The 72,089-nt window shown below is 38.8% G+C and overlaps 1 protein-coding gene across 3 annotated transcripts; it reads right to left on the bottom strand.

Moving 5' to 3' along the window:
• Positions 1-16,604: 16,604 nt before the first annotated feature.
• PDGFRA (platelet derived growth factor receptor alpha) lies at positions 16,605-61,536 on the bottom strand. Of its 3 annotated transcripts, none has more exons than XM_089669256.1 (23): positions 61,390-61,536; positions 45,984-46,046; positions 41,019-41,336; positions 39,306-39,572; positions 36,145-36,275; positions 34,842-35,013; positions 34,405-34,594; positions 33,077-33,192; positions 31,949-32,075; positions 31,667-31,860; positions 31,278-31,372; positions 31,055-31,187; positions 29,148-29,252; positions 28,889-28,999; positions 28,475-28,637; positions 26,500-26,666; positions 25,878-25,987; positions 25,663-25,785; positions 25,107-25,218; positions 23,733-23,832; positions 23,528-23,633; positions 20,046-20,281; positions 16,605-18,966 (listed from the first exon to the last, which is right to left on the bottom strand). In XM_089669256.1, exons 2-23 carry the CDS (start codon positions 46,033-46,035, stop codon positions 18,819-18,821), a joined length of 3,276 nt encoding a protein of 1,091 aa, XP_089525382.1. In that variant the 5' UTR covers positions 46,036-46,046; positions 61,390-61,536; the 3' UTR covers positions 16,605-18,818. The 3 variants fall into 3 exon arrangements, with proteins under 3 accessions (XP_089525382.1, XP_089525384.1, XP_089525383.1); XM_089669258.1 differs by having other exon boundaries at positions 28,484-28,637; positions 61,390-61,535; XM_089669257.1 differs by lacking the exon at positions 61,390-61,536 and adding an exon at positions 60,538-61,350.
• Between the last annotated feature and the right edge of the window lie 10,553 nt (positions 61,537-72,089).

The following is a 72,089-nucleotide window of genomic DNA, read 5'->3' as shown; positions in this document are numbered from 1 at the left end:
TTGGGGGGTTTGTGCAAGAAAAAGTGATATGGTAGGGGGGTGAAGAGATTCATACTAGGAGGGAATTTTGTGTTCGGGGATGGGGGGAATTTGTGCTAGTAGAGATGATTGGGGGGAATTTGTTTTAGGAGCAGAACTTTGGATTTGTGTTAAGATGGGGGATTGTGGGAGGGGAATGTGTGCTGAGAGGGGGGATTTGGAGTATGGGGGGATTTGTGCTTGAGGAGGAAATGTGAGGGGCAGAGGATTTTTGCTAAGAGGGGGAATTTTTTGGGGGGGAGGATTTGTGCTGGGGGGATGGGGGGGGAAATATTTATGCTGGGAAGGGGGGATTTCAGTAGGGGGGTGAATTTGTACTGGTAGGAGGGGAAATTTATGCTTAGGGGGTAAGCACGCAGTTTTTTGATGACACATAATGCTCATACATCTTGGGGGGGGGGGCAATTAGACATATTCACCCTTGGCAGGAATAGAGGGGCCACTTGTTCCAGTGATAGCTGTCTACCATGGGATTTAGATCGTTTTGGAAACATATCCTCTTACTTCATGTTTTTCCTCAAGGATAGAAAGTTAGATAGAAAACTAATCTGACAGGGTTTTAACCATCCCCATTTAACCAATTTTGGCTCTCAGTATTCTATCATTTAAAAAAATGTGATTAGCTAAAGACATTTCTTGCAATTCAGAATTTAAAATTACTACTTGCAAAAAAGCCGTAAGTAAATAAACTGAAGAATTGTATGAAATAAAAGAGAAGTACAGCCAACGATTCTTTTGGCAATATTTCTTCAGTAGGTCACAGGAGTTTACTCAGTTCTGCACGCCTGTCATACATTTTCAGCCAACAGCAGACTAAAGCCTGCTGTAGACTTACATCACTCAGCATGTCCAGGCTCTGCAAAGACTGACTGTCAGGATCCACCCAGAAGCTTGAACCGTCACCTGGCTCAGCCTGTCAGTGATCCGCTGAGAGCCTGAGCCAACCCCTCCCACCCCCTCCACAGCTCAGCATTCCAGTGAGTGCTGGAGGAGCAGAGAGTCAATAACTGACAGTCACAGCTCTCTTCTCAGAGCGGAGGGGGAGAACTGAGTGATCAGTGGCTTTTGAATCATTCAGTTCTCACTGCAGAGCTGCTGAGGGACAGATGTGGCCTCGGATCAATGCTACATCCACCTAAGTGGGTATAAATGTTTGTTTTTTTTAAAAGTTCATACTTCTCTTTTGAAATTATGCGATTTTTATTTAATAATTGGTATAATTGGAAGAAATTACATACTAATGCTTTTTATATGCATTTTTGCAACAACACATGTCCTTAAATATCTTGGGAGACGTAGTTTACCAGCAGTTATTCACAAAAGCTGTAAAGATTAAATTGCTGGCAAATACTTTTAAATTGGTTGTACTGGTTTATAGATTTTCAGAATGGCCATCAAACTCTAGTTTCCTGTGACAGGAGAACTAAACTTTCTGTATATATGTCTTCCAGAACAGGCAGAGTACGATATACAATAAGTTTCCTAGAAGACGTCTGACCTTACTCCAGTCCTAGAATACACTACGCTTTCCACATTCGTATTCATTAGACTTACTTCTGTGCCACATGTGTCTAATATGCATTGTCTGGCTGTTTATTTTATCCTGCAATAATTAGAAGGTTTAATATCCGATTGTCTGCACTGTGTACGTTATAAAAGTGTATCCTTGATCTGTACCAGACCTTCCACTTCCTTCCTGAATGTGCAGCAGATTCTGGCAAACTGAGCACAGTGTGGGAAATATAAGATATGCTAAGGAATTTCTTTCATGATGTGATTAAATGATATATTATGATCATGATAATATATTAACAAAATAAAATAAAACTGTTATCTAAACAGTGGAATACATGGTGCTAAATCTCATATATTAAAGTTTTAATGTCTTTAAAGCCCCACTCCAGGCTGCTGTCAAACTGAATGGGTTAAATTACCAAATTTCTCTTTTCCGTGCAACCAGTACTTCTAAGTCCCTGCACATTGCTGCTCAGATGTCCTGTACGCAAAGACAGCAAGGGTCCGCCCGCATCCCGGGATCGCCGGACAGAAAAGAGGGAACAGGTTGCTGGGAGAGCCATGAATAGGGTAAGTATTTGTACTAACCTCTGGTTCACATCTGTGCGGGTGGTGCCGCTGCGGATCTGCACAAAAATCCATGCAGCTGCACCACCCGCACAGAGGAATGCAGACCCACGGGTGGATTCCATTAATTATAATGGCACGCCACCCGCACTGGAAATCACAACCGTACTGGGAACCGAGAATCCCGTGCGGGCTGCATTTTCTGAAGAAGTGCAGGGACTTCTTCCCTGTTTGTCCTGGGGCACGGGAGTCCATTTAAATGAATTGCTCTCGTGCCCACACAAAACGTGGCCTGCAGGAAAGCAGAGATGTGAACGTAGCCTTACTCCTTCCCTCCAAGTCAAACAAGCACTGCATGGCAAAGTATGGCTATTGAAAAAAATAAACATACATACTCACCTAGCTGGAGGAAGCATTGATCTGATGCGGCATCTGTCCTCTACTGCCTCTACAACAAGAACTGAGCAATCAAACACAGCTGATCGTTCAGTTCTCGGTCTTCAGTGAGCAGAGCTGTGACTGTAAGTCTCCCTCTCTCTGCTCTGCCCCTCCAGCGGAGCGCTGGGCTGTGGAGGGAGTGGGAGCTGGCTCAGAGTCTCAAAGTACGCTGAGAGGCTGAGCCAGTTGCCAGTCCAGGCATTTGGGTGAATTTTGATATTAAAGTCATAATGTCTCCAGATTCTGGACCAGCTGATTGATGTCGGTTGACGGCAACCATCACCCCACTGTTGGCTGAATACAGAAGAGCAGAACAAAGTGTTTTGACCCTACTTCTCCTTTAAAACTATAGTGAAAATTAGATTTCACTTGTCATATTTTAAAAAGCAAAGGAGAATGTGATTGGTGTTATGACACAACACAGAAATTTATTTCAGTTCTTTTTATTTTTTATTTACAGTATATTGTAAGTTATTTTTATACAGTATATTGATATGTAAGAAAATTTAAATCTGCATCACTGTAATGTGCTGAAACAGATACTTGTATTCTCCATTAAAATCCCGTGTGACTGGGTGACAACACAGGAGCAAAAATGGAAGAATTCGACAGAGCATTGTCACCCTATAGCAGGAAGTGCCAAGGACCTTCATGGCAGGAACAAAGGGCCTTATTTCAAATACAAAAATGTATGCCTAGGTAGAATTCCCCTGGAGGTAGACCAACGGTGCTCCAAAGCTCACAGTGTCTTCCTGGCACTTTAAACAGCATGGGAGAATAAGATGAAGAGCCAGCAACTCGTTCTCCCAATAAAAGTACTTTGTTTATAAAGAGTACAGTGTGCAAGTTACAGTATCTTAGGCATTTCGGTAATGAATAATCTCAGGCTATGAATAAGGTTTTTCACTACAAAATCTCCACAAGATGGTATCTAACTCCATATCAAATGGCTAAATTCTCGACATAACACAGTCCTCAATGCTGGAGAGGTTGTGGACAACTGGTATTTTATTCCATATACTATGGACATGTAAAAACATTAGAAGCTATTGGTATAAAATTTTCCACATGATATTCGAAATTACTGGAATACTAAAACAACCAAACCCTATTTTAGCAATTCTGATTATAAATATAGATTCATATCCAACTCAATATCGTGTATTGGTGACACACATCCCTCTAGCATCCAGGCTTACCATCACTAGACATTGGATAAAAGATTTAGCTCCTTTGTTAAAAGAAGTTATTGAGTTAGTTCAAACTCACTACACCTATGAAAGATCTTTAGCCAACTCAAATGACAGAATCACTATGCTCAATAAAGCTTGGAAACCCTGGTCTAACTGGTTTAAAACTGAAACCTAAGACATTACTATGTTTAGTATCTTTTTTGTATATCTTAACCCCTTCATGCCTAAGGGAAAAACAAATCTTAAAGCCTAAGAAAAAGTTTACAACTTTGACATGTGTCAGTAAAACCATACACATCATCACAACTACTTTAAACATCCAGGTGGATTATGCAACAACCCAAACCACAGTAATATAATAATGAAAAAAAGGAAATAGAGAGAAAAAGAAGGAAAAAAACGCATAAGGTAAGAGAGAAAAAAAGAAAGAGTGAGAAAGAAGTCTGTGTCTCTCCAGAACCCTTGCCCCATACAAAAAGGAAACTGTCATATTTCTAATATTTAACCCCTTCACGACTAAGGGCAAAACAAATCTTACTGCCTAAGCGCAATTTTGCAACTTTGACGTGTTAGTAAAACTGTATATATCATCACAACTACTTTGTACATCCAGGTGAATTATACCTTGTTTTGTTTCAGGACAAATTGGGCTTTCATTTGGTGGTAAATGGTAATGGATATCTCCTGATTTTTTTTTTATTATCAAGGGAAACTGGCCCAAAATAGTAAAAAAAAATAATTTTTTTAAATTTAGCTATGTGTTTCTTGTTACTACCATAACCTACCACCAAAGAACAACCCGAAATAAAATTTCCAGGTCTTGACAATCACAGTGATACCATATATATGTATACATATGTGTATGCTATTTGTTGTTCGTACCTGTACTACAGCCCAGAAACAACAGTGCGCATTTTGTTTTGTTTTTTACCTAAAACACACTGACACTGACACTAACACTGATACCAATGTAAAAAAAAAAATCCTGACCTTTGACCCTGATTTTGACCCAAACACTAATCCTGGCACTGAACTAGATCAAATCTAGGTATTTTTCTTTATTTTTTATTTTATTTTTTAATATTTATTTATGGGTTTTTTACAAACAGTTTTTTTTCTCTATGCAAAGAGAGAGGGAGATACAATGTATCTGTCTCCTCCATTCAGAGAGAAAAAAGGGGGGGCATAGCCAATCAGAGGCCATCACACCGATCATGTGATCTTTTATAAATAAAGTACTTTTATCGGGAGAACGAGTTGCCGGCTCTTCATCTTATACGTCTATATTATTTTAAAAACCTGATTAAGCTGTGGATTTAAAAATATTTCCAACTACTTTTGAAAAATTACACATCTTCAGAAAGGGATAAAAGGTGCTTAATGCATGAAGTTATAACTTCTAAATAATATTTTCATGGTACGAGAATTTTATACAAACAAAGATTAGAGGAACTGAATGTATTCTCTCTTGAGAAGAGGAGATTAAGGGGGGATATGATCAACATGTATAAATACATCAGTGGTTCATATAGTGAACTCGGTGTAGAGTTATTCACCCTGAGGTCATCACAGAGGACAAGGGGGCACGCTTTATGTCTGGAGGAAAAGAAATTTAATTTCCAAACACGGAAAGGTTTCTTCACAGTAAGAGCTGTGAGAATGTGGAATAGACTCCCTCAAGAGTTGGTTCTGGCCAGCTCAGTGGATTGCTTTAAAAAAGGCCTGGATTCTTTCTTGTATACACAGAATATAACTGGATACTAACATTTATAGGTAAAGTTGATCCAGGGAATATCCGACTGTCTTTCACCTGCAGGAGCAAATTGGATCATGCTTTGCTGGGTTTTTGCCTTCCTCTGGATTAACTGTGGGTATAGGATTATAACTTGTTTTTTATGGTTGAACTGGATAGATTTTTGTCTTTTTTTTCAGCCAGACTAACAATATGTACCTCTATGAATTCCAGCCCTTCCACATGCTATCCATCATTTTAAAAAATTATTTTGACAAATGGGCACATTTTCAGATCTTGTACTTGTCTTTTTCAGCCATACTATGTAATTATGTAACTTTTTTTGGACATATGAAAGATCCCTATATTACTTTATTATAATTTTTCAGAAGATACCCTTACTTCTGCTTTAATTACACATTTACATTCATCAGTCCAGATGAATAACCTTTTAATAATTTCTCTGGGCTATTCAAATAAACAAGTTAGCGAAATAGAATCAGCATGAAATTATGAAATTATTTATATTAAAAATACATTTCAAACTCCTATAATTATACCTATTTTACATATAATATAGAAGACAGATGGGACTAATATACTTTGTAAACATGAATACCTGTGCAATTGTCATGAGGTTCTATTAAAGACTATATTGTATATCTAGTTGACTCAGAGCAGTACAATACTGCCATCCAGTGGCCTCTTATGAGAATGACACTATATGGGTAAGTTTTGCAAGCGCAGTGCAATAACCATATTGAGGATAAAAGTCACACTTACACAAAGCAGCAAATAAATAGGATTTGTATACACTCTTCAACTGACCTATTAAGTGCATATTCATCATCATTAACTTCACCTTCCCAGGTTACACTTGCTTCATTTATAATGTGACAAATAAGAAGGCTGGCAAATGCTACACAAACATTTAAAGAATGATATCTGCTTTTCAGCATCTATTGTGTGACTGGGGAAAGTTCTGGCTATAGATCTAATGGTTTTACAGTTTTTACACTTTAAGATTTAATCCTATTATTATTATTATTACTAATGAACTAAATGGGGGTTTGGCTGAGCTGAACCTCCAAATGCAGCTGGAAGTGAACATTTAGCAGCGTATTACTTCTACTGCTAAAAGTGACAGCTTTCTCCATAGGGCTCTTTGGTGTTAGAGAGCTGGAAGCCACTGGTGGAAGTATCCTAGCCTAGCCCCTTACCAACTGAAGGTAAATGTAAACAAAGAGGTGGGGAAAGTGTAAAAATCAGATGCAATAAATACCCCCCCCCCCAAAAAAAAAATAACATGGAGTCAGCCATAACATTGTGAACACTAACAGATAAAGGGAATTACATTGATTACAGTATCTCATTACAATGGCATCTGAAAGTGGGTGACGTATTTTAGGCAGCAAGTGAACATGTTGTCCCTGAAGCTGATGTGTTGAAAAGCAGAAAAAATGTGCAAGTGTAGGGATTTGAATTTGGCAAGGGCCAGATTGCAATGGCTTGATGATTGGGTCAGAGCATCTCCAAAACAGCAGCTCTTGTGGGATGTTCCCAGTCTATAGTGGTCAGGACCTATGAAAAGTGGTCCAAGAAAGGAAAACTGGCAATAGGGTCATTAATGCACGTGGGGAGCAAAGGCTGGCCAATGTAGTCCAATCCAAAAGAAAAGCTACTGTAGCACAAGTCACTGAAAAAGTTAGTTCTGATTCTGATAGAAAGGTGTCAGAACACACAGTGCATTGCATTTTGCTGCATATGGGACTACGTAGCCACAAATTGGTCAGGGTGCCCATGCTGACCCATGTCTACAGCCCAGAGGTGTAACTAGAACTTTCAGGGTCCCAGTGCAAGAAACTGGGTCCTTTCTCATTTTCCTCCATTTTCCCCAAATCCTCCCTCCCAGCACAACCCCGCCCCCCCCTTCTTCCCCATCCAGGGGCGGACTGACCATTCGAGCACCTCCCGCATTTCCTTCTCCCATCACAAAACCTCCTTCCCCCCAAACTCCCCTCCCAGAATAAATCGTCTTCCACCCCTAAATCTCCCTCCCAGCACAACCCCCTATTCCAATACAAATCTCCCACCCTATTCCCCTTTCCAAATCCCCCAGCACAAATCCTCCATCCCCCAAATCCCTTTCCCAGCACAACTCCTCTCCCCACTTCTAGCTCAAATCCTCTCCCCCAAATTTCCCCTTCCAGCACAGCTTCCCCTTCATCCCAACAATAATCCCCCCCCCTCGCACAATCTTCTCTAGCGCAAATCCTCCTTCCCCCAAATACCCCTCACAACACAAGTCCTCTACATAGAACTCATACAACCTCCCCCCTCCCCCCAAAAAAAACACAAATCCTCTCCCCCCCTTCTAGTACAAATTCTAATCTCCTAACTGTTTTAGCGGAACCTTCGGACCTTCCCAAGATTTTAATAAAATCCTGGTGTGCCGGGAACTTGGGCTGGAGTTCTGGAGGCCAGTGCCAGAGCAAGTCCTAGAACCTGGCTTCAGTAATTTGCTTGATAGGGTCACACCAGAGTGGGCACCCTAGGCACTTGTCCCGCAGATCATAAAGGGAGCCAGGGATGTCAGACACTGCAATTGCCCCCTCTGTGTATTTGGAGGGGGGGTAAGAAGATATGTTCTGGAGGGTGCTTTGGGAGGGGAGAGGACTTGTGCTAGAAGGTGATGTGGGGATGGGATTTCAAAAACGACCTGCCCCAGCACAAGTCCTCTCCCATCCCAAAGCACCCCCAGCACATATCCTCTTACCACCTCCTATCACTCCTCCAGGTGTATATCCTTATTACCTGCCTCCCTTCCCAGTTACTGTGTCCCCCTTCTCTTTTATTCTGCTCCCCTCCTTGGTTACTGTGTCCCCCTTCTCTTTTATTCTGCTCACCTCCTTGGTTACTGTGTCCCCCTCCTTGGTTATTCTGTCCCCCTCCTAGGTTACTGTGTCCCCCTTGCTAGCTACTGTGTCCCCCTCCTTGGTTATTCTGTCCCCCTCCTGTTTACATATCCATAAACACAGACCTCAGATCAGCGCTGCTCTTGCAGTTCAATGTCCCTCCTCCTCTTGTGTACAGGAGAACATTAGAGCGGCTTCAGTAAATTTTTCTGTGATGTGTGTAAGCAGGTGGCGGGGAAAGATGCCGGCTGCCACGGAGGAGGTGACCACTATGTGTGGGATTCCGGGGTGCAAGAGATGCAAAGCAGGTGTTCGAGTGCCCATGCTAGCGCACCCCTGTTGGGCATGTAACTAGAGCTCAGTGCAGGTACTTGTTCTGGCACTGAGCTCTGTAATTCAACACAGAATTCCTAAGCTAACACATGCTGGAGAGGGGGCACAGGGCTCCCACACGGTGGCAGAACACCAGGGCCCAGTTGCAAGTGTGACCTTTGAGACCTGGTAGTTTTGCCACAGACAAATGCACGTACAATGGGTATGTGAGCATTAAAAGTGGACCACTAAGCAATGGTAGGCTGGTATGAATTCTACAATGGTTTGAGGAACACAACAACAAGCTCAGGGTGTTGTTTTGGTGTTTAAATTCTCCAGATCTCATTCCAATTGATCATTGATATAAGATGTTGACAATCTGTATGATAGAGTAGTGACAAGCCAGAGAGGGATCACTTTGACACAGTTGGTCAGCTTGAACATGTATTACAATTTTTGAAATCTAAGAATCCCCTTTATTAACCTCCCGTACGTCCCGACGCTCGCAGGGAACAGAACCCGGAAGACAGATGCCGACATCGGCCAGAGGAGATGGCCGGGGACGCTGCAGGGGGGACATCGCGGGAATGCAGGACAAGGTAAGTGAAACAGGGATCCGGAGCAACGCTGCAGGGTAATCCTGAGTGTAGCTCGGGGTTACCGCTTTTGGTACTGAAAGTTAACCCCGAGCTACACTCGGGAATACCGCCAGGGAGGTTAAGCAAAAGTCTACTATGAATATATAGGGGTTAACACTTTAACTCTTTAATATCTCACATGTTGTAGATATGGAAACCATTTAGGTCCTGAACACACATATCTACATCTCTACTATACAGCGCAGGTCAGTGATCGGTATCAGTGCAACCCTAATATACGACGGGTTTGACAATTCAAGTCAAACTCCCTCAAGGGACTGAAATTGAGCTCTGCAGTCACTTTTGCAGCAGTTGTTTTCTTTCTCCAGGTTATAATCCTGCATGTCTCTTTTGGTCCGTTAACCATGTCGATCGCGTTTATGCTCATCAAATGACGTTTTCCCGAAAACTGTATATGCCATCATAACCTTTGATACTGTACCTCACGGCACAGCAGATAAAATGGCACCAGCTAAGCGGGCACAAAGAATTTGCCCTTTTGGAAGCTCAGTTAGCTCTGACATGTCACAGTATTACTAACAGCGCACACAGTGAATGATGAAAGTGAAGCTTCCCACCTGTTAGCTAGGTGTCTCATCACACAGCACAAGCAAAAGAATGTTACATCACTTCTGCTTTCAGTGCAAAACATGTCACTTTCACACCTGCAAATCATGTAGTGTTTCCACATGCCTAACCCATATATATATGTATATCTATATATATCACTTCCTCACTTATATCCGTGGTCATGTAACTTTCTGGCCAAAATCGTCTTTCTTCTTTTTTCTTTGGGTGTACACATCACTACCTATTGGCTGTCTAGTAGTGGGGTCCACACAAGATCCAGAAGAGATGTCTCAGGCCAGCACAAGAGGACCCTTGGGGATGAGCCCATGTGGGAATATCTGCAGTGCTGGATTTCCAGTCCCTTGAACCTGGAAATGGCATCTAACCCTCTGGACAGACCTTGACCCAGGCAGCAAACTTAGTTGAGTAAAACGATTTTCACAACATTAAAAAAATATACCCTGCTTGCAGGGTTAGAGGGTGGCAGAAAGGGAAAAGGTTTTCGCCTAGAAATAGGATTCAAGAATTTCTTACTGAGTGAGTGACCTTTTTCCTTTTTAACTGTACATGGTACTGACTGCCAAATATGGGAACTGGAGCCCATCAATGCAAACAATTTTGCTGGGTCACCTATTGATATATTTCATATTAGCACTGTTTCTCAGAATCAGTATTTGGGAGATGGACCCAAAAACATCTATATGGCTGTCAACAGTGTGTCCGGACAGTGCTGTGAGATGCAGTTTAGTACATACTTGGGGTGGATGGGGCTGGATTACTTTAGCTTTTGGCAGAAAGCATAAGGACAATTTTGTGGAAGTGCCTTTAAAAAGATTGTTCCCCATCCCTGCTAATGCTGCAATTAATACTTACTATCCACACATGCTCCTGGGTCACTTATGTACCTCTTGGTCAGCAGCCTTGAACTCCCCCAAGTTTCGTTATAAAATGAGGCTCTGCCCCTTTCTTCATTTTTACCCTTCATATATGTGTGAGACTATACTGTATGTTTATGATTTATAGTTTATATTTTTCTAGGAGGTGATATACTGTATATATTATTGGTTGTCCTTATATTTATACACCACATTATGGTGACAATTATCATGATGGCCAATGGATGTTATAGTACTACTAGGCTCTTTATTATGTTTGTACTATGCTGAAAGTGTTGTAGGACACAAAGGGGTGTATTTAAAAAAAGAGATTGTATAGCAATTCACTCAGTGAACCTGCCTGCATGAAGTTGTTATTGCCCTGTACTGGTCAAAGGTTTTTTAATTATTTAAAATGGAAAAATACTAAAATACTTAGCATCATCTAGTGAGCAAATAACTCATGGCCCTAAATTGGTTTAAAGTAATACAATTAATGAGGCCCAAGTTGTTCTCCTGTTTAAAAAAAAGTCTACACATCTGTACATAATTTTGCATACAGTCATGGCCGAAATTGTTGGCACCCTTGATATTTCTCCAGGAAATCATGTATTTCTCACGAAACGTATTGCATTAACACATGTTTTGCTATACACATGTTTATTCCCTTTGTGTGTATTGGGACAAAACAAAAAAAGGGAGGAAAGAAAGCAAATTCGACATAATGTCACACAAACCTCCAAAAATGGGCTGGACAAAAGTATTGGCACCCTTTCACAACTGCGGATAAATAAGAATGTTACAAGCATGTGATGCTCCTGTAAACTCACCTGGGGCAAGTAACAGGTGTGGGCAATATAGAAATCACACCTGAAAGCAGATAAAAAGGAGAGACGTTCACTTAACCTTTGCATTGTGTGTCTGTCTGTGCCACACTAAGCATGGACAACAGAAAGAGGAGACGAGAACTGTCTGAGGACCTGAGAACCAAAATTGTGGCAAAATATCAACAATCTCAAGGTTACAAGTCCATCTCCAGAGAACTAGATTTGCCTTTGTCCACAGTGCGCAACATTATCAAGAAGTTTGCAACCCATGGCACTGTAGCTAATCTCCCTGGTCGTGGACGGATGAGGAAAATTGATGAAAGATTGCAACGCAGAATAGTCCGGATGGTGGATAAGCAGCCCCAAACATGTTCCAAAGACATTCAAGCTGTCCTGCAGGCTCAGGGAGCATCAGTGTCAGCGCGAACTATCCGTCGACATTTAAATGAAATGAAACGCTATGGCAGGAGACCCAGGAGGACCCCACTGCTGACACAGAGACATAAAAAAGCAAGACTACAGTTTGCCAAAATGTACTTGAGTAAGCCAAAAGCCTTCTGGGAAAACGTCTTGTGGACAGATGAGACCAAGATAGAGCTTTTCGGTAAAGCACATCATTCTACTGTTTACCGAAAACGGAATGAGGCCTACAAAGAACAAAACACAGTACCTACGGTAAAATATGGTGGAGGTTCAATGATGTTTTGGGGTTGTTTTGCTGCCTCTGGCACTGGGTGCCTTGACTGTGTGCAAGGCATCATGAAATCTGAGGATTACCAAAGGATTTTGGGTCGCACTGTAGGGCCCAGTGTCAGAAAGCTGGGTTTGCGTCCAAGATCCTGGGTCTTCCAGCAGGACAATGACCCCAAACATACGTCAAAAAGCACTCAGAAATGGATGGCAAAGAAGCGCTGGAGAGTTCTGAAGTGGCCAGCAATGAGCCCAGATCTAAATCCCATTGAACACCTGTGGAGAGATCTTAAAATTGCTGTTGGGAAAAGGTGTCCTTCCAATAAGAGAGACCTGGAGCTGTTTGCAAAGGAAGAGTGGTCCAAAATTCCGGGTGAGAGGTGTCAGAAGCTTATTGATGGTTATAGGAAGCGACTGATTTCAGTTATGTTTTCCAAAGGGTGTGCAACCAAATATTAAGTTAAGGGTGCCAATACTTTTGTCCAGCCCATTTTTGGGGTTTTGTGTGACATTATGTCATATTTGCTTTTCTGCCTCTGTTTTATATTTGTTCCAATACATACAAAGGGAATAAACATGTGTATAGCAAAACATGTGTTAATGCAATACCTTTTTTGTGTGAAATACTTGATTTTCAGGAAAAATATCAAGGGTGCCAACAATTTCGGCCATGACTGTATATGCTTAATGGTCCCTTTCTCTGGGATAAAATGTGGTAAGTTGGAATCTTTACTATATTGTTAATTACATAAAAAGAAATCTGGGCACATCTTTTATTTTTCCATGCAGTGGGGCTGTGCCCTCAGTGTATGGGTTAAATGCTCGTTTTTGTCTAGGGGGTCAGAAAGTAAATATATACATGCCTAATCTGCTGATCCCCCGAGGGCAAAACCAGTCCCCGCCGCTCCTGACCCCTGCCCCCCCCGCAAGCTAGTGGTCTTGAAAATGGGCTGTTCCTAACATCATTGTGCCCATAGACCAGCTCCAGATGTGAGGACAGCAGAAACAGGCCACCGCTGGATGCGGGGGAGTGCGGTTTTCCGGAGGATCGGAGGAATGGGTAAGTATAGCTTTACCCTGAGCTCCAGGACAAAATGAGCACTTAACCATGGAGTGAGGGCATGGCCCCACTGCATGCGAAAATAACATTTTATCCAGAGTTCTGCTTTGACTGTATTCTTTTTTGAAAATAATGTTAATGTGGCTCTTAGTAGATGTGATTCATTTTCCAGTCAGTTTGGCCCGCCTAGTAAGTATTAGTGATTGGCCGCCAGCTCCTGCCAAGCTGGCTAGGGTCTCCCCCCATCTCCTTCATGCTCAGAGATGAATTAGGGTACACAGACACTTATATAGGTCAAAACTCCACTATCTCAGCAACTCATATTCTCCTGGCCTGAGGCCCACCACCAAAAACAAAGGAGTGTCCACACAAGCAGCCTTGTAACAATTTTACTGTGGTAACCACATATCTTGGATTCTTACATTCTTGATCATCAACTCCTTTGAATGGATTTACTAAAGACAAATAGACTGTGCGCTTTGTAAGTGTAGCTGCACTCATTTTTCTTAGTAACTGTAAAAGTGGCAAAGCTTCACTTTTTAAAGAATAACTAAACAGGTACAGGGAAATTTTAAAAAAACAGCATTTTTGCTTGCACTTGATTTTATAATAGTAATCAGCAGAGCTTTACTACATTTACTAAGCCCTGCGGAAAATTAGTGCAACTGCACTTGCAAAGTGCACAGTCTATTTGCCTTTAGTAAATCCCTTATCAGAGTGCTGTATGCAGAAGACGGTTCAACATCAGATAAATGTACTTGAAGACAGAATGTCCAGCTAACTCTCCCATATTCTTCAACGTAGGCCCTCCCCTAGTGTGTTCTTCCTCATAGTCTCTACAACCTACCCTGAAGGGTACTCTCATTCCCAGGCTATAGACTTACATTGTATATATCAGGGGATGTCTGTTTCCATTACTTCTCTGTAGAAGACTCCTCTCATACTAGACTATAACAGGGTACAGCACTCTACTTATTGGCTCCACCCAAGGAAGGAACCTTATTCAATCAAAGGGGTACTAACCTCTGCTTACATCCTGTTATATTGAGTTTGACCAGACTGGAATAGAATATGAAAGGATTAGATACCCTGGCAGGTTTTATTACGGTCTTTGTCACCCTTTCTATTGTTTCTGACTGGTATAGAAAATGGAACATTTTAAATCTTACAGTTGCTTCCAGAGCAAGAAGTATGGGCAAATCTTCCAATGAGAAAAACTGTTTCCGTGACCACTGTCTTACAATTTGCATTGTACAGATCTCATCTCACTGCCTATTACTGACAGGACAGAAAATGAAGAGAAATCTCTCATTCCCTACTCTATCCAAAACTTAAATAAAATGTTTTGGCTATACATACACTTTAAGGTGGAAGGGAATAATAATGCTGTGGGTATATCATATGGCTGGTGCTAGAAGATATCACATACTTGCAGAAAGCATGCCACCATTTAACCATTGAGTGACACCTTAGATCCTTTAAGATATTATCAGTATTCCTAGTGAAAGAAATCTGTGCACCTTGTAAAATGATACATAACATTACCATAATGCATAGTAGTCGTAGGCTTTGCTAGGCCCAAGCACAAAGAGCTGATATCCCAGGTCTTCTCTGATAGGAACCAGACCAATGGCCTGCACCAGCTCCACTGTCATTGATGGTGCTATAGTATTTGATTGCTATTATGCCCTACAGCTCTCTGATGATATATTTCTTCTCAAATCAGAACACAGAAGAAACCAGACCCTGCTTCTTATCTGTGCACAGAGGTGGTTGCTATGAAAAGTAGATCTCCATGAAGAAATTTTGAATGTTATCCCTGGTTACAGTTTAGCTGCTGTATGGAAGGAGTATGGAAACTGTATACATGGACACAGGGGTAGCGAGTACTGAGTTTACATGGCTGCTATTGAGGATGAGAACTATATACAGTATATGGCTTTTAACGAGTAAGAGAGCATATATAGTTGGAGGAAGGGGGGTGTAGTATGAGGGAGAGCATTAGTGGTCAGTGGTGCTTCTTCAGTTAGAAGGGACTTTTCAGAGTCCTCTCTCTGCCTCCTGGCCTCCTGTGGGCTTCTATGGCAGTTCTTATGATACTGAGAGAAAAGACACCAATTTTTTTTCAATAAAATTTCACCCTCTATCCATATTACATAGTAGTTAATATATACCTCCATTTCCACTTCTCACTGTATACTGTATTTGACTTTCGCTTTGTGAAATGTTTATTTCTCTGTTACAAAACTCTAATAACACATATGGAATAAAAAAAAAATTTCACACCAGTAAAATCACTCAAATTCAGTAGCATCCTACCCCTTGTCAAACCTGCCACTCTCAATAGGGAGAAAAGAATTCAACCCAAAAACAAGGAAATCCTTGTTTGCCATTTGTTGTTAAGACAAACTGTCCAACTCCAAGCTGCTTTTCCCCAATGATGCATTTCATGCTGGCGTAAAATGCATCATAGGGGAGCCTGTTTGGATCTGGATTAGCTGTAGAAAATGTTACTTGATAGACAGGTAATGATAAGGATTTTTCATTTTGGAGAGCTTGGAGAAGAAATGGAACCTCTCTTTGGGCAGATGTCCCTCTACTTCCCACGTGGTCATTGGATAGAACGTTGGGGTATTTTTCTCCAACAGAGTCACAGTAATAAAAATCCTTATTTGTATAGTGGATAAAATAGGCATTTCTGCAAGATTTTTATTACTTTTTGTGTTCCTCTTGGGTGAATATGCCCTAATGTCCTGTGTGGTTACCATGAGTGGTGAATCTCTCCAGACAGGACACAGCAAGTTGGAACGGCTACCAGATTGTCATTGTTGTCTTCTTCCCTGGTGAAGGGATTCCCTTAACTTCCTTTGCAATTTTTGGAAAGAAGATTTCCTACAGTGACACAGCCAGCAAAAAGCACTTCTAATTGAGTCGAGAATAATTCGTACCTTTGTTGGGTATTTATTGGTGTCTTTGCCCCTGTTAAGTTTCTCAGTTCTTTCTCCCTTTTCATGATTTTTTTGAAAACCTTTAAATACCCATAATATATTCACTTCAGACATAATTGGGGCACAATTATAAAGTGGTGAATCTGACATTCACCAAACATTTATTGTAGCTGAATCTTTCAGGTTTATGTTTTCTAAATGACAGTGATTGGTTCACCACTGTTTTTTTTAAATGCCCCAATATGGCCTGCATATACCTTTAGTCACAATTCAACATTACATTCATTCTGTTTATAAAACACATAGGGTTTTTTTTATTATTCTAAAATATAAATTTTGAACATTTAAAAGTGCAACAGTTAACACATCTGTGGAGTACATCACAGTCAAAACAAATAAACAAAGGCAGTGATACAGCTTAACATAATTGTTTTGGCAGTATTTAAGGACTATATAGTAATAAAATATACAAATTGATGTATAACATCATCATAGCTTACGTCCTTCATTGCAAAGTAGGACTTTTAACACAAAACGCATTTCGTAGAAGTATCTTCTGATAGCAGTGTTTGCTGGAAAATAAAAAAATATTGCATTTTAAAGTTGAACTTGTTCAACTTTCTTTCTATTGACTTAAAAAGAATCTACCAATACGGTAAATAAAAAGAATGTATCATGGAACCATCACCCTAACACTGCATAATATAATAAACAATCTTGTAGATTTGGTCCACTTGGTTGGTTCTTCGAACCAGTTTCCAGTTTATATTGCATATCATTTGGATTATTATCAATATTTAACAGTGGCTAATTAATGCTAATCGCTAGTCAACAAAGTTGAATTATTTCATATTTATTTAATAAAACAATTTGCTCCTAATATGGCTGTCCTAACATCAACGTAGGTATACGTTTTTTGCACGACCATTTTAGATCATATTAAAAACAACATAGGCATCAACATTCTACAATTTTTAAAAGTCCAGTGCCATATGCTGTTTAGGAACCTTACTTAAAAATGTTGGAATTTGGTAAAATTGTATATTTTAAATATTGGGGAAATGTTTCTCATATTTATGCATCTTAGCACATGTTTTATAACCTGAAGAAGCATAGATGTTCACAGTTGTCTATTGCTAGAGGCTTAACTCAAGCTCATGAAATGTCCTGAAGTCAGCTTTCGTAATATCATGTCATACATTCTTAACATCTGTCCTCCTCATCAAATTCTAGGCTTCTGATATCCGTTACACATTAACAAAGTGCATAGGCTTACTCTTTCACTGGAATCCCACTCAGTAGAGTCAGTTAAGGCAATTATTACTCTGGGCGCCCTTCTAGACTTGTTTCAATATCAATAGTCATGACATCAGTGTCACTAATATATTTTTGCCCAATTAATGCTTGTTCAATTCAATTAAGGGACACCACCCTTACCATTGACATATGTAAATCTAGACCTATACAATCTGATTAATGGTTTAGTCTACCATATACAGTTAGAAATTCTTGGTATTAGTTTTGTTTACTTTGTAACACTGTAGGAAATGCTAAACTAGAGCTAGCTCTATTCTCTGTGCTTCATCAACGTAAACTCTAGTGGTCAACACTATTCTGCCAAACCTAAAGTCATTTCTATCACATGTTAGCAGAATTCTGCTTTAAGCACTATTTCATTATCTGTATTAATTCACAGACACAACACCACACGATTTTATGACTTTATGTTAGTTTGTGAAATCTCTAAAATCCCCTGTTAAAAAAAATATTACTTTCCAATTGTTACAATGGGTTACCAAAAATACTTCTAGTATTAATGTAAATATTTGCGTTACTTGCAGAGAACAATATATATGAGAGCACTGATGGTTACTGAGGCCCGGAGCCCCACAATTTTTACCCCAACTCATGTTAAAGTTCATTGAAGAAATGTATACTTTATGAGTCTTCTTCAGTCCTTTAAAGTGGTTTAAAAGGTGTTTGTCAGTTATGTAACAGCAGCCAATGAAAAAGGAACAGCATGCAGAAGTCTTGAGTGGTCTGTTCGCAATAGTTTATATAATAAGTTTATTTTTTCATTATTTACATAATTACACAGATGAAGTTCAGCTGCTGGTTGGTGCCTGCTTCGTATAGGCCAGAATGCCCTTGAAACATATAGCTACTGTTTAAAGGTCTTTCCACAAATGTAAAAAAATATAGGAAGGATATACTGAGATGCTACGATGTACCGTATGATTAAAAAAAAATGTAACTTGGAAGATCTCAGGAAGCTGGCCTTTTGTAGGACCATTGATTCCAGTTCCTACTTATGTTCTAGGTGCACATAAAGTTCAGAGAAAGTACCATGTGGTTGGCAAGGCTAATAGTTCCTTGTCATATTGTCCATTGCAATAAAGTGGTCTTCTGAGTAAAAAAATAGAAATCCCTGGATGTCATGTCTCTTGCTTCTGTTATTTCCATGGAATGATTAGGTCAAAGGATGCTGATAAATGTATTCTAGAGGAAACTGTCCTCAACTAGATCTGAAGAATCTATTCCAATGTCGTCCATCATTTCAATGTCTTCGATGGTCTCATCCTCTCTCTTGACAATTGTCGAGCTGCTGGATCCAGTCTCAATTGCACTTTCTTCAGATGTTTGAGAGCTGAAATTAAAAAAGGTTTTTATATTATAGATTTTTTTTATAATATAGTATAGATGAATTAAAAGCTGACTGTGTGCAATACAATTTTGGGTTTTAGATTTATATCTAAACTACATGGAACTAAATGTTAAGCCCTGTTCAATGTTTCTAAAGAGGGAGCAAGGAAAGGCAATCCTAAGTCCTCTCAAAAATGTTTTAAATATACAAACATCTCCATAAACAAGGCAGTTGTGCAAGACTTTCTTTGATGGATTGCTTTTGTTTATAGGCAAACATGAGCCCTTAATCTAGCACTGGAGTTTCCCAACATCCTGAACGGGATGCAGAGGTAAAGAGGTAATATATTGTTTCATTGCAGTGGATAGGAAAGGGTTAGGACCTCTGTCATGTGACAAGGGGGTGGAAAGTGAAAGACATTTCCCAAAGACCACCTCACAGGAGTTATAGCCTTTCCCTAAACAAAAAAGAAAAAAGAAAAAAAAAGAAAAAAGTTGAGAGTTGGTAGGAATGTAACATGTTCATAAAATTACCAATGTGCCTGTGGTTTGCACTCGATATTGGATTGGGTTAGGTGTACATGGGCATTGAAGGCCAATATAAGATCAGATAGAGGTCAGTTTTAGTGTATACTGCTCTGTAATTTTCAGTTCAAATACTACCTTCCACACTCTTGAAAAATGCTTCACAAGCTGATGTAAGAAGCAAAACCGTGCCTGTGAAATCTAGTCCTGAAGCTTCCCTGTCCATCTAACTCTCCAGTCTGCCAGACTCCTTCCACCTTCCATTAGGTGTTAGGCACACAAAAGTGTATTGTTGCTCTACAACAACCAATGGAGATGAAGATGTTGAGTAATGGATCCTGGAAGTGGATGAAGACCTAAAGTAGCCACATGTAATAAAGAGGGCTTTGATAATGAAGGTAATTTACCGGTTACACTCAGAACTTCAAATCTGATCCCTTTTGAATGAACTTCTTCTCATTCAAACACTTAGGTCACTGTCAAGCCTAATCTGGGTGTCCACTATTTAAATTAAACACATATTAAGCCATTTAGATAAAAGAAAGTTTCTATAATTACCTGTGTCTGTTTCTCTTGCCTGACTCATCTTCTGATACAGGATCAATATCTGGAAGAGGGATGATGTAACCACTATCAGCACTGAGTCTTTGTTCATCAAATACATTCTCTCTGTCCTTCATTTTGTTCTCATTCTTGTAAGTCACCCCAATGTAGGAGTTGTCAGTTTCGCAACCCATACGAGTTACAGCTGGATGGTCACTTTTCAGGAAGTCGTGGAGAATCTTCTCATAGCACTGTAAAGAAAGAGACACTCATAAGTAATAGTTTTGTACTTTTAGAAAATTCCAGATAAAACAACCAAACAACAAACCCTATCTTTAGGGGAATTTGTGTAAGACGTCCATTTAACTGTTCAACTCCCTAGCTGGTAAAAACTGATAAGCTGCTTACCATTTATTGTTTTCGCAGTCTATGTTATGCTGTGAGAGAGGTTCTTCTGCTGCCCTCAGCAATCTTGGTATCTTTTTTGGGTTGTAGTTTTAGGAAGGTCTCCTTTAATCGCTAAGTAAGCTTTCTTTAAAGTTAGTCATTGCTTTATATAGCACTGCTACTTTCAGAAATGACCGTATGAACTACACTTTTAAAGGAACCTTTATTACAGCGTTTGTTTTCCCTCTATGTTTTGCAAGTATATGAAACTGAGACTTTTATTTCTTATACTGTCAGATGAAGGCAAATCATATCCTCTTAGCTGGACATCAGAGAACATGTTTGTTTTTTGCTAGTACCACTATCTGCTCATTAATTCACATTTATACAATTTGTGCGACTGGTACTACCTATGGAAATGAAGGGGTTATTGCAATGTCTATCTGATGGAATATTATTTCTGCAACTTCAACTAGGCAATGTTTATGTTGTTAAAGCTCACTTGACAATCCCTTCTAGAGATTGGATGATAAAAGTAAAGTTTATTACAACATTGAATACACTGTAAAATGTATATGAAATGAGCAAAGGTTATACAGGCAGTTTACGAATGAAAATCCATTGAAAATAATGCCTTGGTTTACAAATTTTTTTCGCAATACGAACGGATTAATTAGTTTTCAATGCATTTACAAAATTTTTTTTAATAAGATCCCTCTACAGTATTATGCCTTTTTGTCTTTAACCTCCCTGGCGGTATGATTACTTCAGATTTTTGGTGCTGAAAGCGGTACCATTTTTTTGCATGGAAATATGTATTTTTTTTTATTGTAGGCCTGTAATTTAGGAATAACTCACTGAAATCTGTCCGAACAAGAGTCTAGTAAACATCCCGGGTATGATAAAACTTGAAACACGAAATCATAAATTATAATATAATAAATAATCATAAAAATAATAATATAATAATACATTTAATTAAATAATATAATCAAACCAAAAACACTGAAATTTGAAATAAAGCGCCAACTTCGCACATCACTGAGCAAAGTCGCAGAATCGTTTTCAGTGTCTGATGATGAATTTCCCCACGAATCATTATCACTCAATTCTGCAAGTGGTTCTGATTTACTATGGCTGTTCTCTAGCCGGTCTAAAACTGCTTTTGACATAAAGGGACGCTTTTTGGACGCCATGGACTTTTCTAAGTTTCCAGGCAGAAAGAATAGTCAAAGTGAACTCGGGACAAAATGTATGTGAAATGGTTTGAAACAGCAATGTTTTACTATTTAATAATAATTTTTAAAAAAATGACATTTTTTTTTAAATTTCAAATTTGCCGCCATATGTCCCGACGTCACAGGGACCGGAACACCGAAGCCGACATTGGCAGGAGGAGATGGCCAGGGATGCTGCAGGGGATGCATCGCCGGAGCGAAGGACAAAGTGCAGGAACTCCCTATGCAACGCCACATGGTAAGCCCGAGTGTAGCTCGGGGTTACCGCCTTTGGTACTGAAACTCTACCCCGAGCTACACTCGGGAATACCACTAGGGAGGTTAAAGTGCAATTTATAAAGAGTTTTGAACAGATAAGGCTTTTTTTTACTTTTTTCTGACCTCTGGAACGGATTAATTGGTTTTCAATACATTTACAAATTAATGTTTAATCATGTCCCTGTACAGTATTTTTGCCTTTAACCTCCTTGGCGGTATTCCCGAGTGTAGCTCGGGGTAACATTTCAGTACCAAGAGCGGTAACCCCGAGCTACACTCGGGAATACCATGCGGCACTGCTCCGGCATTTGTTCTTCACTTACCTTACCCTGCGCTCCCACGATGTGTCCCCTGCAGCGTCCCCGGCCATCTCCTCCGGCCGATGCCGGCATCCGGCTTCTGTGTCCTGTCCCTGTGACGTCGGGACGTACGGGCGCCGCCGGCGGCGGGAAATTTAAAAATTTTAAATAATGTCATTTTTTTTTTTTACATTTTACATAGTAAAACATTGCTGCCTCAACCCATTTCACATACATTTTGTCCCTACTGCTTTGTCCTGTGCCCTGCCTGCATTTTGTCTGTTCTTTCTGCCTGGAAACTGAGAAAAGTCCATGGCGTCCAAAAAGTGTCCCTTTAGGTCAAAAGCGGTTTTAGATCAGCTAGAGAACAGCGATAGTAAATCAGAACCACTTGCAGAATTGAGTGATAATGATTTGTGGGGAAATTCGTCATCAGACACTGAAAACGATTCTGCGACTTTGCTCAGCGATGTGCGAACTTGGCGCTATATTTCAAATTTCAGTGTTTTTGGTTTGATTATATTATTGAATTAAATGTATTAATATTATATTATTATTTTTTATGATTATTTATTAAATTATAATTTATGATTTTGTGTTTAAAATTTTATCATCCCCGGGATGTTTAATAGACTCTTGTTCAGACAGATTTCAGTGAGTTATTCCTAAATATTACAGCCTACAATAAAAAAACTACATATTTCCATGCAAAATAATGGTACCGCTTTCAGCACCAAAAATCGGAAATAATCATACCGCCAAGGAGGTTAAAGTGCATCTTATAAAGAGTTTTGAACAGATAAAATACTTTTTTTTTTTACTTTTTTCTGACCTCCAGAAAGGATTAATTGGTTTTTAATGCATTCCTATGGGAAACCGCGTTTCAGTTTACAAATTTTTTGCAATACGCAAAGTCCTGCAGAACGCATTAAATTCGTAAACCGAGGTACGCCTGTACTAATTTTCTTCTGTAGTGCTATAAAGACGGTCATACATGAGTCAAAATTTGGTAGCTTCAGCAGGGACCAGACAAATTTTGATCTATGTATGAGCAGGGAGGATGTACAGATCTACTTCAGTATAACCACCATGTTGGATTTTCCCCACTTGATCAACGCTGCAGACAATAGCCTACAACACAGGTCAGTGTATTCTGACTGCAGGAAAGTCTCCTAGCTGTCAGAAAACAATAGCTCAGCAGGGAGTATTGAGTGTATGGGTGAGAAATCAAGTCAGTTTATTTCATTCAACTAGGTCATCTATGGGCTGCCTAAGCTCTAAGCTTTGTCATTGTATTACATGCAACACTTTGTACCGTTTTATACTCTGCAGGTAGAAGACTTTCAACTATTTCACTCAGATGGTAGAAGGAAGGTCTCTTCTCTGGCTCGCTGTTCCAACATTTCACCATTATGTCATACCTGGGATTTAAAAGAGAATTAAGATGTCTTCATAATTACCAGCAACAAAACATTGAAAAATACTTTTGCAGGGTATTTTCTTTACACGTATATACTTACACTTCATGGGTAGCATACTCTGGTTTTGCCATTCTGTAGCCACTTTTGATCTTGTTATAAAATGAAGAATCCACTACCATCCCTGGGTATGGTGTTCCACCTTAACACAAAAGAAAAATGAATGAGGATGTTGCCTCATACACACTATGCATCTCTAATCAATGTTAAAACAGAATTTATAGTGTGAACCTGGGGGGAAAACATAACAAAGAAGAAATACTCAAGACCACATATAGCTTACCCTAGCACTCACTTCTCTATCATCACCCATAGCCCCCCCCAAGTGGATATGCAAGTAGCAGCTTTCCGATGGTCACACATTGAAGTGTGCCCTTGATTCTTGCTATATTTGGGTCACCGCATCTGCTCTTTGCGACTAGACTCTGCCAGACTACACCCATCACCATTACCTTGAGGTGCACTATCACTTAGTTATTTTGTAAGCTTACATACTGTTGCTTAGCAAGACTTCTTACCTCTGCCATATAACAATGCTATGTATACTGTATATGCTTGTTATTTGTATAATGATTGTGTTTTCGTTCATTTAGAAATATTCAGCATAGCTCCAGAAGAAGCTCTATTTATCACAAAACATGTAGAAATCTGACCTAAATACATCAAGAAGCGCGTTGAGGTTTCAAGTTGCCATCTAAAGATCTTGATAGATGAAACTTACTAAAATGCAGATGGCCATTGATGTGTTTTGGTTGTTTTCTATTGTCTCATGTATGAGAATTGTTTTTAACAAGTTGTGAATAAAACAAAATGATTTATCTATACAGGTTTTTTTGTGGCTGGTACCTGTAAAATTCCTATTCCCTTACTCCGCAATTTAGTCATGTTTATCAACAAGGATGCGGTACCATAAATTATATTGATGAAGATTCAGCATCATTTTTTCTAAGCCCCATCAAGCACATAGATTATTGATGGCTTATTTATACCATGGGGGGCTTTGATAGTATGTGGGCAGTCTGGAAAGTGTTTTAATATGTTGTAACTCTGTTTATAATTATTGTCTTATTTGTGAACCTTAAATAATTTTGTACTTTTGTAATGAAAATGGTAGTGCCTATAAAGTCCATGTCTCAAATTATTACAATAAATTAGGATGAAGTACTTTTTACAAGTACTATGCAACCACAATAGCCATTCCTGAGTTGGAGCAGTGTTATTGAATCCCAATATGGGTCAAGCACGACGTTTTTCCTAAAAATGCTTTGCTTTCTCCTTTTTTTTTTTTTTTTCTTTTTGCTTATGTCTTTTCACTAAGTATGACAACAATGCAGTATACTATGTATCAATGTATTGGGACATACACAGTGCTGGCACCCATACTTCCTATATAACATCATAATTTTAAACACCTACCAAGAGAAAATATTTCCCAAAGAAGAATGCCAAATGACCACACATCACTCAGGGTTGTGTATAGGTTATCAAAAATGCTTTCTGGTGCCATCCATTTTACAGGGAGAAAAGTCTACAGAGCAGAAAACAAGAAATGCAGCAGTGAAACCCAAGTCATTCACATTATACAAATATCCAGACAAGTCAACATGATGTGTCTGTAGGGAACATTTACGGATGTTTTTAGCATGTAGCATCACTTGAAATCTCCCTGTAACTAGAGTTGTGGACAGCTTAGTATAGGCCATAACATAGCAAAGGATATAATCTCAACAAATATTTACAGGACTAGCTCTTGTTTGTGTATAGAGTAAAACATTTATCCTAGGCAGACTTTGGGCGCGGCTGCTAAATGGAGCTAGTGATTTAGGGTTTGCATATGTTAGATAAATGACATGTAATTTACTTTGACCTAAACTTCCACCAAGCATCAATGCTCTAAAATCAAGCGTGGCTATGAAAATTATAATCTTCTATCTGTGTTAGACTGTAAAGCAAGGGTAGAATTGATACGTACGCTGCCCTTTGAAACATAATTAGAGTCATGCATGATGTCTCTGGCCAGACCAAAGTCACAGATTTTGACTATTTTTCCTTGTGCCAGCAGAACATTTCGAGCTGCCAAGTCACGGTGTACACACTGTAAGAGGACAAACAACATGGAGAAATTAGAGGCTTTGCAGGGCGTGGATTAGAGCACAACTCTGGAATAAGTATGTAAAATGTACTTACATTCTTCGAAGCTAGGAACTCCATGCCTCGAGCAACCTGGTAGGTAAAACTTAGCAAATCCAGCATCGTCAAACCCTCAAAGCCTTCATCTGAGAAAAGGTTTTTCACCTCTGTTTAAAGTAAAATTAGAAGCATTGTATGGTAAGCCACTAAATCTGAGAAATTGTTAAAAATTAAAAAACAATTCTAGTTAAATATTAAAAATCCAACCATGACTTGGTACTTTGATATAATATATATCATAAATCTGATATATTATTCAATACATTAGGATTTTCTGTGTTGCCCATTTTAGGATGGGATGAGGCTGACTTGTTTGTATTAAAACTGGATTAATGAGCAGATACAATAAAATACAGTATGTCTTGCATAATCTGCAACACATAATAACAGCTGTTTCTCAAAAACCTTTAATCATGAAAAGTGTTTAGGGATATTTCCTTTAATTGTAGGCAATTAAAGTAAAGATGGTGTTTAAAGTAAATAATCTGATAATAGCACTGAACCCAATAAAAATAATAATTATCTTATTGTAATATTCATTTGTAGTATTAGAATTATGAAAAGCTGACACAAGTGCCTACAACATATTTACTTCAAGCTGACTTAAAGTCTCATTTACCTGACATAGGCTTCTTTTTGTAAGATGCTGGCCGATCATACCAGGATCTCTGAATGTCAGAATACTTAGACACCTCGTTCATTTCATGCATTGGAACATACTGGGTATTGTCAGCCTGCTTCATGTCCATATAGTCACCATTATTTTCAAAAGATAAAATGACATAGCTGCAATAGAAAAAGAAAAGTAATTTGAACCTGTTTATGCCTTATAATCCAGGACAGATACATACATGCATCTACAAACTCGTAATTCATAAATTCTGTATAGCAATTGAATCCAAGTAACATGCTATTATTTACATACGGAAAAAGCTGAAAACATAGGTGAATTTATCTATATATGGTCAGTTTGGTTGGCTGTTTTCTTGATCAAGTGACATAGAAAAGGATATAATTTTAGTTTTAACATTAGTAGTCATCCTAGGTCTGTGGAATGTTTTAAACTGTAAATACAAAATGTTCTTTTATAGAACTAATAGCATATTAAAGGGGTGAAGCTCATATTATGGTTTATCAATAACTGAACCGTAGTCAATGTTATAGCTGGTTCCAGACACTGACCAGTGGGGGGGGGGGGGGAGGGTAACATTGAATCTTTAATGGGTGGGCTCTCTTAAATAGAAAAACACATAATTCATTTTGTAGTGATATTGTCTGTTAATGCGTCCCCTTGGCATCTACTTTGGTCAACATATACCTCATTACCACATTATACTGATCTGTTAATGTACTGTATGCAGGGCTGGGGCAAGGGGTGGGCAGGAGAAGCGACTGCCCTGGGTGCAATGATTACTATAGGGATTGGGGTCCCTTCCTTCTGTTAGAAGGCTGACAAGAGTAGTGAATGTAGCAGTGATTTTGACAAGCAAGTGACTGCTGGGCTTAGGATCCCCTAATCTTACCTAATATTAACAGGGGCGGGCACACTTTGGAATCTTTGCCCTGAGCGCTGGATGACTTTGTCCCAGCACTGAATGTGTGTACACAGTCCTATGTATATGGGATGGGTAAAGGGAGCACTCATAAATCAGCTGCTGGAACACTCCAAGGAATCACTAGACCTCATAACATGAATAATAAATAATATAGTGCAGCGCTGTAATACTGATATACAAATAGAAAAATAAGTAAATAAAAGTTCATAGAGTTCCTTATACAGTGTAAAATGGTTGCAAGCGAGAGTGCTGTGAAGTCCTCCTCAGCATTAAATAAGTGACTGGAACCATATAGATAAAATGCGCACTCACCGACCATGCATTAAAAATGCGCATGTATGCAATTATTTATCCAGATAATCGGCCAGGCATATGGATCAGCCAAACGTGTAGGAGAGTAATAGCAACACCAAGACACAAGACACTTGTGTCTTGTGTTTTGGTGTTGCTATTACTCTCCTACATGTTTGGCTGATCCATATGCCTGGCCGATTATCTGGATAAATAATTGCATACATGCGCATTTTTAATGCGCGGTCGGTGAGTGCACATTTTATCTATATGGTTCCATGTACACAGTCCTGTAGCAATGTGTTTGTATGTATGTATGTGTGCATGTTTACCTCACATTGCTACATTGTCAAAAGCATACTAATGAAACCAACTGACTTTTATTCTACCCTTTTTGTTATTTCACGGCATGAGACCAAAAAAAACTTGTGTATGTGACAGGATAATATTCACCTATGTGACATTTTTGGTGGTTTTGGTTGCTTCTTTTGTACTGATACCAGTAAAAGAGGAATATGGCTCTGGCATACTTGGCATCTATCTTAGTATACCAACCAATATGCAGTACTTTGGACTTTATGATAACATGAAATATTTAGGTACGAATGCAGGATGTATAGATTAAAGATCATTTCAAGATGGCATGCTTTTACTGAGGATAATAAATATGTTTCCAGCAAATTAGTTAGCATTAAAAGTCAAAACAACCTTATTAGTATAAAGGTAGAAAGTAAAAAGGTGCCATACTTTTCATACCTTCTGGTGCTCTCATCAACGGGGTTCAGGCCAAAGATGTCAAGATCTTTCTTTAGCTTCTCTGGATGTCGACTCTGAAAGGTGTCCCGGTTTTTGTGAAGATAATTCACCAGGTCCCCATAAAAGCAGTATTCAGTAATTATGTAAATAGGTCCTGGAAGATAGTAATTATCAAGCTAAGTTACTGCTTTCAACTGTTTTATGTAATATGGTCTAATTGCACCTCTGTGGTGTCTTGGGCAGATCTAACAAATCTAATTAAGCGTTACTAAAATATAATTTCTAAGTTAGAAGATGACTAAAGCCACTACAACCAATTAAAAAATCCTGCAAGAAGTATTGCATTCCATATGCTGCCAGAGGTTTCATAAAGAGGAAGAAGGTGAGATAAAAATGATCAGATACCTGACTTGGTACATGCAGCTAACAAGTTGACTATGTTCAGATGAGGTCCAAGATGAGTCATGATTTTCAGTTCAGACATTAGAGCTTGTTTCTCACTGGATCTGGCAGTGGCTGTTGGGGGAGAAATATATTAATATATTTATATTTGTCTAAAAAGTGTCATATGTATCATTAAATATTTTTTTTCACAATGGATAGATAAATAGATAAGTAGATCGGATAAATAGAATATAGATAGAAAGATGGTAAGAACACCTACGTTTAAGCATTTTCACAGCAACTTTCATCACAGGCTGTGATCGGCTAAGTCCATATGCAGCTCCCTCTACTACCTTTCCAAAGGCACCAGATCCAAGGATTCGACCTGAATATTATAGATTAAAGACACTGATTGTTTGTTCTATAAAATTATAATAAATGAGCAGAAACACAAGTAAACAAACTACTGTTGTAACTACAAAGACAAGCAACATAACATGCTCACCTATTACATTTTTACACTAATAACAGACATGTCCAGTTTTTGGGGTAGGTGCTATTGGTTTGAATTTGGTCTCAAGATGTATCAATTTATTTTAAATGATTGAGAAAGGCTCAACTTACATCTATGTCTACCAACTGAGTTTTGGGAAGCCAGTAGGCTCAATTCAATAAAGGATAATGAATTCAGCATTTGCATTACTATGTTTGTTTGGCTATTTCATTTCACTTAAAACGTTGCTGTAGAGATCTGCAAAATGTATCGAATGCACATTGTTTTATTTTGATGCATTTCGAATGTAAATATCAATTAGCAAATATTTTGGCACAAGTTATCACTCTTCAAACCACCCGTAGCATCAAGTTGATGGTAACTGTTGGTTTGAGTGAGGTGCCTCTTGAGAACAAAAGAAAGAAGAACTGTTTGAAGTGGTGCTTAAATTAATATTTATGATAAAATGAGGCTTTCAGCAGTTGATTGACCATTTCATGCAACCATATCATGATTTCACACCTGAATAATATTTTTGTCCATGACTTTAACATTTATAGGAAAAAAATATTATGAGATAGATTATTGTAAAGGATAAGCCAACTAAAAAGTGATATTTTAGATGTAGGTCAGCTGTTGCCTTTTTAGATTTCTTGGATACTCTAACACTGAACCTCTTTAGCCATCATAATGGTCACAGCAGATGTCAGGAACTCAAGTGCAGAGATCTCACTAGTAGTGTTCCTAAGAGATACAACAAACTGTCCAGTTGATTAGAAAATGCTAAATATAATGGTTTTTGGAGGAATGACCCTTTAAAATAACCCCATCTTAATAAACTGAGCCTACCGTGTGACTAAAAAGGCATTTTTGAATGTACCTAGGTTTTGGGCACTATCATATTTTTCGCCGTATAAGACGCACCTGACCATAAGACGCACCTAGGTTTTAGAGGCAGAAAACAGGAAAAAAAAATTCTGAACTAATGGACTGCAGACACAGTACAGGAGATGACCAGAGACTGCGGACAGCACAGGGATGACCAGAGACTGCGGACAGCACAGGGATGACCAGAGACTGCGGACAGCACAGGGATGACCAGAGACTGCGGACAGCACAGGGATGACCAGAGACTGCGGACAGTACAGATGACTGCTGACCTTTGGGGAGGTGGGGAGCAGGTACCTGAATTTGACAGGTACCCGCTCTTACTTCCGCAGAGTTTGTTTGATCTTACCTGTTCCTCGATCCAGCCGCGCGCTGTCTTCCCGGCTTCTGTAATGGCGCTCGGCATGACAGCCGGGTGCCCAGTGCGCATGAGCGAGAAGCACTTGCGCTTTGTGATTGGTCCGGCGGCTTCTGGGATCTGTCATGTGTCCCAGGTACCGCCTTACCATTCACAAAGCGCACCGCTTCTCGCGCATGCGCACTGGGCACCCGGCTGTCATGCCACACTACAGAAGCCGGAAGACAGCGCGCCGCTGGATAGAGGAACAGGTAAGGTCCCGCTGCAGAGCTGAGCGGCCGCCTGGTATTCTGACACAGCCGCGGTGGAAATACCGGACCGGCCGCTCCATATTCGCCTTATAAAACGCACTGACATTTCCCCCCCAGTTTTGGGGAAGAAAAAGTGCGTCTTATACAGCGAAAAATACGGTATATCAAATCTATAAACTAAACTATGTTTTTCTTACCAAGAACAAGGCCATCTCTTGGAAATTCCCATCGTGAGTCATAGGGCAATTGCATTGGATCTACATATATATACTCATGGCCATCGGGGCTGATTGACTCAATCACTCGCCATCTAATCTCATATCTTGGTTTCTGTAGATTTAAAAAACATGAGATGTCAGAATGTCTATGAACAAATAGGATGTTGACCACTGTCTTATGGTATGTGAGTTATTTTTTTACCTGCTTCCATATAATGACTAGGACTATGAGTGATATAATAACAATCACAAGGAGAACAAGCACAGCAGCTGCCACTGTCAGTTCTGAGCGTAGGGCTGTGAAGAGAAATTCAATTATTACATTGCTGTATTTTAAAACATTTTGCTAAAGGACAATAATGACAAGTAAAGTTAGGAACTCTTCACCAATAAATAATTACTTTAGATTTTTTTTCTTGCATTTTGGATATATTGTGAAGTGAAGCTTGCAACACAGTATCAAGAAGAAATTTGGGTACAGGAAAGAGTATGTTTACTGGATTCTCAAGAATGAGAAAGTAACTGTGAAGAACTAGTGCAACCAACTTTTCAAAAGAACATTTTAGAAACCTGCATTGTCTTAGTACTTACTAGCAGCAACCAATTTCAACTCCCTTGCAACAACCCCAAGATCATTCTTTGCTATACACCGGATCGCTACAGTCTCCTCAACCTTCTTGAAAGTCACTTGACTCTCCACTATGTTCTCATTGTCTTGATGAGTCTCCATGCTGATTCCTGTACCATTGGTTACCAAAACAGACCAGGAGCTGTCATTATTACACCTGCAAAGAATAGCATATTGTCAGCAATTGGTGTTGTAAAGTCATGTAATACAATATTGTTACACTGCACAAAATGTTAGCTCTATACCTTTTTATATCCTTGCAAACCAACCATTCCACATCTGGAATGGGCATTCCTTTAGCTAGACACTCCACGGTTTGCTGACCAGATGAGCCATGGTGATCATCCACTAGTTGCAATATCAAAGCAGGAACTGTGAGGAATTTAAGAAAAACAAAATGTAATAATAACCAATGTGCCTATTTATATATCTTTTCACACAAGATTTGCACAGGTTTCATCCACAATTCACAAAATGTTCTATTCAGATTCAACTGGAAAAATGGTTGAGATGTAGGTGAAAGTTGTGCATTCAGTGTGAAAACTATTATAAAAGTAAGTACATATTTTCAACCAATGTAAGATAAATAATATAAACAATGTGTAAAGTTTACATTAAGTTCATTATGAAACTAATTATAGAACAGTTAGAGCATATGCATAGCACATTTAGATCAAAGTGTAAGTGGGTCTCGGGTTATCATTGCCATTAGTAGGTGCAAGATCGTTCAGAAAGCAGGGTGATCAGTTGTCAACCAAGCAGTTCCATAGGTAAAGAAATAAGGTAGTTATTTACAAGAGCCTTTGTATTTCCGTAGGTGTCCTAGGACACGGTGGTTGTGACTGTTAGAAGTTGCCCAAGCAACAAAGCAGCGCAATGTCAGTGAGGAAACTGGCGTAATCAAAGACAGGCACTGACATTCATATTATTTGGGATCTGAATATTGTGAATCCTAGGATTGTAAATATGGTACATTTTCTTTTATGGCACTTGCAAGCTCTGCTGTTAAAATAATTACCAGTAACTTACTGAGGACCTGGAAACTGAAGTGTAATGGCAGTTGAGCGAGCAGTTAGATCCAGGGCTGTGAGGGGGGTTTAAGACAGATGTGCGAGAGTCTTCCCCTACAGAAGTGGTAGCTATGGAGTAACCCATGGGTTCTGACTTTATGATGTATCCTCAATGTGGGTAAATGGAGTAGAACCCCAGAAGCTAGATTTTGTAGTACAACAAGTGATAAATCAGAGTGCCTGACGCAAGTAGACTCTCAAGCTATAGCATCCTATTTGCCTAGAATACAAATCCGTACTGTGACAGGCCATTTGTGCTATTTACACTACAAATATAACCTGATATAAAAATGATCTATTTACCTTTAATTTGCAGCTCAAATGAAGATGTTTTATTTTCCGCATCATTATGAACTACAAGTGTGTACATGCCGCCATCCTCCTCTTTGACGCGGATGAGGTTCAACCTACTTGAATATCTAGTAAAAGAAACAAAATGCACTATTTTCAATTGTAGCTAAAAGTAAACACATAACTACACACTGTGACACACAAAGTGTTTCATATTATACTATATATTACTGGAGCAGGCTTCTTGACATGTTAGATAAATTGTTGGCAACCACTAGTATGAGGACCATAACAGGAGCATCAAAACAGCAAATGGAGTGCAACAAGGTTTTATAGCTATTCTTACATCCACATTCTTACCATCATTCTAAAAAAGGGATAAACTTTAGGGCTCAAATATAGTACGGCTCCGCATGTGTGCACTAGACTAAAGCTGGGTATACACTATCAGTTTGTTTTCCCTTCAGCCAGTGGGCTGAAGGAAAAAAGATGAGCATATACCTGCGCTGTGGAAGAAGGAATCCCCCCCACTCTGCTGTTATATTCTGACAGCGAGGACTCTCCACTTTCAGAACACATTGATCAGCACTGCAGCTCCATTCGACAGAAGCCGATCAAAGGATCAGCTTCTAACAGAGGGCTACACACAGATTGAAATTTGACAGGTGCTTGCTGAAGTGGCCACATTTCGATTCGTGTGTACTCAGGTAAGTAAGTGATAGTCATAAAGGCACCTCAAATTTATGTGTTACTGCAACTACATGTACCCCGATGCAGTGCAATTAATTTTGAATGGTGCCCCAATACTCTAATCCTCTAATCCAGTAGTCTCCAAACTGTGGCCTGGGTGCCAGATGTGGCCCTTTGTTTGCCTTTATATGGCCCTTGACACCAAGGAGGGTGCACTATTCCCTCTACTGACACCATTAATGGGGCACTATTCTTCTCTTTTATTTCAACAATGGGAGCACTATTCCTCCCATTAAAACCAATGATTGGGGCACTGATGCTGGGGCATTAACTGCTCTCAATGGTCACAGTCCGGTCCCCTAAAGCCTGAAGAATAGTAAACTGGCCCTTTGCTTAGAAAGTTTGAAGACCACTGCTCTAATCCAAAGTACTTTCACCACAATGTATGGTAACATGCTAACCTACATGATGTGCTGCAAAAATGGTGCAGGTCTGATTTTACATTTTTTGTGGTGTGTTGGCAGCCCAATAAGGCAAATGGGCAGTTCATCAGACAGATTGTCTAAACGGGTCTTAACTAAATATAGATTTACAACATTATTTACTCTAAGACATGAAATTGTTGCACATATTAATAATTATGATCTTACTTAGCTTCCTCGTTCCTGATGGTGGTTGTAGTGATCTCTGTCATGCTGTCATTCAAAGTAACATTGTCCTTTAACCAGAAGATCTTTGGTGCTGGGTAAGCCTCCACCTCCACAGAAAAAGCCTTTACTTCATGGAGATTTGCAAATTCCAGCTGTCTAAATTTGGGGTTCAGTGTTACAAATCCTTTATCTGCAATTCAAAATGTTTTATAGCAATTATAGAAGGTGTTACAGAAATTTTGAAAACCAATAACTTCCTTAAACATACAAATTTTAAAAAATGTCTTTAAAGAAAATGAATTTTAGTAAATCATAGCTACTGTGCTTTCAGCTTAGTAAGGTGAATGAGAGGAGGCAAACATCATCAAAATTCAATCGCATGCAGCAATTTTTGGAAAAAAAGAACTACCCCACCAGTGAAATTTCCTTACACTCACCATGAACTGTGACATTAACTTGCTGTGCTTCTTTGCCTTCTCCTGTAGCAGGAATGACTGCACATTCGTATTCCCCAGAATCCTTTTCTGTAACATTTGGGATGGTCAGAGTATATTCCAGTCTTAGCTGAGGCTTCTTGCTTTCTTCAACCTTTATAATTCCAGATTTTCTCTGCAATTACAACACGTACTCTTTAGGGCACAAAAGAAATAACATTTTAACATGTAAAGCTTTAGGAGATTAAATTAATTTTACAACCCAATTTTACAAATGTGCAGCAAAGTTTAGATCCTGTAGAATCTAGATGTATTTAATAAAACCCTTCCATTCTAAAATCCTCAGGAATCAAGAAGCCCAAATGTGCTTATCTCTTTGTGTTTTTATCTATGATTATAGCAATGGTATCCATCAATGTCATTCTTTCTTAAAAATATACAAAACATCTGCCAAAAATTGCCAAGCTTAACTTTATACAAAAGCCTGTAGCCTTTAAACAATATCATTTAAATTTTACCAGGTAACAATATTCTATAACAACTGTGCTGTGTAAAAGTGAAACAGCTGAAAGCATTGGTGTTATTTTCCTCTTATATGATCTAGATTAAATAAAAATTGCCTTTATCCGGAGTGGATGAGGGATCATTATTCTATACTTGCTTTAAATGGATTGAATTTCCTATCCATGGTCCAGCTACCAGCACGGAAAGGAAAGCAAGTTATTTAATCAGGTAGCAATAGCATTTGAGCATTTGGCAGATACATTTGTAAAAATTTAATGTTAAATTAATAACATTTGGGAAAACCTATGTAACTGCTATAAATGCAATTAGTATTCTGAACCACTGGAAAGTGTCTCTTTTAGATGGCAGTTAGAGGGGGGGGGGGGCATTACCAATTTTGCTATGGAGACCCATCATAAATAGTTACAGCCCTGGCTCAGTACTGATACACCTTCAATAAGTGGGACAATGGTGAGTGCAGCTTTAGCTGTGTTTTGCAAACTTATAGAATATAAAACCAAATAGATGCAGCACATTTCTTTTAAGTGCATGATTTATAATGTAAAATTTATGGTAATTTATGCTATTGGCAAGTAAAAACAATGGTTGAATACAGAAGGTGCGAGATTTACATTTTTTCTTTATACTGTATTGTTATTCTTTAAATAATATAGAGGAACAACTAACATAATGTAGCTAGGCAGAACAATTTGCAGCTTAATGTGGGCATCATTCCTCCTTGGCTGCCCTAGGTTACTGCTTTGTACCCTTTGCCTTGTTAAACACAATCTTGCTATTTTACCTGCTTTCCTGGGTAATTCCATTGCAGGTCAACCACCTCATTCTCTAGGACGATGCAAGAAATGGTGATGGTTTCACCCATTCTGAAAACAGTTTTTGGGGCTTGCATTTCCACAGCAATGTTATTACTGGCTGTAAGACATAGGAAGGGCAATTTAACATGTATTAAATTAAATTTAAACTCTCTGCAACTGCACATGATGAGCATTTTCCATTCTGAACTAATCTGTAAAAATATTTTAGCTTTTTTTTCCATTTGAAATTGATTAAAGATGACAACTATTATCAACATATAAGTGAAAGACCTTTAGGTTTTTGACCTATTTTATAGAAGAAATCGTAAAGTCAAATGTGGACTAGAGATAATGAGTGTTACTACAACTGTTTAGCTAATCTCTAATCCTTTGTTATGAGAAAAGGGCACTGTGTTTAGCTAATAGCTATATGTATTTCTGTTAATTACTTCTTTTATTTTCTCTTTGTATCCCATTTTTTGAGTAAAAAAGTAATGTTTAAGGGTATCTAAAGGAAAAAATGTTTCCCATGGGAGTATTTTTCTGAAAACTATTACAACAATGGCATTTATGTCCTGAAAGATTGATTGGGCATAATGAGTTCATTCAAAGCTTTTAGAGGTCAAGCCCAGCAAAATGTAATCACACACTCAATACATTCTGAAATCTGTGCTGAAAACTCAATCCTCATAATTAGTTACTACACTAGTTTTGAATTTGATTCTGTTATGAATCCTGTACAGCTAAGTAAAAACTAGAAAGGTCAGGCAGAGGTGCTGCCCAGTGAAACAAATCAGATACCTCCTTTCCACCAAACTTCATCTGAAAAATACCAAGTAAAAGCTGACTGGTCACTTTACGGATTGATCCCTAACACCTTTCTTCCCTTCATTTTATGAAAGGTTTGATAAAACAAAGAAAATAAGAATACACCACAAACTGCATGCAGCATTAATAAAGGTAACCTTCAGGACACAATACAAAATATTGTCAGTAAAGTATCATTTAGAAAACCAACAGACATTAGAAGAACGCTTAATTTAGCATTCATTTGCATCTCCATTTAGCATTAAAGTTGGATTGAGAAACAATTTTTCTGTTGGTATTCTCCACATATACCCTCTGGATGACAGGGGAAGGATCAATCATCTGAAATAATTGTCCCAATTACTGTTGTTCCCATAAGATGCGGCCATCACCAGGGGATTTCTATACAATTCATAAACTCGCACCCTCATCTAAATAGATTGTGCATGTTTATGATACAGTAATTATATAGTGGGATCTTGTGGTACTCAGATAGGACAACAACCATTCATGGATAGCCCCAGAGAACACATTGTGGTCCTTTCAGCTTCTAGCTATCAATAGTATTGCAAACGAATTGATCAGGGTTGATTTGATGATAGAAGCAAAAACATCTTGTTGATTATTATATATAATCTTGTTTACTGAAGTTTATTTGAAAGCAGCATCCCTGCAATTTGCAGCCTATTGTGATCTTATCAATGGCAGGTGCAATGTGTGTATCTTGAGTGCTTCTGCAAGAAAGAAATGAGTATGTTGTCTGAGCAGTGGAAATGGTGAGAGTGGAGCCTAACCTGACTTTAGCCCCTAACTCTTGCTCTAGCAAAGTGGAACATTTTTTCACACTATAGGCACATTATTCTCTTGGAACCATTTAGGCCTGTCTAATGACCCTAGTAATAGTAAGAGGTATGTGACATGGTAAAAAATAATTAAATAAAAGCGAGCGCTATCCGGAAATCTGAAAGCAGCTAGAACACCAAAAGGTAACCAATAGAAAACCTTCAAATAAAATACATAAACATATATATATAAAGACCATATATAAGGTGCAGCGCTATAATAACATATGAAACACAAAAGTGCCAATATCAAATCACACTGCGGTGAAGTTAGATGAGATGAATAATAGTCTTAAAATAAATCAGAAGTGGGGATCCAAACGATCCTAATAGGTGCGTGGGATAAGATTCTGTGCAGCACACGGTGACTCTGAGGTAAGAATTACGCACTCACCAGAAGTGCGTCAAAAAAACGCATGTGGGTTTTATCCTGTAATATCAGAAAACGATCATCCGTTGCCAAGATAGAGATAGAATCCTACACCTTCCAGATCGTCCCTTGGGTATGTGCTTCAAATTTCATAAGCGCATCTCAGGCATATCACCATCCGGGGTCCCCTTTTAAGGCAGATTCTGCAAGTGGGGACTCTCATAGAAGAGAGCCCAATAAGGGACACCACATAGTGTAATACCGTATGAGCTAGGTTTATTGAAGATGCAGCATGAAAATGAATACAAAGCAGTAAAATAGAATAGAACACTGACCAGGACCCTTTGATAACGTGCACTGCACGAAACGCGTCAGGGGGGGCTGCATTATCTGGACGTCTGACCACCGCTGGTGGTCATCCTTTACAGTATCTGGTCAGTGTTCTATTCTATTTTACTGCTTTGTATTCATTTTCATGCTGCATCTTCAATAAACCTAGCTCATACGGTATTACACTATGTGGTGTCCCTTATTGGGCTCTCTTCTATGAGAGTCCCCACTTGCAGAATCTGCCTTAAAAGGGGACCCCGGATGGTGATATGCCTGAGATGCGCTTATGAAATTTGAAGCACATACCCAAGGGACGATCTGGAAGGTGTAGGATTCTATCTCTATCTTGGCAACGGATGATCGTTTTCTGATATTACAGGATAAAACCCACATGCGTTTTTTTGACGCACTTCTGGTGAGTGCGTAATTCTTACCTCAGAGTCACCGTGTGCTGCACAGAATCTTATCCCACGCACCTATTAGGATCGTTTGGATCCCCACTTCTGATTTATTTTAAGACTATTATTCATCTCATCTAACTTCACCGCAGTGTGATTTGATATTGGCACTTTTGTGTTTCATATGTTATTATAGCGCTGCACCTTATATATGGTCTTTATATATATATGTTTATGTATGTGACATGGTGCCACAAAATGAATGACAAAACCATGAAGTTTGTAAATAGGTAGACAAAAATGAGAAGGTCAGAAGTATATATATATATATATATATATATATATATATATATATATAAATATCCAACACTATGTGGATAATTTCCTGATATTAGAAGTACCTTTCCACGTCTGTAGGTTGAAATCATCGGTTTTGAAGAGCACACCATTGACCATGGTTTCACAAATGTAGACACCGGATACGAAATTGCCAGCAAAACCTTGCTTGCTGTCATAGAAGGCATTGACAATCTTGTCCATATCCTTGTTCCTCAATGTCACTTGGCTGTTAGGATCAGTCGTCCGACAGGGAACGATAGCAGATTCATCTTCTTCCACTACAATAATGTGGTCAAGCATTGCAGATGGAACAAAAGGAACTGTGGGATCTAAACAAACAGCCTGTGCATGAGTAATATTGCCTTTAAACCATATTCTTATATAGGTAGAAACCTTTAGAATGCATGTTGGAAGTTAGTGGAGACTGTGTAAAGAGAAATGATCTTTTCATGCATAATTAAAGTGATAATAAAGGCCATTAAAAAAAAACATATTATACTTACCTGCTCTGTGCAGTGATTTTGCACAGAGCAGCCCCAATCCTCCACTTCTTGGGTCCCCCACTGATACTCTGGGCTCCTCCCTCATGCCAAAGACCCCTACAGCAAGCAGCTTGCTATGGGGGCAACCAAGCAGGCTCGTTCTTGAGCTGCTGCTCTTCATGTCCATCTGCACACAGATCTGTGGCACAGAGCCAATTGCTTTGGCTTCTGTCTCAGCCAATGAGGAGGGAGAGTCCCTGGAGAGCTGAGGCTCTTGTGCACATCACTGGATTGTGATAAGTATGGAGGGAGGGGTTGAGGGGTGCAGCTGCACACAGAAACTTGAGCCTTTACAACCACTTTAAAAGATGGGATAGTATACAGTATATGAGTGTCACTACTTTGATGTAAACAACATAATTTATAACACTCTTGCATTCTGTTATTAATTATATATTGAGCATATATATATATATATATATATATATATATATATAGTTTTGAGTCACTACTACTATCTCATGGAAGGTCTTGGAATTGTGTGTATGACTCAAAGGAGAGGCTTTGCAGTTTTGGAATAATGCATTAGCACATCCTAAACAAAAACACTGATCACAGTGCAGGGGCGGACTGACAACTCATGGGGCCCCCGGGCAATAGGGGATCATGGGGCCCCTGTGTCCTTGCCCAAACTCAAAAAAGCCTATGAAAAAGGTACCAGGGGCATCTCATGGGGCCCCCTACTGACCCCGGGCCCTCGGGCAGTGCCCGAGTTTCCAAATGGTCAGTCCGCCCTGTCACAGTGTAATATACATTTAGCCCTGTTGATTAGTATGTAAGAGTTTATGTAAGAGTGTGATTTTCCATACATTTTAAAAGAATAATACAAAAACAATAGGGTACTGTCAGTGATACTTTTTTTTATTTGCACTAACATCCAAATTTTAAAGCTTTTCGGGGTGTACCCCTTCTTCCAGGTCCACTAGCTATCCGCTTTAGGTTTTGAGCAAAAAAACCTGGAAGCCGATTGGTTTCTATGCAGAGCTGTACCAGATATTGCACTCCAACAATTTTGGTAAATCAATGCCAATGTGTAATAGTACTGCTTGGAAGAGGTTGGTACACCCCGAAAGCTTGTCCTGTACATCTGGATGTTAGTGCAAATACGAAAGTATCATGGCCAGTTCTTAGTTGTTTTGTTGCAAGTGCGCTAATATGACTACATACACCTCAAAAATTAATAATATCACATTTTAAAAACAAACATCTGTAGTTGGTGGTAAGTGGACAAACCTGGAACATAAATGTACATGTCCATGCCTTCAACGTCAAAGTCATCTGTCTGGGTGTGATTGTAATAGCAGGTATAAACTCCTGTGTGATAGGCAGAGGCGTTCTTCACTTCTATCACTGACACAAAGAGTCCGCTGTTGTTTTCTTCATGCCGGATGTCTAGACTGTCATCACCATCCTCCTCAGTGGGATAGTGCCAGCTCAGCTCACTCTCACCACTGCAGCTTATTGAAAAGGAATTGTGTAACTGTACTATCATTTCTTCGCTTTCTGGAAAGAGCATCGGCAAGGGGCTCATACCGTAAGTAAACAATGGAGCTGTAAAGCAAACACAAGACTTTCCAATCAGCCTACAGTACATGTCATTTTATCCAAATATCCTCTTCTTGATAATCAGCTATGAAGAAAAAAGGATGAATTTTAAAGTGGAACTCCACTCTCCCAATCAACATGGACTATTTCTAATCCTTACTCTGCTAGCAATAGTAAATAGCTAAGAAAGTACAGTTGTGTTCAAAATAATAGCAGTCAGACATCACTAACCTGATCAATCACTGTTTTTGGTAGAAATGATATTTCTACATGGCAAATAATTTACTAGCAAGTGTAGTAGAGTAATAGAAATCCAACAGACCCAACAGTCATGACATGCATGCTGCTGATTCTGTGTAATTGAATCACTAATTGAAAGGGGCATGTTCAAAATAATAGCAATGTGGAGTTCTATTAGTGAGGTCATTCATTCTTTGAAAAACAGGTGGCAATTATTGCCCTTATTTAAGGAAGGAAGGCAGCAAATGTTGTACATGCTGGTTACAGTGCATTTCTCTCTGAAATTCTGAGGAAAATGGGTCCTTCCAGACATTGTTCAGAAGAACAGCGTACCTTGATTAAAAAGTTGATTGGAGAGGGGAAAACATATAAAGAAGTGCAGAAAATGATAGGCTGCTCAGCTAAAATGATAGCAAATGCTTTAAAATGGCAACCAAAACCTGAAAGACGTGGAAGAAAGCAAAAAACTACCATTCGAATGGATAGAAGAATAGCCAAAATGGCAAGGACTCAGCCAACAATCAGCTCCAGGAAGATCAAAGAAGGTCTAAAGTTACCTGTGAGTAATGTTACAATTAGAAGACGCCTATGTGAAGCCAAGCTATCTGCAAGAAGCCCCTGCAAAGTCCCACTGTTGAAAAAAAGACGTGCTGAAGAGGTTACAATTTGTCAAAGAGCACATTGACTGGCCTAAAGAAAAATGGCGCAACATTTTGTGGACTGATGAAAGTAAGATTGTTCTTTTTGGGTCTAGTGGGCGGAGACAGTTTGTCAGACGACCCCCAAACACTGAATTCAAGCCACAGTACACTGTGAAGAAAGTGAAGCATGGTTGCGCAAGCATCATGATATGGGGATGTTTCTCATACTACGGTGTTGGGCCTATTTATCGCATACCAGGGATCATGGATCAGTTTGAATACATCAGAATACTTGAAGAGGTCATGCAGCCTTATGCTGAAGAGGAAATGCCCTTGAAATGGGTGTTCCAACAAGACAACGACCCCAAACACACCAGTAAACATGTAACATCTTGGTTCCAGACCAACAAGATTGACGTTATGGAGTGGCCAGCCCAATCCCCGGATCTTAATCCAATAGAAAACTTGTGGGGTGACACCAAACATGCAGTTTCTGAGGCAAAACCAAGAAATAAAGAAGAACTGTGGAATGTAGTCCAATCATCCTGGGCTGGAATATCTGTTCACAGGTGACAGAAGTTGGTTGACTCCATGCAACACAGATGTACAGCAGTTCTCAGAAACAGTGCTTATACAACTAAATATTAATTAAGTGATTGGAAGGAAAGCAAAATCTTTACACATTTTTCAGTTTATATAGTGAATATTTGAATTTGTAAAGAAGAATACAAACACGGCTATTTTTTTGAACAGTCTAATGTTCACTTTTCTTCAATTTTTTTAGAGAAACAACACAAATTTGATATATTTTTCTTCATGTTTTGATTTGGAATAGAATGTGTAGTGTTTCCAATGCATTTGTGTGGATGGAAATAAAAGCTATTAGAAGGATTTTGAGCTTTATTCACTTTTTTCAACACACTGCTATTATTTTGAACAACTGTATATATTTATTTATTTTAACCTTTTTTTGCATTCCTTCATTTACTTCCTAGTTTCCATGCCTAGGCAAAGGATGTCATACATCCCAGGAGTCTTCATGAGAGGAAGGAGGGTTCTCAGCTCAGCCAATGCCTGAGATAAGGACAGATAGATTCCAGGAAGTAACTGCGACATGAATCATCTGCCCTTAATCAAGATGGTCACTGCCAGAAATGCCAGAAGGTGTTTTTCAAAATGATTTCTCAGCAAAATAAAGTATCGAGACATGGATGGGTTGAAGGAGTTTGTTTTGAATATTAAAAATTAATTATATAGAATTTTTTGTTTGTGGTACCCAGATGCAGTGCAGCTCCACTTTAAAAACAGGTGTCTTTATTTCAAGTTAGACCTAGAGGTCTTATGTTTAGAAAGTATCAAAATGAAAATATTTCATGTTTCTTAAAGCAACCAGTCAGATTGCCAGTTGCCAAGGAGCCAGCTGAATTCTTGGGTCCTAAAGATACATGAGGTCTATGGGACTATTGTACTCTGACAATGTTAGAAGCATAGTGGTTCCATCAAACCCAGTACAGTACTCAATGTACAAAAAATTAATTAAAGAACATTGATTTGCTTTTTGCTGGTGATGTGAGAAACAGAAGCCTTCCAGGAAAATGCTGATATTGTGATAATGAATTGTCCAATTTTGTATGTGGAGAATCATTGATTATATAAATCCAGAAATCAGGATTTGATTACTGCTCAAGTGAATCAGCATAGTAAAAGAACTGCCATTCCCTGGAAAATAATATGATTAGCCAAATTTACATTTATGATAGGTCTTGAGAATCAAATCACTCATCTATCATTAATTACATTTATCTTTTTGTTACTAACAGATATGAAATAGCATTATCTATTGTCTTCTATGCATTACTTACTGCTATCGACACATCTCTTATTGGTTACATGTTAAGCACTATAAGCACTTCATTAAATATACTTTCATCTGAAAGTTTAGTAGTCGCTGAGAGCAATAAAAGAGATAGGGACTGATTTCAAGTCTGAATTCCAGCCACACAGCTAAATAATAGCGTACCCACAGCATGATTTATAATTACAGCCAGTCCTATGATTCAGGCATTTCTGCTAAACAGCATAGCCAGGTCAGTGGCCGCAGTTCTCTTCACTGCAAATAAAGTGTAACTAAACTCATTCATAATCAACATTAACTATTTTATTACTTATGCTGCTAGCCTTAGTGAATAGAAAGGAATGTTAATCATAGTCATTTGTTTTAACCATTCTTTTTTTTTTTTTACTTTTTTCCAGTTGCTTCCTGGTCTCTGGCTTAGGCCCAAATTATGTCATACATAAGGAGTCTTCATGGGCATTTTTTTTTCTTTCATCTGGAGGAGGGGAGAAGGGGTTGTGTCAGCTAAGCACACCCTCCTGTCTGTGTGCCTCAGCTAAGGGCAGATGGATTCCTGCAAGTAAATGCTACACAAATCATCTGCCCTTGCTCAAGATGGCAATGGCTAGAAATGCCAGGGGGTGTTTTTCAAAGTGAAGCATGCAACAAAATAAAGCATGGATGGGTAAGTTTGCTTAAAATATAACAAATGAATTAAATAGCATTTTCAGTTTGTGGTTCTCAGATACAGTTTATTTCACCCTGCAAATTACAGTTTGGTCACCAACCCAACCCCAAAATATTGATTGGACAAAGACAGCGAAACACCACACTAAAGTGATCATCACTGTGCTCTCTCTGCTCTCTACTCATGCAAGAAAGCTCTAATTGTAAGACTAGGGCAGGCCATAGATGATGTGATTTTCTTTCCTGCTACGCACTCAATTTCCCCATCAATACAGTCAGTGTTGATGGAGGAATACTTTCCCATCCTCTAGCCATTGTGTTCTCCCTGCGGGGGGACAGTGGGAGCAGTTCCTCCCAGGAGAACATAGTGATTATTGCTAGCAGCTATAACCGCTGGTAAAAATTGCATGCGGAAAGTCCAACATACTGGTTGTACCCAAATCGATTGATGGATTGACTTGGGTACAATCAGGCTGCCCACCAATGGATCGAATCTCAGCCAGTCCCCGCTGAAATGACCGAGATTTGATCCATCTATGGCCGGCATAAAGCTAGGTTCACAACTATGCATTTTTTAATGTATTTGCTGAACCTCAAAAATGCACAACAATCCACTTGCGATTATTTCCTATGGTTCTGTTCTCGTCTATGCAGTTTCCTGCAGTGCATTTTTTGGAAAATTGCAGGGGTTTTTTTACAGGCAGGATGCTGTGTTTATGGGTCCATAGACTTCAATGGAAGTGCATCAAAAATGCATGAAAAAACATGCATTTGTGGTAGAGATTTGTGTTTAAGAGTCAGCCTCCTCCTCCTCCTCCAAACAATGCATGAAGCATGAAGATGCATAGAAAAATATGTGAAAAATGTGTTGCAAAAACACAAACCAAAAAACGCATCAACCACACATGCACAGGTGCCAACCTAGCCTAACAGCACTGTAAGAATCAGTACAGCTCACAGTGCAGTCCCTTCCTCTCCCAGTTTGAATTCTTTAGTGCAGGTGCTTACAGGAAGCTAATATATGTGTGTGTATATATATATATATATATATATTAATATATATATGTACATACTGTATATATTCAGCTAATTTGACTGCCTGCTTTACGAGTATATATTTCATCCTTATATAATGAAGACATAAAAGGATTTAATAGTGATATTTAGTTCTGCCTGAAATTACTTTTTAACTCATACTATGCAGATGCATTCATTCGGCTTATACAAATATTGCAAAATGTTCATGCTTACCAATAAGCAGGAAGCATCCCAATATTAGGGATGTCCTTGGGGAATGCGCCATTGTGGCTGAAACTGCAATGATAGGAAACATGATTAGTGCACATCACACTGAAAAACAGCAGGAAATAACATTATTTAACTGTAGTAATGTGTTTTTTACTGTCTTGCATGGCTTTTATATACATTTTGTGGTGTACAGTAAATGTATTAAAATGTCTTTATTCAGCTATGCAGCTTAAGGGGAATAATTGGGGAAACAAAAAGCCCCTTCCACAGTCAGATAAACATAACGAGTGCAATAACATACACATTAAAAGAAAGAATGCACACGGAAGTGTAAAGAAATAAACAGTAATGTGGCCCCCAGGAAATGTCCATGGAATGGCCCTCTGCTGGTCTCTAGCTCTGCTTCTCAAGTACTGCCATTAAAAGGCTGGAAGTGAGCTAGTCCCAGTCTACCGAGTGACATGCAAGACACTACAGGAAAACAATATTCATAATCTGATGGATGGACTACACCATTCAATCTCCATCAAAATCTGTTAAATCAACTCCACTGTATAGATTGCATATCTCAGAAAAGTGTAATTGTCTTTCATAGGATTGGATGTGATAACAGAGAGCAGAACATTAATTCTAGACAAAATAAACAATCAGAATCTCAAAGAGAAAGAAAAACAAGAAATGCTATGATATCATTCAATCCAAATGTACATGATCTATAGCAGTGTTTCTCAACCTTTTTTCAGTCAAGGCACCCTTTTAAATTATGGACAGTCTTGAGGCACCCCATTCTAAAATGTGAAAAACTATTCTAATACTTTTATATAACGCAGCAACATCCACACACGTAGGACACCCAACATTAGAGGTGATTTATTCTTCCAAAGCAAATATACTTTTGCACACTGGAACTGACTAGTATTCCATTGTTTCCCTTCTCACTCAATTTTTCTCCATCACTGAGCTAATGTGTCCCCAGCACTGATGGAAAGGGGCAGGGGAGCATCAAGCTAGGATGCTGTGCAGGCAACTGACATCAACTGATGATGTCATTGGTTGTCAGGACACCGGCGGCTAGAAGGACGTAGTGGTGCACGATGAAAACCTGTGGCTTTGTGTTTTGGGCAATCTCGACACATTTTGTCAAGACATCCCTGAAGAAACCTCAAGGCACCCTGGTTGAGAAAGGCTGATCTATAGGCTTAACATTTTCCCTGTCAGTATGTCAGCAATAAGACAGTAATGATGCCACTTTGTAGGAATCACAATTACATATTCGAAAATAGGTTTAGCAAAGATGCACAGGAAGCCAAGATTTGTAAATCTGTTTTTTTTTTCATTCACCACATCCTAGTGTTCTTATACATTTAAAATAAACATCCAAATGGATTGACTCACAACACATTAATCAAAATTATGAAGTGTTTGCATCATGAAGACCCGAAATCTGTACAGAAAGATTGTAGCAAGAAAGGCAACTAGATCTACTGCATATGGTCATTGCATCCAAGAAGCTAGATAGATAGATATCTTGTGGATATGGACTTCAAAGGGTCTCAGAGCTGAGCCTGTCTGTCTTTTATCAGGGTAGTCTTTGTCATTTCTATCTTTTGTCTAAAGCAAACAAAATTCTTTATCAATAATGTGACTGCATGCTACAAGCCTGATTAAGAAAGGCGAATTTTCCTTAAAAACACAATGACAAAAAAAAACATGTCAATTTCGAAACAGTCAGTATCAAAATGGTTTGGATAAAGAGACATCTGAATAGAAAAACATACTATTCTGCATAGGCAGTAATATAAAATTTGTACATTTCTGGTGTATAGATGAAATATGAAATGGAAATGAATACTTCTAGGCCAATGCAGATGTGATTTGGGTGCCTAAAATGCAGATCATTCTGAATGATCAATGTCAGTGGCTAAATCGTTAGCACTTCCACCTGGCAGTTCTAGGGTTGCTGGTTCAAATCCCAAAAATATCGCCACCTGCCTGGAGTTTGCATGTTCTCCCTGTGCCTCCATGGGTTTCCTCCCACACTCCAAAGACATGCTGAAAAGTTAATTGGATTCTCTCTAAATTGGCCCTAATATGCAAATGAATGTAAGTTAGGGACCTTAGATTGTACACCCCTTGAGGGTTAGGGACTGATGTGAATGTACAATATATATATAAAGCGCTGTATAAATTGACAGAGCTCTACAAGTACCTGTAATAATAATAAAGTCACCCAAAAGTGATACTTCAGTTTTCATTGTTGTTACACCAGATCACAAGTGGGATTCATATGAGATTCCTGCAACCAAACCCCCCAGCTCTACCTGGTTGACACAGTCATTACAAAGCAAATGCTGGTGTCCCCCTCCTCCATTTGCCATTATGTAGACATACCTCTCAACTGTCCTTCATTTAGAGGGATTGTCCATTTTTTGGGACTAAATCCCTCTGTTCTTATTTCCCCCTCAGTTGTCCCTCTTTTTGGACAGATGTGAGGACCTCTATAATAAATGCAATACTTGACTACCACACTACACTAAAACTTTCACAGAAACCTTTTTATTATCACATTAATATTTTTAAAAACAGTATAAGGGAAACATAATGATGAAAAAAAGCATTTCTCGGTTTAATCATTCATTTGTGTGTATCCATTCTTAATGGTCCAAGTAGCTGGGGGCATAACAGAGGACGTGTCTCCATGAGATGATACTACCTTCATTGTGACTATGTAGGAGGGGCAGAGATATCAGTTGGGTGTATGTACAAAGGTTATAGACTCATGTCATGCTCCCCCTCTAACAAGACTTCTGGACCAACATCATCATGTATAAAACTGTCTCTTTTTGTTACAACTGCTGCTCTTTCTCAAACATATCCAGTCAACTTTGAATAGCAAGGATTGTGCCTCTATACCATAGACCTAACACACTAAATCAACCTGAAACCAAAATTGTCACCAACAGGACAATTGGCTTCCCCCTTCATGAATTCTCCATAGTGCAGAATTGTCAAAAGGCTGGGGAATCCAACTGTAAAAGTATGATGCCTTCAGAACAGCCTTAAGAATGTCACCACTGGATGCACCACAATAAATAAAAGTCTAGTAGGTGATTTTACCCAAAACCGTTCAATAATTATTTATTTTTGCATGTAGTGGATCTTTACGATATATGGACTACCTGGGACAATGGGTTACCTATATCCTTAGAGCTAAAATACACAAGTCATATATGATCCTCCAGGTTATGTAAAGTGCCCCCAGTCAGGTCACAGCTGTCCTTCCAGAACACATTTCAGAAAGCAAGAACAATGCAGTAATTGGGTACATTAGTATGGTACATTTTGAGAAAAGCATAACAAAGAGCTGATATACTATAAAGGTCATATAAATGCATCTGCCCTTCTGTTCATACACCAAAAACAGAAATTTCTACACACCTAGCTTGGTGTTAAGTTTAATGTCAGCCATAAAGTAGTAAGAAGAATTAACAGATAACTAGCAATTTGCTGCTGATAACTATGAGCATAGGAATAAAGCTGGGTATAGGCATAATAGGCTTTAATGGGAAACTATAATGGTTCTGAGTCAATTCTATAAGCATTGGAACTTTTGTTTTTAATCTGCTGTATATTCACAGTATGTATATACAATATATATATAAACATTGAATACTTGACAAAGGATTCTTCCAGCACTATGAATTAGCTTAAGTGACAAGCACAGCAGATTCTGCTTTGTTTGACACTGAAGTTTCTCTAAATGCAATTTTAGACCGAGCCTAATTGATTTGTGTGTGCAAATTTCAGCAAAGCATTTTGTAAATTATTATTATTATTATACAGGACTTATATAGCGCTGACAGTTTGCTCAGCGCTTTACATAACAGTAGGCTTTTCACATCTAAGAATCAAATGGAAAGCCTAGAACATTTGAAAATGAACCTAGGACTCTACCTACTGATTTAGGTGCAAAAGAAAATATTAATGATCAATATTTCATATAGTATAAGAAAATAAAAAGAATTGTTTTTAGATATGACTATAGTAAATAAAGAAATAATGTACATGTATCTTCCAAAATTGCTATCTATATAAGTAAGGTTGGCCATACACTATACAATTTTCTTACAATTTTCTGTCCAATTTCTTTTCAATTTACCTTCAACTATGTAGTGCAAGGGCCTGGCTAATTGGATACAATTGAAAGTGTTGTTTAGGTTTGACCTCATATTATATGTTTTTTGGTAAATCTAAAGAAAATTGTATAATGTATAGCCAGCCTAAGTTTAGCAGAGCCTGTAGGTGTTTTATAAGATGACATTTGAGTGGTTACTAATGGTTTACTGAAATGAACCTGGTTACTTCACTATACACTGCCATCCTGAATAACTTGTCATTTTGGTGTTTATTTACTAAAGCTGGAGAGTGCAAAATCAAGCTCACTTCTGCATGGAAACCAATCAGGTTCTGTCCTCAGCTTGTTCAATTAAGCTTTGGTAATAAAACATGGAAACTGATTGGTTCCTATGTAGAATCAAGCGGTGAACAGAACCTGATTGGTTTCTATGTAAAAGTGAGCCTGGTTTTGCACTCTCCAGCTTTAGTAAATAAATCCTTTGTGACGTGTTTTTTTTTTAAAGACAAACCACTTTTCTAACAGAATGCTGGCGGCAGGAGTGGACTGACAACTCATGGGGCCCCCGGGCAATAGGAGATCATGGGGCCCCTGTGTCCTTGCCCACACTCAAAGCACACCCAAAAAAGCCTAAAAAAATATGCCAGGGGCATTTCATGGGGCCCCCTACTGACCCTGGGCCCTTGGGTAGTGCCCGAGTACTCAAATGGCTAGTCCGCCCCTGGCTGGCGGATTCAATTTTATTACAAAAACAGTGCTCCACATGCCATTGAGGAATCACACCAGAATGGGTCCAATTGAGAGACAAAAGAAAGTAATGTATTTTATTATTGCTGCCAGTTATTTATTACATAAAGCAATAAATGGGAACTAGGATAGCTGAAATTAAGGGAAGACATTTTACTAATGCATATTGTTTGTTACCAAAATCACTACAATTTTAATAAGAAAGCACCCAGGTTTGTAATTGATCATAGCTAAAACTAGAACTCTTCCATTTGGACATATGCTATAAGAAAAAAAAATTGTGATCAGGAAAAAAAACAATGCAATACAAAAAATAACTAGCTTACAGACACTGTATGCCTGACATCAACTTCTCTGTGTTATGTTGCATGCAAACTTTACTTCTACACAGCATTTCAATGTCTTCATTGTTAAATAAAATACAAACACGAAGGCTGAGATCACTCTGAATAATGTATTCTGAAAAGCTTTTAAGATCTTGGATAGAAAATCTAGTTAGGAAAAAAATGTCATGAGCAGTGGACAAAACACACTGACAGCAGCCATCTACTGCTGAAATAACCCACCTTTCATTTTACATTGCTCGTGTGCAATATATATAGTTACCAGTAGAGGGCAGTGTTACGCTATAAATACATGTGAGTGGACAAGCTGCATCCAGATGATCTTCACCATCTGCAAGATCTCGTGTCATCTCTTTATTCTGTATTCATTTAATGTATGCAGATAGGATTAATTGTGACTACAATTTCAATTACAATTTGTTATTATAGCCTGCACTTAATGTACATCAATAAACCGATGATCCTTTACTATATAAATGCTAACATGCCAATACAGAACAATTGCATAACTTTTCATTCTAATGGCCAATTCCAGCTGTTTATCCATGCCATATATGAAATCAATCAAGCATATCACTGTGGTTGCTAAAGACTGCTTATTAAAGTGATTGTAAACCCTCATCTTGTAAATTAACCCATTCATTTTAAAATAGAAATGGAAGACAAAACATTTGTGTATAGATATAAAAATCTACAAATAAAAATCATTATAAATAATTTCCCCTTTTTCATAAGTGATCACATTCCCTCTATTATCTGCTGCATAAGAGATCAGAGAGCTAGGGGAGGGAAAACAGCAGAATACTGATCTTCCCAGTAGCCTTTGCAGGTGGGGGGTAGGTCAGATTAAGTCTGATCATTGAAAGCAGGATGAGTTCCCAGCATAGCTAGAGCACTGAGCACCGTGGGGTAGATTTACTAAAACTGGAGCACTCAGAATCTGATGCAGCTGTGCGTAGTAACCATTCAGCTTCTAGCTTCAGCTTGTTCAATTAAGCTTTGACAATAACATCTGGAAGCTGATTGGTGCCAGTGAAGAGCTGCACCAGATTTTGCACAGACCAGTTTTACTAAATAACTCCCAGTGTGTTCTCCTGCTTGTGGTCAGTTTTTAATAGAAAAGCAGAGGGACTGGCAGGAACACCAGGGATTTCACACAGAGGAAGAAATAAAAAAAAAAAACAGGATACTTTTTCATTCAAGTACATGGTGCAGCAGGTACATATCAGGAATATGAAATGTTGGATTTACATTTATTATTATTAATAATAATAATAATAATAATAATACTGTTATGAAGAAGAAAAATAGAATAATAGTTATTATTATTATTTTATTACTTGAGTAGTGTTGTTGTTGTTGTTGTTATTATTGTTATTCACAATTTATATATAATCTGATTGCCTTTCGAGGGATCAGGAAGGAATTTTTTTCCCTGCAGGAGCAAATTGGATTATGCTTTGCTGGGGGTTTTTCGTTTTTAGTTTCCTCTGGATCAACTGTTGGTATAGGATTATAACTTTTTTTTTTAATGGTTGAACTGGATGGACTTTTGTCTTTTTTCAGCCAGACTAACTATATAGTGCCAACAGTTTGTACAGTGCTTTACAAAAAAAAAGGGTATATTCACTTAAATCTATCATGTGGTAGCATAATTGGATATTCAAAGTGAACACAGCTTCACCCATTTTACTAACATTCACTTTTCTAGGTGAACAGCTTCACTCCTTTAGTAACATAAACCCATTGTATAAGGGTTACCTGTAATTCCAAATTTAGAACTACAGCAAAAACTGACCCTACTCTGGTTTTAAAGGCAGTATAGTTAACTAATGCAGATCAGGGGTCATTTATCAAAGATGTAGCTCCTTTAGTCTATGTCCACTCCAAATACTCAGATTTTGTGGAGTTAAAAGTGTTCTCTTAAATGTGTTTGGTTGTTTGTGTGATCACCAACTAGGATGTGAAGGATCCTTCTATAAATCAGCCACGTGCCTATATGAATTGTTTTAGTTTTTACTGCCAGCAATGTGTCTAACAAACTGTCTTTTCTTTCATTGTAACATCTTACATGTAAAAGAGACAATACAGAAGCAAATCATTCATCAAAGGTAAAATATGGGAACACCCTGAAAACAGACGTTCCATGTACAATGGCTACATATGGATACCACTGTGTGTCTAGTTGACCCCATATAAGAACTTTAAACAGTCATCAGGGACCGGCCAGGTTTGAAGATGCAGTAAATGGATTGAGCAGAGGAGAAGATTTGCTTGAAGTCTCTTCCAGCTGACAAAACATCAGAATTTATTTTCCAGAGGCAGAAGCTGGGGTCACCGAGCATTGTCAGCGGTCCAGGCAGGGGACAAAGTGACACCACAGACACCTTCTACACCAATAAGACACAGTGCCTGGGATAAATCCTAATAAAGCTTTCATGGCATTCATTCTGCTATTAATATAATAAGAGGCTCCTAACAACAGATAACAGGTATTGGAAGAAGTGGGCATTGTCTCAATAGATAAGGAGGCAGCCCAAATACAAAATAACAACAATATTATTATTATTATTATTATTATTATTATTATTATTATTATAAAGTAAAAAAATAGATAGGCTACAGGTATTATAGGAAAGTTTTCAGAAGACCATTAAAACAGATATAATAATAATAGATTCTCCAGTGATTTACTAGCCAAAGATATCAAGAGCAGCAAGCATACTAATTGTTTGTTTAAAAAAAAGTGAAACCATAACTGTGAATATAAATGGTGTTATAAATATCGGATGTTTAGCCACGATAATGCAGTTTCATAAATGTAGGACTAATATATCCCAAAACGTGTATATATATATATATATATATATATATATATATATATATTATAAAATACATACTTTACATATATATATTAATTTTGAACACAACGAAACAACGTTTCTTAACAGAAATAAAATATATTTCCTTGCTGATCTGATGTAAAAATGTAAAATGTTGATTTCCTAAATAGGTCTCCTAAATGTTGGCTGTTTTTTAGTTTTCTCCAATTATATATATATTTCGGTGGCATATATATGCTTTGGATCAAAACTGGAGACATATTAAATAAATACATATTAGATCAAATGTAAAAATAATAACTATTATCATTATACACAGAATTATTTACTAATTTCACGACATAGGTAGTTGAATGTGTATTGAAAAGCCATCCATCTTATTTGCAAAGGTTTCAAAAGGACATTTCAATCCGGTAAAAACAAACTTCGTTTTTATAAACAAATCCGGTTATTTATTTGTGTTCAGTTCGGCTATTAAGCCTTGAACGGGACAAGGAAGAAGCAAGTACGGCACCGGCCACTAGAGGGCAGCAGAGACTGTAAGAGCGACCCATGGGGCTTGATAGTCCACCCAAGTCCTCTCCAGGGACCCCTCTGGACTGTGGCTCCAGCCTTATCCTGCACATCCGTCAGGCACCACCCAAACCAACTCTGCCTCCCTTTATCATTATGTCAAGCTGCCCACACCAATGTTGGCTCATTTGTTTTTCTTCTTTTTTGTGTCTATCGAGTCCTACTGTATATCTGAACTGGTGCCAAAATGTCTATCTTCATTGAACTGCTGCTGGATTATTCTTACAATTCTTTACCCAAAGTTATCTATCTCAGAGGAAAGTACACTTGGAATAATACAACACAGCTGAAAACACCTTACACTATGGGGATGGTTTACTAAAACTGAAGAGTGCAAAACCTGGTGCAGCTGTGCATAGAAACCAATCAGCTTCCAGGTTTTTTTTTGGGTCAAAGATTAATTGAACAAGCTGAAGTTAGAAGCTGATTGGCTACCATGCACAGCTGCACCAGATTTTGCACTCTCCAGTTTTAGTAAATCAACCCCTATATAACCAATGGGCTAAAATAAGGATTTGTTCCGACTTATTTTAATAAATTATGAGATGGCAGGAAGAAGAGGCTTTTTTTGCCTTTGCAATATTTTTCCATACATGTAGATTTTCACAAAATAGGCATCTGCAGGATAACAGCCAGAGCACCCTGGGCCAGTCCTCATCCCCCATCCCCAGCACAGTCAGAGTGAGAAGAGTGCATAACCCCCCCTCTCCTAGGGCACATCTGGAAGAAGGGGGGAGTAATTGTAGCCTGCCTATAATGTCTTCCATACCAGTCATCTGGTGTCTCCTTCCCTATCAGACTTTGGCAATCTCCAGAGCCAACATTGATACCATCAATTTGTTTACACAATATTTCCATCTGCATCTACACAGTGCCCAGAAAGTGTCCTCTACATTCTGACCTGCCTGATACCAGAACACCCCACTTCAATGGAAGCAAAGGTTACCGTAGGCAATACTCATAAGATTGAATAAACAATCATTTGCATTAAATAAATATCTGTTAACATTTGTATCATCAACATGATCATTGCATCTTGGAAGAAGTAGATCTGGACACATGTATTAGGCCTTGTTCACACCATACGTGCAGAAATACTGATGGAAACTGATGCACAGATTTCACTTGCAGAGACATCAATTTACGTCGGTTTTCATTGTTCTTTATGTGCCCTGTTCACACCAAAACACTGGTATGCAGATTTTTTCTGCACAGGAATCTGCAACATGCATTATACTAATTGGAGCGCACATGAAAACTGATGTAAACTGATTTCTCTGCAAGTGAAATCTGCGTGTCAGTTTCCATCAGTTTTCATGCACGGATGGTGTGTACAAGGCCTAAATTTTCAAGGCAATCGTCTTCACTTTTGGCATAGGCAGCAGCTGGATGGAGAGGATCAGAAATGTTCCTCTGTATGAAAAGTGTATATTTATGCCCCTATGTTGTCTCTACAGTACAAGTGATGATACATTACAGTTTTTTTCTTTGGCTGCTCCATTTACCTATATAAAGCCTACAGTTAGTTCTTGTTAAAGGGAAATATCTGCACAATGGGGTTGACCTACCAAAGAGAATGTTCACTGAGCTTATCAAACAAGGTTAATTATCCAATCATGTGCAAGGCAAAATCCTGTTTCTGCAACATTTCCTGATTGGGTATTTAAACTTTGCAGCTTCACTTTATTCACTAAGCTAAGTGAAATATTAACCCTTGTAGTAAATCAATCCCATAGGATTACCTTTTATGTCACTATCGAAATTATAATCTGAGGTCGGTTTATAAAAGTACTTGAGAATTTTCCCTCAATAAATTGCTAATCATATGAAATACTTATTGCTCATATTAAATAGCCAGTTAATAAGGAAATAGAAATTAGCCTTAAATATTGAATAACTAAGTAAATATTCACACAATTTATTGAGTGAATATTCTCAGCTCCTTTAATAAATCTGCCTCATAATATTATTTTGATTGTGGCATAAAACAATTTGTTTAGTAAATCAGCCTTTCTGCCTCATGTTTAATTAAATATCCACATATCTTCTATTCTCTAGTGATGCAGTTATCTCACCAGCACCCTCTGCTTTTCTAACTTCACATCCTTTATTTATGCCATAATTACTCCAATATCATTCCTTTCCCGTTTTATGGGTACCCCAGGCGCCCAAATTTATTTTATTTTTATTACAGGTACTTATATAGCACCATAAATTTATGCAGAGCTTTACATATATATTGTACATTCACATCAGTCCCTAACCCTCAAGGGGTGTACAATCTAAGGTCCCTAACTCACATTCATACATACACATACTAGGGCCAATGTAGACAGGAGCCAAGTCACCTACCAACATGTCTTCGGAGTGTGGGAGGAAACCGGAGTTCCTGGAGGAAATCCACACAGGCATGGGAAAAACATGCAAACTTCAGCCAGGTGGTGCAGTGCTTGGGATTCGAACCAATGACCCTAGTACTGCCAGGCAGAAGTGCTAGCCACTTAGCCACTGTGCTGCCTTTTACACCAATACCAGTGACATCTGTATATCTCAATTACAAAATGGGGGAGATTTACTAAAACTGAATGGTGCAAAATCTGGTGCAGATCTGCATAGAAACCAATCAGCTTCCATGTTTTATTGTCAAAGCTTAATTGGACAAGCTGAAGTTAGAAGCTGATTGGCTACCATGCACAGCTGCACCAGATTCTGATTGTTTTGGTAAATCTCCTCCAATGTCTAACCCAATGATGCCATTATGGTGTAATGGCTCCACTAGGACTCTGAAATGGCTTTTTTTTTAATGCAAACACAGCTAATGAGATTGATTTACTAAAGGAGTAGAGCCTGTTAACTTAGCAAAGTGAATGTTCACTGATCTTAGTAAATAAGGTGAAGCAGTGTGCCCTTCAGTCATCCACAGCTATTTCCTTTGCACTTGATTGAGTAATAAGTTATTTACTAAACTCACATTGCTAGGTAAGCAGTTACTAACCTTTAGCAAATCAACCCCATTGATTGATGGTTATTCCAGCTAAAAGGACATGCCATCTTCCAAGACTTGTGCTTATGACAACTTCCCATACTCTTTATCCCATTCTATTTGAACTATAATGAACACATCAGGGGTTTATCCTGCCTCCCTAATTAACTTGTCTAAATAATTAGTGTTAATCCTATCCTCTCAATATCTCTTGCTGTCACACCTCTGATGGTGACTGTTAATCCAATATCCCCTAATACCATGCATAGCCTATCACCCCCTGCTCCTTCTCCTTCCAGGTTGTGCTTAGTATTTAATGTGTGTTTCTTGGTGCAATAACCAATGTATAGCACAGTGCCTATCAGATCATCTCAGCTGTATGCACACAACAGTGTAGATGGGCTCTAGGCAGGAAAGGCAGGCTGGAGTGAGAGGTGTGAATGGATAGCAAGTCCCTTGTCTGAGGACTGATTCCACAAACAGATGTTCTGTGTCTTGCCTAAACCTTTATATAGACCTCAATGAGATCAGTCTTATCTTATCTCTTCCCTGCTCAGTTGTTATAAGCAGGATCCTTCCAGTTGAGCCTGAGAATGTGTTCAGGTAATGACAGCCACCAAAGAAATGACAACTGGACATCTAAAGACTTGTTTTCCAGGGAAAGTTTGGGGACAAACCTGACCTCCTTAGAGCAGCCACACAATATATGTACTATTTACACCCTCAACAAGATATAACCCTTACATATAGACAGTGCTTATTTACAATGCTCTAGTCCAGATTTTCAAAGCAAATTTTCCAAAGCTTCTCAAATTTTCCTGGAGGAAGATGTATTTGTGAACTTAATAAAAAAAAAAAGGTTGGCCTTTAAAATTAATTTTCTTTAGCCATGTAACTTGGATGATAACCTATAGAAAGGCTGTCCAAAATGTTCAACACAGAGCAGGAGAGCCAAATATCCTGGACTATGACTAGACGGTTCCTGCCAAGCTGAGCACAATAAATCTGAATTTCATCTGATGCTAGAAGAAGCTCACCAGAACACTGGCCCATAGTATGTGCATTGCTGTGAACAGTCACCCTTATCATTTCCGACCGGTGATGAACTCCAGAGCCACAGAGAATGCCAACCAAGGTCTCCCTATCAGAGTAGAGGGGGCAGCTAGGGTGACAGGAGGAATGGGGGCTCTCAGGAGATTTAACAGCTTTGGAGAACAGCAGGGAACTGGAAACGACATGTAAAGCTCTTTTCACTCCTTTGACATCCACTAACTGTTAAAAAACAATTGACATGGCAAGAGGATGCAAACAAGTGGTAGTGAAAGATGCTGAATGGCACAACTGCACATAAACCTGAACAGCAAGCACTAGACATGTAGAGCATTGGGGAAGAGGTTATAGGAAATGGGGTGGGGGGGACTAGATTATTTTACAATATAAGAAGAGAAAAATCAACTCATATTAAAAATGGTCAAAGGAAAAAAATCATACTTGAATTAGTTAATTCCTCAGGAGGTGAAACTACAAGTTAGTTCATGATAGTAGTCAAGGAGGAGGAAAAGCCACAAGTCAGCAGCACAAAGTAAATATTCATAGTGATGTTATACTGGTCCAGTAGAGAGAGTCACAAAGAAAACCTATAGCAGCTTAGGAGGGATCTCTACATACTAATGTTATAGTAGCCCAAAAAGTCACAAAAAATAGTAATAGCAAAGTAAGAAAAGTCAGAAAGTAAGGTTAAAGTTGCACAGGAGGGAAATCCCTATGTACACTTTACAGAAACACGCAAAGAAAAGTCCCAAAGTGGAGTTATATTAGCCAAGCAAGGAAAGATAAAAAGGTGAGGGTATAGAATCCAAGAAAAGAATGAAGGTTACATGGTAAGGTTAAAGTAGCCAAAGAGGGAAAGTCACAGCGTAAGGTTATATTAGCCAAAGAAGGAAAGTTGCAATTGGAGGTTATAGTAGCTAAGGATTGTAAGTTACAAACTGGAGTTATACTGGCTAAGGAGGGATAGTTACAAAGTGAGTTTAGAGTAGCTAAGGATAGTAAGTTACTAAGTAGACCCATACTGGCTAAGGAGGGAAAGTTACAAAGTGAGGGTATAGTAGCTAAGGATAGTAAGTTACTAAGTAGACCCATACTGGCTAAGAAGGGAAAGTTACAAAGTGAGGGTATAGTAGCTAAGGATAGTAAGTTACTAAGTAGACCCATACTGGCTAAGAAGGGAAAGTTACAAAGTGAGGGTATAGTAGCCAAGAAAGGAATGAAGGTTATATAGCAATGTTATAGTAACCAAAGAGGGGAAAGTTACAAAGTAGGGTTATAGTAGCCAAAGAAGGGTAGTTGCCATGTGAGCTTATACTAGCTAAGGTGGGAAAATTACAAAGTGAGGTTATAGTAGCTAAGGATGGCAAGTTACAAAGTGAAGTTATACTGGCTAAGGAGGGAAAGATACAAATTGAGGCTATAGAAGCAAAGATTGAAGATTACAAAGTGAAGTTAGACTGGCTAAGGAAGAAAAGTTACAAAGTAAGGCAATAGTAGCAAAGATTGAAAATTACAAAGTGAAGTTAGACTGGGTAAGGAAGAAAAGTTACAAAGTGAGGCAATAGTAGCCAAGGATTGTAGATGACAAAGTGGAGTTATACTGGCTAAGGAGGGAAAGATACAAAGTGAGGGTATAGCAGCCAAGGAGGGAACAGCATGTAGTTTATAATAACCTGGGGGGAGGGGGGGGGGTAACAAAGTAAGGTTATGGTAACTCTAGAATATAAAACAGGTCACTGTAGCTCGAAAGTGAAAAGTATATTTACAAAGTATCGATTGCATGGTTCAAACTTATTGCATCATTCATTTTGACCAAGTTTACCTTCTTTCAAGCTCAACCGCTATATACAACAACACAACACCAATAACTGTTGCTACTTACCACTCTTCCGTTATATTGTTCAAGGTATACCCAAGAATTCCAAATATTAATCAGTAATCCGTGTTATATGAGTGTTTTCCGCAATTTAAATTCAATGATCTCATACAATTTGAACCTTGATGTCGGTGCACTTGGATAACAATTCCCAAATCCTGAACGAGACCCCGAATCCAGCTCTCAATTCCAGAAATCCACGTTCCAAAACTATGGAGGAGCCTTCCCCCTTCTCAATGTGGTTGTCATTAGCCGAGAATTGCTGGTGCCCCAGAGGAAAAAATACAAGCAAGCCTTAAAGAAGAACCATCCAAAGGAGCCCCAGGCGGACAGATGTAGTCCTTCCTCAGTCCATCTCCAGCAAGGCAATCCTTCTTTGTACATCCATGGTGCAGAAGACCATCATGATGGGAACAGCTTGGCGTCCTCTACATCCTTATGAAGTTCCCAGAGTAGACTTGAAGGAGGTATCTCCACCAACATCAATTCATATCCATCCCAAACAACCAGGAGCGTTCATACAAGTCCAAGAGCAGCTGCCAAACTATTCCTGGACTCTAGAAACCTGACTTCTGAGAGCTATCTGCATACCCAATGGCTCTTCACAACTTAATAACTATTATGGGTTTTACACAGTGCCCTACCTGAAGCCACCATAAACTTTATAACTGCCTAATAAAACCCAGATGCCAATTATATCGCCTCATTGGTCTAATAAGATGGAGGATGTCAACACCTCCAAAAAGTTGTCTGCCACTTGTAGGTATGGGTTCTGCCAAATTTAAGGAACTATCATGATGTCATCAAGCAAAATTATGATTGCAAGAAATATTTATATGCAAGCAGATAAACTCTTACCTTTTCAGTATACAGTAAATAGCAATATGTAACCTATGCTGAATGAAATAAAATAGGTGGATATGTCAGAGAGTTGGTGACCAGCCTTCTTCTAGATGGAGCTGTAATAGAGTGGAGCCCCGAGACTTGGAATTGATTTAGTGCGATAGCCCATCCTTCCAAAAAAACTAATCACCCTCATAGATGTCAGACCTCCTCCCCTCCTTCACAATAGGAGACAGCATCTGGAATAAAGCCCTCCCCCTAGTCTAGCTGACTTTTTCATACACAAACACTTCCAGCTATACAGCCTGGCTACAAACAAGCCTTTCACTGCTGTAATGTGGATTGCAAAGCTTTACCATAAACACTGCTGGTTGGACAGCATTACACAGAAAGAACTAAACTCATTACTTGCCTTTGTTCTATGTTGTCCTTGTCTGCCCATACAGCCCAAAATACAATTCATGAGACACAGCTTTGTGAATATCATCAGACTATCCTGGTACAAAATCAGACAGAAAATGGAGATTTTATACTCTTTCAGAACCAGGATTATAAAATATAGATTATAAAAAGCACAGTTAGTTTCAGCAGAACTCTTTAAAAGTTTCCAGACTCTTTCCTTGTTTTGGTTGGCAGGGGGCGCTGTTGCTCCAAAATTAACCAGCAAGGCACTGGAGATTTGCTGTAATCATAACCATATGTTTAAATAAATACACTTCAACTTGGACAATGGGCTTTTTAATATATATTAGTTGGCTATATTCTCTAACAAATGCTCTTAATAAATATGCAACGTTATTAATGCAGTGGGACTGGGTGTGTTAGTGCGTAATTAAATGTTTTTATGTTTATTATAACATTATGTTTTTCTTTTGTGTATGTTTTTTTGTGTTTGTTTTATTTCACTGTAGTAATGTTTCCATGTGTTTGTAAAGCAAAAATAAGAGCAGTGAATGTGCTAGCAGCACATATCGGTGAATGTACATGGGGTCCTGCTTGGTTTGCACATAGCCAGCAGCAGCTCTTTGCTTACTCTCCACTAATATATCTTCAGCTGGGGTGACTGCAGAGCCATACTATTGCTTCCATATGTTTTTTCAGGAAATCATTGGAGGCTAATGTATGAGCAGATTTTGCTCAGGAATGCTAACACAGGATACCGATCTGCTTCTAAACAATGTGCAGGACACATGGCAATATGCCACTTTTGTTGCTGCTAGGGTGACCATTATATATGCAACATGCTTGTGTATGATACTTACATAATCAATCATGCCTTTTCCATATGTTTTTGATTTCAAACTCTGCTCAATGAATTATTTTAGCATTATTAAATATTTATTATAAAGAAATTTTAAAACTAATGTTCCAATACTGACATTTTAAAAGATGGTTTTGCTGTCTTGTTTGCGTACTAAGTATAATATCATGTATATTTTAATTAAAATAATTAAATTAAAGCATTTGAACCTTTAGTTTACATCAGCTAATCTAATTCTAGGTAAATGAAAACAAAATGTGTGTAAAGTCTCGGGGCTAGTTAACACCAGCCTGTTGCAGTAATGCAGGATAAAACATGCAAATTACTACAACATGTAGCAATAGACTGTTTGGCCCTTGGAGCAATGCAGTGCCATTTTAAAAAAATGGCATCCTTCTGTACCTCTGCAAGACAGCTGCACTGTGGTGTCCACCACAATGCATGAAGTGTATTATAGAGCATTGTGCTGCAAATAAAATGCAGCAAGACCTTTTTTTTTTTGTGGGTTCCAGCACTTTCAGTTCAAATGAACTGCCTAATAGAAGGCACCATAATGAACCTCAATACATGAAAATGTGTGTGTTACAGCACAATACAATGTGGGAGCAGGCCCTTACAGTTCATTTTCTATGGAAAGCTGCCATTGCCTACATAGAAAAGTATGTTCATTGCCAAAATGCTGGGGAGAAGGTCTCTTTGTGTGGAAGCAATGGTTTTTATAGCTTGGAGCAGTGGCCATTTGTTGCACTGTTGATATATTGGTGAGGGGTCACAGTGGACAACTTTGCTGCCATTGTGCTACATGCTGGGTGTCCAGTACACCCCTGTGCCATTAAGAAGGAGATGGACTCCCTCCAGGCTTACCTGCCCTCCATCTATCCATTATTATACATGTGATCCTACTATGGGGGTTTTCAAAATGTATAGAGTTAGCAACTGCAGAAAATACTGGGGTGCCATGAAGAGGTTCTGCACCTTACACATGTATTTGCAAATGTGTGACCGAGAGTTCCAAGCACTGAATCCCCAAAGCTATTGAAAGCCAATCCATCCTCAGCTGCTGGTGTCACACTTGAAACAGTGATGAGAGAGGTCCAAAGAAACAGTGCTCAAGGGCATGGGCTTGTTGTTAGAATGACCAAGTAATTAGTTCCAATAAAAGATATAGATTTATTCCAGTATAGTAAAAAGAACAATATTGTCATCCAATATCAGCAGTGTCAATTGCCCACTAATATAATCAAAAAGTCTCACAAGCAATAAAATACACTCTACCGAAAAAATTATCAATATAACTACCAAACGCAGCTTACATTAACCACATACTCATACTGTGTACACAACTGTGAAATATAAAAAAATACAGTGCAGCGCTACCTACCAATAAACTAAAAATCAACAATATCACAATTAACGTGAAATAAATTCTACAGTTAACATTTAATGCATCCAAATGATCATGTGTTTAAAGTCTCTGAATAGTGATATATTCTATTTTATATTTTAAATATCTTCCCAAATAAGTGATCTTCATAAAACTAAATCCTCCACCATTTGATAATACCTGTTTATTAAAGTTTTAGTTTCATTTTCATTGTTTTAGGGGTATCTACAATGAGCGAATAGTGAGGATTCCATTAAATATAAATGGAATCTATGATGATATAAGCGAGGGTGTTTGTAGGGTTAGAGCAAAGCCATTGGTGTGAGCAGTATGTGTTTATCATCTATGGTTGAATCGATCATAGCTGTAGATAGGCTTCAAGAAAATGGCCACAGACCAACGAATAGATTACAAATAGACCACAACAAAATTTCCATAGACCGCTATATAAACAGTGCATAAGCGTGATGGTGTCCAATCACATCCTCCTGAGGAAGCCATGTGATCCTAAAGCCCCCGAGCCAGAGTTGGAAATGTGTGCAGAGCTAGTCCCTTGACAGGTAGAATCAGGCTGACAGGAGCGACGTGTGCCGTGGTTTCTTTATTTGGCAATTGCACAGTCATGCAGCACTGTACTCAAATGAAATTTAGATAATTTTGTCACACAAATAGAGCTTTCTTTCGGTGGCATTTGATCACCACTGGGTTTTCAACCAAGAATTTTGAAGAAAAAAACAATATTTTTTTAGTTTCTGCTATAAAACATATTCAATAAAAAATAGAGAAAAAATCAAGTTTCTTCATACATTTTGGGCAAAATGTATTCTATCTTTGGTAAAAATAAAATCCCAATAAGTGTATATCAATTAGTTTGTGTGAAAGTTATAGCATCTACAAGCTATGGTATATAAACTGGATTTTTTTTATATACTAGTAATGGTGGCAATCAGCGACTTATAGTGGGAATGTAACAGTGAGATGGGCAATCTGGCACTAAGTGACACTTTGTGGGAACTGACTAAATGACACTGACATCACCAGTGACACTAATACAATGATCAGTGCTAATAATATACACTATCACTGTACTAATAGCACTGGCTGGGAAGGGGTTAACATTTAGGGACAATCAAGGGTTTAACTATGTGCATAACTAGTGTTAATGTGTTGAATATGTGCTGCTTTTTACTACACAACAATTTGTTTCTTTTCCCTAAGTATATAAAGTAAGGTAAGCGAGCGCTAAACAACCATAAGCAGCCAATGCACCGAAAAGGCAAACCAAAACAACCTCCAAAGTAATCAAAGTCAGAAAAGGTGCAGCACTAAAACCACAAATGAATATAAATGCAATCTTACATATATATATATATATATATATATCCATATGAATGCACAAATCACATATATGTGGTAAATAAAGTGACAAAGTGCAAATATACATCAGAGTGTTAAACGTGTGGTAATGGTGAGCACTAAATGGAGCTAGATATCTGATCACATATATATTGTTAAAAATGTTCATAAAAGTGCTAAAACGTGAAGATCCATCTGAAAGATCTCAGGTAAGTGATCCATATATAGGTGATGTGCCGTGAGTATGTAAAGATTACGCACTCACCAGATGCATAATTGTAATACGCATTTATATATATGGTGTTGTCTGCTGGAGATCCCCTTAGGGTATGAGCAGCCTGGTCTGGTCAGAGAGATGTATCCCCTTCCCCTGGGTAATCTGCAGCACCTCAAGCCATCCTCCAGAATGGGCTCTGCATCAGTATCCGCTCATAAAGAGCCAAAAAGAGGGAAGCCCATACTGCAGTATTCCAAAGTATTTTTACTAAATTAAATGCACGTAACAAGAAACATGAAAAACACTGACCATATACGATTCTAAGATGGCCGCCGGACCTCCACGTGGTCGCAGTGGCATGACGTCACTGTGTACAGCTCCTCCTCGACGCGTTTCGTGCTAAAGCACGTAATCATGAGGGGTATGCTCATACGCAACAACGTCCTTTTTTATCTTATTATTGTGGAGTTTGCACATTTAGTTATCAGCGCTACACCACTATTTTATCATTTATATTTGTCAACTTATAGGTAGAGGATAGGGTGTTAGCAGCATATAGAAATTAGGTTCCATATTAGCCCAGGGGGATCTCTGTCACCATCTTGTATACACATTCATGGCCGAATCTGGCAAAAATGATTCCTCCCAAAATAAAGGCTAATTCACCCTGATAAGTTCCTGTGTGGCTAACACTGTGTAATACTGGGATGTTAGCTGTAGCAGAGATCTGATACAAATCAAGAAAAACACAAGGCATTATGAAACTGTCACAAGAGATAGTTTTATTTTCATATTAGTTGCTTGTGACCCTGGACATGCTGAGAAATCTTCCAGTTTGCCTAGCCAAGCTAAAGAAACAGAAAGTTTTCCATCTTCAGCACTTAACATTCCTGTGGAATTTTGTTGTCTCAGATCTTTCCTGTTTTATGGGAAAGCTGAATATATATAAAGAGATATATAGAGATACCCTGTCTCTAGAACAAAATAGAAAATTGTTGCAGGTATAAATTTCAGGCACCTAAAGGTGCTTCACATGGCTGCAGCAGCCTCAGAAAACCTGCAGACACGACCAAGTAACACAGTTGATTGTTCTCATGGCTGTTGCCATCAAGACAAGGAAAACCAAAATTTTGTTTTGTGCAGCAGGTTGGGGAAATTTTTCAATGGTAACAACCGTCCAGGTGGTATTTCCTCTATTTTGGGGAGAATTTCACTTACATCCTTTGGACATGAAGTTACATAGATAGTCTGGCTGAAAAAAGACAAATGTCCATCCAGTTCAAACATAAAAAAAAAAAAGTTTTAATCCTATACCCACAGTTGATCCAGAGAAAGGCAAAACAAAACAGCAAAGCATGATCCAATTTGCTCCTGCAGGGGAAAAATTTCCTCCTGATCCCCCGAGAGGCATTCGGATATTCCCTGGATCAACTTTACCTCTAAATGTTAGTATCCAGTTATATTCTGTGTATCTAGGAAATAATCCAGTCATTTTTTGAAGCAATCCACTGAGCTAGCCAGAACCAACTCTTGAGGGAGTCTATTCCACATTTTCACAGCTCTCACTGAAGTAAAGGGCAATCTCCATGATGGGAACACGACTGCAGTAAAAAAAAACCTTTAGGAATGGTTACCTCTTAATTTTTGTTGCCAAATTCCCTGGAGGCATATCAGGGTTGCCTCAGGAACTGAGAATCTCCACCTGCAGTACCTGCACCACTATGGAAACTTCTAACCTTTATTTATCTCAGGGTTCCTTCTTCCTTGCAATGTTGATTTATCAAACCTCTGTTCTACCCTGGTCTTTACCAGCTATCTCCCGTTTCTTTCAGGCTCCAGTTGGCTGCCATAAAGCCACAAATGCAAGCCAAACGTGGAAGATAAACAAATATGAGTGAGAGCTGGAAAGACAGACAGAAAGAGATAGAAAAGGAAGAGATACAAAAAAGTGAGGAAGAGAGAAAAAGAAACAGGTAAAAAACAAAAAGATGCAATGTGCTCAGCCAGCAAAACTCCTCAAAAAACAATATGCCCTACTCCTCTCTAGCTAACAACCCCATTCATTGTCATAAATTAATCTATAGTCATGTGACAGGCTTCTTCACTGCAGAGTAAAAGAGTCTTTCTTTGGTTGCCTATGGCAATGCTTGGTGATGTGGACACCTACCTTTGGGTCAATCACCAGGGTGCTTGTAAGGTCCTGAAGGGTGGCAGCTAAATATATTGAACAATGTCATGTTTTCCACAGTGATTCAAATATGCATACCTGATCTAGGGACAGTTTAGAAGAAGGCCAATCATCGCATTTGTGGAGGGACACCCAAGAAAGCACATGGATAAATGTCCAATTCCAGTACCCGTAATAGAGAAGTTACTCAAGACACAAGTTACATAGGTACTGTACATAGTTAACTTGAAAAAAGACACAAATCCATCTCGTTCAACTAATAGAAAAAAAATAAACAGAAAAAATATTTAGAAAGCCTGCATATACAGAATTTTATACTGACACTTGGTGCAGAGGAAGCCCAAAAACCCCAATAAATCAAATTTTCTCCAGCAGGGGAAAAATAAATTGCTTCCTGATCCCCCAGAAGGCAGTCAGATACTCCCTGGATTGACAATCTCCAGTGTTATTATCTATAAATGCTAGTACCCAGTTATATTTTGTGTATTTGAGAATGCACCCAGTCCTTTTTTAAAACAATCTAATGGCCAGAACTAGTTCTTGAAGGAGCTTATTTCCACATATTCACAGCTCTTACTGTGAAGAAGACTTTCTATATGTGGAGGTTAAATTTCTTTTCCTCCAAAAGTAAAGAGTGTACCTTTATACTTTGTGATGACCTTTAAGTGAATAACTCTAAGTTTAATATATGGACTAATTGTTTATTTCTGCATGGTGATCATATCCCCCATTAATCTCAAGAGAGAATACATTCAGTTCAGCTGATTTTTCCTCATAAATGAACTCTTCCTCACTCATCAGTTTGTTGCAAGACAAACATGCTAGCCACATAACCACTATACTAGCTTCTAAACAACTATTTGTTTTTGCAAGTGTAATGCCCTCCAGGTTAGTTAGATATTATGTTAGATAGAGGTTGAGTATCAACCTGGGGATTAGTCAGCCTGGGGAGTGAGGCTACCTCAGGACAGGCTGGAAGGCTCAAACAGATCAGGGCTTCTGGAGTCCTCCCACCTTTCCAGAAACCTGAGAGCTTCCTGGAATAGGGGTGGATGATAGGAGGAGGCCCAGATCTGCATCTTTGAGGGTCCTTTGCCAATCTCCTCGCAGGCAGCTGGGCATGGTGACCAGGGCAACCCTCAAATGTGGCATAGCCTGGGGAGGTGTGCAGTGTTGGGTGGAAGATGGATTGAGGAAGACTGGAGTGTGGAGCCTGGGAGGGGGCCACAGGGAGAGGAGCCTACCTACAGACAGGTCACTGAAGAAGAGGATCTCCACTGCCTCAACATCTCCCAGGGAGGACAAACTGTATAGCAAGGAAGAAGTGAGCCCAGAGTAAGGCCTGAAGGCAGCCACCAACCACCAAGCTAACAGGAGAAGACAGTATGAGTACTCTTACACTCCCTGGGCCAGATAAGGGGAGACGGCAATCAGGTGCAAGACCCAACTAGCTTCTCAGCTGGGACTGTGGTGTAAAATAACATTTCTTGGGCCCTCTTTCTCAGGGATACCCTCATGCAGCTGCTGGGTAAAGAGAAAGAATCATCCAGGTTCTGAGGAGGTACAATCTAAGAGACTTTGGAGCTCTTAAAGAAAAGACTGTTGCTAATCTGAATTTTGTACGTAGTTGCTAAGGAGTTGTCTTCAAATTCTACAGTTCCTCTGGCATCCCATATACCCCTAGACCCTATCCAAATTTAACCACTTAATAAGATCACAATACCAAGCTCAAGGTCTGTTTACTGACTCCAGTGTGCAAAGTGTGGCAAAGGCGTATTGCTTGGCCGTGCAAAGCTTAAGGGGACACAATTCAAATCATCCAGCAGCCCTTATGAGGGTAGTGCTACACAAGCTTATAGTTTTCATTAATCGCCTGCAGACTGCCCCACATTTACTGCAGGAGGGGCAGCAGTTCCGTCAAACATGCAGATCAAGGTCCTTCAAACATGCAGATCTGGGCCTCCTCCCCCTGTGCTCAATCACATATCTGATACATGACCAGTGCTTCCAGGTAGGGGGCGTGCACCCCGTCACCCCGGATGTGCTGTGATTTGTTACAGCACAAGTAGATAAGTGGCTCCCAGCCAATAATTGATCGCCAGGACCTGCTGATTGGCTCTGTGATTCATGGAAGAGGGCTCTGTGTTGATAAACAACACAAAGCTCTTCCCACTGACAGATGATCTTGCTGTTTTATTATTCCTTGTAAAGTAGGGGAAAAAAACAACACAATCGCTTAGTAAACCCTTTGATCACCCCTAGATGTTAACCCCTTACCAGCCAGTGTCATTAGTACAGTTAACCCCTTGATCACCCCTAGATGTTAACCCCTTACCAGCCAGTGTCATTAGTACAGTGACAGTGTATAGCATTAGCACTGATCACTGTATCAATATCACAATTGATGTCAGTATCAATTAGTCAGTTAGTGTACTCCCAGCCAGCATCAGGTAGTGTCAGATAGCCCATCACACTATCACAGTCCCACTACAAGTCGCTGATCACTGCCATTGCTAGTATAAAAAAATAAAAAAATAAATGTTCCACTATATAACCCATATTGTAGATGCTATAACTTTCATGCAAACCAAATAATATACACTTATTGAGATTTTTTTGTCACCAAAGACATGTAGCAAAATACATTTTGGCATAAATTAATATTTTTTATTGGATATGTTTTACAGCAGAAAGTAAAAAAAAATTTTTTTTTTCAAAATTTTAATTTTTTTGTTTATATAATAAAAATTAAAAAGCCTAGTGGTGATCAAATACCACCAATAGCTCTATTTGTGTGAAAAAGTGATATAAATTTATTTTGCGCACGGTGTTGCTTGACAGTGTGCAATTGCCAATTAAAGTAGTGCAGTATAGCAAAAAATGGCCTGATTGTGAAGGGGGTAAAATTTGTGCAAGATGTGCTTTATGTTTTGTAGTGTTACATATGGTTATGTATCATTACACCTTTTCACAATGCAGTTCTAAGAGTCGGCCACCCTCTGAAAACAATGCCATTTTTCATATGGCAAATACCTCAACACTCCTTTGCTCCTCTGAGTACCAGGACAACATTACCCTAGTTATATGGATATAGTGTCACCATGTGCAATTGTCAGTTAAAGTAGTGCAGTGCTGAATAGCAAAAAATAACCTGGTAATGAAGGGGGTAAAATTTTCCAGAGGACAAGTGGTTAAAGCTCCTGTCCACATATAAATTATATTTCAGTCATAGGTGGAGTTTAATTGGTTGAGTCAACCACTGGCTTTTTACATGTTGGTCCAGCAGCTAGTTCTCCCTGGCATAGTTTCCGACTCTGTTCCTGTCCATCTGGTAGTTTCAGGTGTTTCAGCCCCTTCTGTTGCATTCATTTTATTTTAAAATAGATTTAAAATCCAGCAGGGGGTTTGGGGCCACTTTCTAATGGCCAAGGAGGTTTGATATTGCAGAAACAGTAACTTATAGATCTCTCCAGAAACTACCAGACTCTAAAATAACAGTACATTTAGTCCTGTAGGTCTAATGCACACTGGGCATAGAAATTCTGCTTAGACAGGCTTGGCATTTTATTCTGTAGTCGGTTTAAGCAACTTTATGTTAGCCTATTATCCATGCCCATTTGGACGTTTACAGGCATATTTGCAGAGGAATGTTGTAGGACTGAAAAACACATCACAAGTGTGTTTTTGAGAGGAGTTTTAGGGCAGAAAAAAATATTGACACACATAAATGCCCATAAACATTCACAAATTCCTGTGCAATCATGGCCGCATATAGGGGGGTGCTGGGGTGGGCTGTGCCCCCCAGATTTTAGTTGTGCCCCAACAAAACCAACCCTACCCTGCCACTCTACTACCCTAACCTGCAACTATACTACCCTAACCTGCCACTATACTACCCTAACCTGCCTCTATACTACCCTAACCTGCCACTATACTACCCTAACCTGTCACTATACTGTCCTAATCTGCCACTATACTACCCTAACCTGCAACTATACTACCCTAACCTGTCACTATACTGTCCTAATCTGCCACTATACTACCCTAACCTGCAACTATACTACCCTAACCTACCACTATACTACCCTAACCTGCCTCTATACTACCCTAACCTGCCACTATACTACCCTAACCTGCCACTATACTGTCCTAACCTGCCACTGTACTACCCTAGCCGGCCACCATACTACCCTAACCTGCCACCATACTGTCATGACCTGCCACTATACTACCCTAACCTGCCAGTATAATACCCTAACCTGCCACCATGCTACCCTAACCTGCCACTATACTGTCCTAACCTGCCACT

Source organism: Staurois parvus, unplaced genomic scaffold (genome assembly GCF_062004578.1).
Source record: "Staurois parvus isolate SC_StPar_1 unplaced genomic scaffold, SC_StPar_1.0 ptg000071l, whole genome shotgun sequence".
Taxonomy (NCBI): Eukaryota; Metazoa; Chordata; class Amphibia; order Anura; family Ranidae; genus Staurois; species Staurois parvus.
The sequence above is the reverse complement of the archived record's forward strand: the minus strand, read 5'-3'. Positions and strand labels throughout refer to the sequence as shown.

Bases quoted from the DNA above. Each gene is read 5' to 3' on its own strand.
- PDGFRA (XM_089669256.1), bottom strand. From the start codon at position 46,035: ATGGCGCATTCCCCAAGGACATCCCTAATATTGGGATGCTTCCTGCTT. The intron at 39,573-41,018 runs GTTTGTCCACTT...CTGTTTGTTTAG, and splicing joins CATGTACATTTATGTTCCAG to ATCCCACAGTTCCTTTTGTT. The intron at 23,833-25,106 runs GTAGGTGTTTAA...TTTTGTGTTAAG, and splicing joins TTGGGAAATATTTTCTCTTG to GTGGAACACCATACCCAGGG.